This window comes from Triticum aestivum, chromosome 6A (assembly GCF_018294505.1).
Source record: "Triticum aestivum cultivar Chinese Spring chromosome 6A, IWGSC CS RefSeq v2.1, whole genome shotgun sequence".
In the NCBI taxonomy this organism is placed as follows: domain Eukaryota; kingdom Viridiplantae; phylum Streptophyta; class Magnoliopsida; order Poales; family Poaceae; genus Triticum; species Triticum aestivum.
Genome location: NC_057809.1, coordinates 13,688,437 through 13,760,525, shown reverse-complemented (window position 1 = coordinate 13,760,525; position 72,089 = coordinate 13,688,437). Strand labels below are relative to the sequence as shown.

At 42.8% G+C, this 72,089-nt stretch overlaps 3 long non-coding RNA genes across 6 annotated transcripts; 1 reads left to right on the top strand and 2 right to left on the bottom strand.

Annotated features, from left to right (window-relative positions):
- Window positions 1-27,805: 27,805 nt before the first annotated feature.
- Window positions 27,806-29,223, bottom strand: LOC123131672 (uncharacterized). Its single transcript, XR_006464271.1, has 2 exons — window positions 28,552-29,223; window positions 27,806-28,004 (listed from the first exon to the last, which is right to left on the bottom strand). It is a non-coding gene; the product is annotated as an uncharacterized lncRNA (long non-coding RNA).
- Window positions 29,224-29,561: 338 nt separating this feature from the next.
- Window positions 29,562-31,806, bottom strand: LOC123131671 (uncharacterized). 2 transcript variants are annotated; one of them, XR_006464270.1, is made up of 4 exons: window positions 31,286-31,797; window positions 30,523-30,630; window positions 29,682-29,790; window positions 29,562-29,592 (listed from the first exon to the last, which is right to left on the bottom strand). It is a non-coding gene; the product is annotated as an uncharacterized lncRNA (long non-coding RNA). The 2 variants fall into 2 exon arrangements; XR_006464269.1 differs by having other exon boundaries at window positions 29,682-30,630; window positions 31,286-31,806.
- A 12,580-nt stretch (window positions 31,807-44,386) lies between these two features.
- LOC123129988 (uncharacterized) lies at window positions 44,387-51,245 on the top strand. 3 transcript variants are annotated; one of them, XR_006463718.1, is made up of 9 exons: window positions 44,393-44,737; window positions 45,739-45,896; window positions 46,006-46,177; window positions 46,273-46,423; window positions 47,404-47,601; window positions 48,287-48,533; window positions 49,115-49,463; window positions 49,951-50,113; window positions 50,961-51,245. It is a non-coding gene; the product is annotated as an uncharacterized lncRNA (long non-coding RNA). The 3 variants fall into 3 exon arrangements; XR_006463717.1 differs by having other exon boundaries at window positions 50,456-51,245; XR_006463716.1 differs by having other exon boundaries at window positions 44,387-44,737; window positions 49,951-51,245.
- Window positions 51,246-72,089: the final 20,844 nt, after the last annotated feature.

The window sequence follows — 72,089 nt, the reverse complement described above, 5'->3', positions numbered from 1 at the left end:
TTTAAAAATTGTTAGATGGACCTAAAGCCCACCCTATATTTCATTATTTTCATATTTGTGTTTCTCGTGACCAGAACTTTCAAATAAGATCCATTTTGAATGTTTTGATAATTTTTTAAAACAATGTTAAGTTTTAATTTTTTAAACATAGTACGAGCGACCGATATAATTATGATTTTAGTACTTACTACCGACAAAAAATCACTTAAAGTTTCAACTCTAAAACTTGATACTCACGACCAAGAAAATCTAAATTTCCATATGCGAAATCGTAAGTTTTAACGATTGAAACTAAAAAGTTACCATGCCTTGTGCGGGATCCAACTATTTTGTGAATCGCGAAGCAACCGGGAAGGGCTTGGTAGGTGCATGCCCCGCCCTTGCGTGCTCCTGCGAGTTTCCGGTCAAAATGGATGAAAGTGTCACAAAGGAACAAATTTTAGACTTATTATTAGATAAGGAAGAAAATGTATTTCAGTGTCAAGCAGGGAAACACAATTTAATTAGGTGTTAGATATGGAATTCTCTCAATATTAATTGTCATGCACGCAACGATTGGTGTGAATCCGGGTCTACTTTAGTACGTATTCATCGATGGACTGATCCAACTTTGGCGCCGCCCAAATGCGTGAGGAACTTGTGGTCCATCGAGGTGACATGAACTGCGTGAGGAACTTGTGGTCCATCGAGGTGACATGAACTGCGTGAGGAACTTGTGGTCTCTAAGAAAATGTGTAATACTCTTTATGTGCTAAAAGTACACGAGGCCTCTAAGAAATAATATTATAAATTATACGAAGAATAAAAGAGGAAATTTCACAAATACAAATTTTTTTTAGCTCAGATAACACAAAACCAAAACTCTGGGTGCTTTTAACAAAAAAACCACAAGTCTAGGACTAACCGGTAACAGAAAAAATGCTGCAATTAGTCAGTTAAGGAAAATTATGGCATGTGGGTCCCATGTTAACTAACTATAATGATGGCTTGGCTTGAGAAGACAGCTTAAGCCAAACTCATCTCAGCTAACTTATAAAATCAAAATATTAAAATAGACTAAACATTTCAAGGTTTGGACATTTTTAAGGGTGTTGCAAAAATTTCCAGTTTCAAAGAAGTTTGAAAAAAAATTCTAGTAATTCAAAACATCTTAAGTGATCAAACTAGGAAATGTTCAGCCTATTCAGCCCAACTATTTTAAAATTTGGACAGTTTTCGTAAGATTTGGCTAAATTTTCTTCAAGAAACCAAAGTTTTCAAAACCATCTAAAAAGTTACAGTAATTCAAAACATCTTAAATTTTTAACCTTGGATAGTTTCAGCCAATTTAACATTTTGAAATTTGAACATTTTTTGTAAGGTAAAACATGTTGGCAAGTCTATTTTGAGCTTAGCTCGGCTCAGCTCATGTCTAATTGACTTAGCTCAAGCCGAGCTCCAGTGTAAGAAAAAATAGATCTCACTCCTCGTGTCTATGACTATTGGGGCCCAGTTGTCATATTTTGTTCTACTAGTAGATTTGGATTTTTTTTGTTCCAGATTAGTCCCAGTGTTGTGTTTTTTCTTGTTAAAACCCCTAGAGTTGTGGTTAGTGTACGGTGACCTTTGTCATAAGGCTTCCATACGCACCCTTACTTAAATTTCGCTAACCACGCAGCTATGGATATCCCAAGTTGGATGTTGTTTCCACAAGAATAACATTGTCGCAGGGAATCCTCACGATCATTATATTGAAAAGCCATATCTGCCTCCCAAGCTAGATGGACCCAGCCCCACCCATGGAAGAGCCGGGCGAGGCCGAAGCTCTTCTCAAGGAAAAGATCACGGCGACTAGGTCAAAGCAGGAAGATGTCACCTTGGAAGTAGACCCCAAGGATCCCTCATGGAAGAAATCCTCAACCAACTAGTGTTATTAACCCCTCTGACATTGAGAGCCGAACAAGTCACAAAGAAATGTAAGACATATTTGTACATGATATATTTTCTAGCATTCAGTTGGCATGTGACCTCATCCTAACCAATTAACCATCATGATTTAATCAATCAAATGCTGCCATTTCTTCTTGTACGCAAGCTAGAATAATCAACATGAACTTCTTGAGGAACTTGCACCCCATTCTATCGTGGCTCGTCCGCCACCAGAAGCCCACGCAACCTCCGCTTCTCGGTACCACCACAGCTGCACTGTCACATGGGACCATGGCACGTTGTCCTAGAGTCTATCCAAGTGCACTTCTTCTGCCATTTGTAAAAAAAAGGGTGTTATTCCTCTTTTTCTAATAAAGTTTTGGAAGGCCGAGATGGGTAATTAAAATGCAACATGGTGTTATTATTGAAAACACCTCATAGAAAGGGTGTTGGTTTATATTCTCTTCAATCAATTGATTGACCAGCTCAATTTAGGAGAAAGACCATGATCTTGTGGTTGAGAGTGATCATTTTGGATGCATGCAAGATTCGTGCGGGTTTTGGAAGGTGTTACTTTTCCTGGCTTTCAGTTATACCTATTAAATTAGACTCAACCAGTGCCTGTTGTGTGATGTTTATCAAACACTGGAGTTGTGGAACTTTAGAATTGATGAAGCCACCACGTACAGCACGTCATCTCGCACTTAAACGACATTCTAATCTTAATATGACACATAGGTGGAAACAGTGTGATTTGATCCCTAATCGATTGGGGGTGGTCAACACCTGCATTTCTAACCATTGAGCTACATGTTGGATCTTGAAGAAGGAGAAGGATCTTGAATTCTTGACCTTGACGACAACAACCAGTGGCTGGAATACATGGAAAATAACTATCCTCTGAACCATGGCTGGGGAGGTACAAGAAGCTCGTCATGGAAGGATCTAAGATGGACATGGCGCACCGGCGATGCCCCTGGCGGTGGTGGTGGAATAAGGTATTATAATTCACATTTTGCATTTTAAGTACATTAATTTTTATTATTAACACATTTTCTTCTTTAAAAGAAGTATAATTACATCTTCTCTCATTTTTATTTTGCAAAAAAGTATATTCGATTGGTTTGCCAAATCCTAATTACTCCATGTATGCATTATATATTTTTATGTTACGGGCTATACATAGGGGCTCATGTGTGTTTTACCTGTATACATGCAGGAACGAGATTAAGGCTATCTCATCAGACTAATGCAACTAGTAGCCGCTGGTTTTGATCCCCATGTAGTCCCTGGGGATCAGAGGAGATTCCGTGTTGAAAGATTACATCGAGTCTCACCTACTAGCCCGTGAGACCTGGTCTCATATAATTTTTTCCCCTCATCCTTGGTGTAAGAAAGATCAACAATTTTTTTTTACATCAAGAAAGATTAACAGCTTTATCGTGTGGCTTGGTCATGGAGAAGTTGTTGGAACTGCACAAGCAAATTTGTGCAGGGAAACCTTTTGTAAGAAAAATATTTATACTTTTCGGACAATTATTTGGTGAGTAAATTGCTCAAAACCATCATATTTGTGGCTAAGGTAACAAGTTGCCACCGCTTTTGCCAAAAATCACAAATCACCACCACTTCTGTGGCAAGTGATTAACAAATAACACGGATTCACATATTAACTTGTGCAAATGACAAAACTGACTGATGCGACTCACTTGTCGGGCTGACATGGAATGGCTACATGTACAATTTGCTGACGTGGATATGGGTCCCACCCGTGAGCCTCCTACCTCCTTTTCTCCTCTCTTCTCCTTCCTCCTCCTCCTCCTCTCTCTCTCCGCCCATCCCATGACCAGCACGCGACGCCCGCACCAACCCACGATTCAAGCGCCACCGCCTGACCTCACCCCCACCGGCCTCGGCCCACCACAGGATCCGAGCGGCTGGCTAGCCAACACACTTTCCATCACCCCTAGCGCTGCTCCACCACCGGATCTGAGTGACCGTCCTGCGAACGCGCCGTCTGGCGCCATGCGGCGAGCGGTGGCCATGGGGCCTTGTTCGACCACGGTAGAGCAAAGGCTGCAGCAAGGCACACTTCCCGCGCACAGACGCGGGCAATGAGATTCGACGCCTTGGCTTCGCAAGGGAGATGAAGTGGTTCGGGAGGTAGGGTACCAGTGGCACATGACCGTGCACGAGAGAAGCAACTCCAAACCAGTAGGGTCGCATGCATGAGCACGCATGGCAAAGCCTCAGAGCACGCAGGTGGAGGCGGAGCTAGAAGTAGGCAGCGCCGACCTGGAGTGCGGGCGGTGAAGCTGGCCTGGACGGGAGCAACGACAACCTGGTCTGGAGGCAAGCGGTGGACCGGGAGGGACGGCGGTGCGGCGTCAAGACGCAGGCGGCGATCAAAAGAGGGTGCAACAACGGACAATAAGGAGCAGTGGCACGACGCAATTAGGAGGAGGACGAGAGAGATGAGATTGGAAGACAGTGGGGATGACATGTGGGACCCATGGCCACCTCAACATCTTATCCACAAAAGCATGCCATGTCACCCCGACGTGTGGGCCAAATGTTGGGTTTCGTAGTAATTCCAAAAAATTTCCTACGCACACGCAAGATCATGGTGATGCATAGTAACGAGAGGGGAGAGTGTGATCTACGTACCCTTGTAGATCGACAACGGAAGCGTTAGGTTGATGTAGTCGTATGTCTTCACGGCCCGACCGATCAAGCACCGAAACTACGGCACCTCCGAGTTCTAGAACACATTCAGCTCGATGACGATCCCCGGACTTCGATCCAGCAAAGTGTCGGGGAAGAGTTCCGTCAGCACGATGGCGTGGTGACGATCTTGATGTACTAATGTCGCAGGGCTTCGCCTAAGCACCGCAACAATATTATCGAGGACTATGGTGGAAGGGGGCACCGCACACGGCTAAGAATATGATCACGTGGATCAACTTGTGTCTCTAGGGGTGCCCTCTGCCTCCGTATATAAAGGATCAAAGGGGGGGGGGTGCGGCCGGCCAGGATATGGCGCGCTAGGAGGAGTCCTACTCCTTCCAGGAGTAGGATTCCCCCCCTTTCCTAGTTGGAATAGGATTCGGGAGGGGGGAAAGAGGAGAGAGAGAGAAGGAAGGGGGGCGCCGGCCCCCTCTCCTTGTCCTATTCGGACTAGGGGGGGGGGAGGGGCGCGCGGCCCAGCCCTGGCCACCTCTCCTTTCTTCCACTAAGGCCCACTAAGGCCCATATACCTCCCGGGGGGTTCCGGTAACCTCCTGGTAATCCGGTAAAATCCTGATTTCACCCGGAACACTTCCGATATCCAAATATAGGCTTCCAATATATCAATCTTTATGTCTCGACCATTCCGAGACTCCTCGTAATATAACTGTCATCAAAACCTTAAGCGTGCGGACCCTACGGGTTCGAGAACAATGTAGACATGACCGAGACACGTCTCCGGTCAATAACCAATAGCGGAACCTGGATGCTCATATTGGCTCCTACATATTCTACGAAGATCTTTTATCGGTCAGACCGCATAACAACATACGTTGTTCCCTTTGTCATCGGTATGTTACTTGCCCGAGATTCGATCGTCGGTATCCAATACCTAGTTCAATCTCGTTACCGGCAAGTTTCTTTACTCGTTCCGTAATACATCATCTCACAACTAACTGATTAGTTGCAATGCTTGCAAGGCTTATGTGATGTGCATTACCGAGAGGGCCCAGAGATACCTCTCCGACAATCGGAGTGACAAATCCTAATCTCGAAATACGCCAACCCAACATCTACCTTTGGAGACACCTGTAGAGCTCCTTTATAATCACCCAGTTACGTTGTGACGTTTGGTAGCACACAAAGTGTTCCTCCGGCAAACGGGAGTTGCATAATCTCATAGTCATAGGAACAAGTCATGAAGAAAGCAATAGCAACATACTAAACGATCGGGTGCTAAGCTAATGGAATGGGTCATGTCAATCAGACCATTCACCTAACGATGTGATCCCGTTAATCAAATAACAACTCTTTGTCCATGGTTAGGAAACATAACCATCTTTGATTAACGAGCTAGTCTAGTAGAGGCATACTAGTGACACTCTGTTTGTCTATGTATTCACACATGTATTATGTTTCCGGTTAATACAATTCTAGCATGAATAATAAACATTTATCATGATATAAGGAAATAAATAATAACTTATTATTGCCTCTAGGGCATATTTCCTTCAGTCTCCCACTTGCACTAGAGTCAATAATCTAGATTACACAGTAATGATTCTAACACCCATGGAGCCTTGGTGCTGATCATGTTTTGCTCATGGAAGAGGCTTAGTCAACGGGTCTGCTACATTCAGATCCGTATGTATCTTGCAAATCTCTATGTCTCCCACCTGGACTAGATCCCGGATGGAATTGAAGCGTCTCTTGATCGTGCTTGGTTCTCTTGTGAAACCTGGATTCCTTTGCCAAGGCAATTGCACCAGTATTGTCACAAAAGATTTTCATTGGACCCGATGCACTAGGTATGACACCTAGATCGGATATGAACTCCTTCATCCAGACTCCTTCATTTGCTGCTTCCGAAGTAGCTATGTACTCTGCTTCACATGTAGATCCCACCACGACGCTTTGTTTAAAACTGCACCAACTGACAGCTCCACCGTTTAATGTAAACACGTATCCGGTTTGCGATTTAGAATCGTTCGGATCAGTGTCAAAGCTTGCATCAACGTAACCGTTTACAATGAGCTCTTTGTCACCTCCATATACGAGAAACATATCCTTAGTCCTCTTCAGGTATTTCAGGATGTTCTTGACCGCTGTCCAGTGATCCACTCCTGGATTACTTTGGTACCTCCCTGCTAGACTTATAGCAAGGCACACATCAGGTCTGGTACACAGCATTGCATACATGATAGAGCCTATGGCTGAAGCATAGGGAACATCTTTCATTTTCTCTCTATCTTCTGCAGTGGTCGGGCATTGAGTTTGACTCAACTTCACACCTTGTAACACAGGCAAGAACCCTTTCTTTGCTGGATCCATTTTGAACTTCTTCAAAATCTTGTCAAGGTATGTGCTTTGCAAAAGTCCAATTAAGCGTCTTGATCTATCTCTATAGATCTTTATGCCTAATATATAAGCAGCTTCACCGAGGTCTTTCATTGAAAAACTCTTATTCAAGTATCCCTTTATGCTATCCAGAAATTCTATATCATTTCCGATCAGTAATATGTCATCCACATATAATTTTAGAAATGCTACAGAGCTCCCACTCACTTTCTTGTAAATACAGGCTTCTCCAAAAGTCTGTATAAAACCAAATGCTTTGATCACACTATCAAAGCATTTATTCCAACTCCGAGAGGCTTGCACTAGTCCATAAATGGATCGCTGGAGTTTGCACACTTTGTTAGCTCCTTTTGGATCGACAAAACCTTCTGGTTGCATCATATACAACTCTTCTTCCAGAAATCCATTCAGGAATGCAGTTTTGACATCCATCTGCCAAATTTCATAATCATAAAATGCGGCAATTGCTAACATGATTCGGACAGACTTAAGCATCGCTACGGGTGAGAAGGTCTCATCGTAGTCAACCCCTTGGACTTGCCGAAAACCTTTTGCGACAAGTCGAGCTTTGTAGACAGTAATATTACCGTCAGCGTCAGTCTTCTTCTTGAAGATCCATTTATTCTCAATTGCCTGCCGATCATTGGGCAAGTCAACCAAAGTCCATACTTTGTTCTCATACATGGATCCCATCTCAGATTTCATGGCTTCAAGCCATTTTGCGGAATCTGGGCTCACCATCGCTTCTTCATAGTTCGTAGGTTCATCATGATCTAGTAGCATGACTTCCAGAACAGGACTACCATACCACTCTGGCGCGGATCTCACTCTGGTTGATCTACGAGGTTCAGTAGTATCTTGTTCTGAAGTTTCATGATCATTATCATTAGCTTCCTCACTAATTGGTGTAGGTGTCACAGAAACAGGTTTCTGTGATGTACTATTTTCCAATAAGGGAGTAGGTACAGTTACCTCGTCAAGTTCTACTTTCCTCCCACTCACTTCTTTCGAGAGAAACTCCTTCTCCAGAAAGTTTCCGAATTTAGCAACAAAAGTCTTGCCTTCGGATCTGTGATAGAAGGTGTATCCAATAGTTTCCTTTGGATATCCTATGAGGACACATTTCTCCGATTTGGGTTTGAGCTTATCAGGTTGAAACTTTTTCACATAAGCATCGCAGCCCCAAACTTTCAGAAACGACAACTTTGGTTTCTTGTCAAACCACAGTTCATAAGGCGTCGTCTCAACGGATTTTGATGGTGCCCTATTTAACGTGAATGCAGCCATCTCTAGAGCATATCCCCAAAACGATAGCGGTAAATCAGTAAGAGACATCATAGATCGTACCATATCCAGTAAAGTACGATTACGATGTTCGGACACACCATTACGCTGTGGTGTTCCGGGTGGCGTGAGTTGCGAAACTATTCCATATTGTTTCAAATGTACACCAAACTCGTAACTCAAATATTCTCCTCCACAATCAGATCGTAGGAATTTTATTTTCTTGTTACGATGATTTTCCACTTCACTCTGAAATTCTTTGAACTTTTCAAACGTTTCAGACTTGTGTTTCATTAAGTAGATATACCCATATCTGCTTAAGTCATATGTGAAGGTGAGAAAATAACGATATCCGCCACGAGCCTCAACATTCATCGGACCACATACATCTGTATATATGATTTCTAACAAATCTGTTGCTCTCTCCATAGTACCGGAGAACGGTGTTTTTCTCATCTTACCCATAAGGCATGGTTCGCAAGTACCAAGTGATTCATAATCAAGTGGTTCCAAAAGCCCATCAGTATGGAGTTTCTTCATGCGCTTTATACCGATATGACCTAAACGGCAGTGCCACAAATAAGTTGCACTATCATTATCAACTCAGCATCTTTTGGTTTCAATACTATGAATATGTGTGTCACTACTATCGAGATTTAATAAAAATAGACCACTCTTTAAGGGTGCATGACCATAAAAGATATTACTCATGTAAATAGAACAACCATTATTCTCTGATTTAAATGAATAACCGTCTCACATCAAACAAGATCCAGATATAATGTTCATGCTTAACGCTGGCACCAAATAACAATTATTTAGGTCTAATATTAATCCCGAAGGTAGATGTAGAGGTAGCGTGCCGACGGCGATCACATCGACTTTGGAACCGTTTCCCACGCGCATCGTCACCTCGTCCTTAGCCAATCTTCGCTTAATCCGTAGTTCCTGTTTCGAGTTGCAAATATTAGTAACAGAACCAGTATCAAATACCCAGGTGCTACTGCGAGCATTAGTAAGGTACACATCAATAACATGTATATCACATATACCTTTGTTCATCTTGCTATCCTTCTTATCCGCCAAATACTTGAGGCAGTTCCGCTTCTAGTGACCAGTCGACTTGCAGTAGAAGCACTCAGTTTCAGGCTTAGGTCCAGACTTGGGTTTCTTCTCTTGAGCAGCAACTTGCTTACTGTTCTTCTTGAAGTTCCCCTTCTTCTTTCCTTTGCCTTTTTTCTTGAAACTAGTGGTCTTGTTGACCATCAACACTTGATGCTCCTTCTTGATTTCTACCTCCGCAGCTTTCAGCATTGCGAAGAGCTCGGAAATAGTCTTATTCATCCCTTGCATATTATAGTTCATCACGAAGCTCTTATAGCTTGGTGGCAGTGATTGGAGAATTCTGTCAATAACGCAACCATCTGGAAGATTAACTCCCAGTTGAATCAAGTGATTACAATATCCAGACATATTGAGTATATGCTCACTGACAGAACTATTCTCCTCCATCTTGCAGCTATAGAACTTATTGGAGACTTCATATCTCTCAATCCGGGTATTTTCTTGAAATATTAACTTCAACTCCTGGAACATCTCATATGCCCCATGACGTTCAAAACATCTTTGAAGTCCCGGTTCTAAGCCGTAAAGCATGGCACACTGAACTATCGAGTAGTCATCAGCTTTGCTCTGCCAGACGTTCATAACATCTGGTGTTGCTCCAGCAGTAGGCCTGGCACCCAGCGGTGCTTCCAGGACGTAATTCTTCTGTGCAGCAATGAGGATAATCCTCAAGTTACGGACCCAGTCCGTGTAATTGCTACCATCATCTTTCAATTTTGCTTTCTCAAGGAACGCATTAAAATTCAACGGAACAACAGCACGGGCCATTTATCTACAATCATACATAAACAAGCAAGATACTATCAGGTACTAAGTTCATGATAAATTTAGGTTCAATTAATCATATTACTTAAAGAACTCCCACTTAGATAGACATCCCTCTAATCCTCTAAGTGATTACGTGATCCAAATCAACTAAACCATATCCGATCATCATGTGAGATGGAGTAGTTTCATTGGTGAACATCGCTATGTTGATCATATCTGCTATATGATTCACGCTCGACCTTTCAGTCTCCGTGTTCCGAGGCCATATCTGTATATGCTTGGCTCGTCAAGTATAACCTGAGTATTCCGCGTGTGCAACTGTTTTGCACCCATTGTATTTGAACGTAGAGCCTATCACACCCGATCATCACGTGGTGTCTCAGCACGAAGAACTTTCACAACGGTGCATACTCAGGGAGAACACTTCTTGATAATTAGTGAGAGATCATCTTATAATGCTACCGTCAATCAAAGCAAGATAAGATGCATAAAAGATAAACATCACATGCAATCAATATAAGTGATATGATATGGCCATCATCATCTTGTGCTTGTGATCTCCATCTCCGAAGCACCGTCATGATCACCATCGTCACCGGCGCGACACCTTGATCTCCATCGTAGCATCGTTGTCGTCTCGCCAATCTTATGCTTCCACGACTATTGCTACCGCTTAGTGATAAAGTAAAGCATTACAGCGTGATTGCATTGCATACAATAAAGCGACAACCATATGGCTCCTGCCAGTTGCCGATAACTCGGTTACAAAACATGATCATCTCATACAATAAAATTTAGCATCATGTCTTGACCATATCACATCACAATATGCCCTGCAAAAACAAGTTAGACGTCCTCTACTTTGTTGTTGCATGTTTTACGTGGCTGCTACAGGCTTAAGCAAGAACCAATCTTACCTACGCATCAAAACCACAACGATAGTTTGTCAAGTTGGTGCTGTTTTAACCTTCGCAAGGACCGGGCGTAGCCATACTCGGTTCAACTAAAGTTGGAGAAACTGTCACCCGCAAGCCACCTATGTGCAAAGCACGTCGGGAGAACCGGTCTCGCGTAAGCGTACGCGTAATGTCGGTCCAGACCGCTTCGTCCAACAATACCGCCGAACAAAAGTATGACATGCTGGTAAGCAGTATGACTTATATCGCCCACAACTCACTTGTGTTCTACTCGTGCATATAACATCAACACATAAAACCTAGGCTCGGATGCCACTGTTGGGTTTCATAGTAATTTCAAAAAAATTCCTACGCACACGCAAGATCATGGTGATGTATAGCAACGAGAGGGGAGAGTGTGATCTACGTACCCTTGTAGATCGACAACGGAAGCGTTAGGTTGATGTAGTCGTACGTCTTCACGGCCCGACCGATCAAGTACCGAAACTACGGCACCTCCGAGTTCTAGCACACGTTCAACTCGATGACGATCCCCGGACTCCGATCCAGCAAAGTGTCGGGGAAGAGTTCCGTCAGCACGACGGCGTGGTGACGATCTTGATGTACTAATGTCGCAGGGCTTCGCCTAAGCACCGCTACAATATTATCGAGGACTATGGTGGAAGGGGGCACCGCACACGGCTAAGAATATGATCACGTGGATCAAATTGTGTCTCTAGGGGTGCCCTCTGCCTCCGTATATAAAGGATCAAAGGGGGGGGGGTGCGGCCGGCCAGGATATGGCGTGCCAGGAGGAGTCCTACTCCTTCCGGGAGTAGGATTCCCCCCTTTCCTAGTTGGAATAGGATTCGGGAGGGGGGAAAGAGGAGAGAGAGAAGGAAGGGGGCGCCGCCCCCCTCTTCTTGTCCTATTCGGACTAGGGGGAGGGGCGCGCGGCCCAGCCCTGGCCACCTCTCCTTTCTTCCACTAAGGCCCACTAAGGCCCATATAATTGTCATCAAAACCTTAAGCGTGCGGACCCTACGGGTTCGAGAACAATGTAGACATGACCGAGACACGTCTCCGGTCAATAACCAATAGCGGAACCTGGATGCTCATATTGGCTCCTACATATTCTACGAAGATCTTTTATCGGTCAGACCGCATAACAACATACGTTGTTACCTTTGTCATCAGTATGTTACTTGCCCGAGATTTGATCGTCGGTATCCAATACCTAGTTCAATCTCGTTACCGCAAGTCTCTTTACTCGTTCAGTAATACATCATCTCACAACTAACTGATTAGTTGCAATGCTTGCAAGGCTTATGTGATGTGCATTACCGAGAGAGCCCAGAGATACCTCTCCGACAATCGGAGTGACAAATCCTAATCTCGAAATACGCCAACCCAACATCTACCTTTGGAGACACCTGTAGAGCTCCTTTATAATCACCCAGTTACGTTGTGACTTTTGGTAGCACACAAAGTGTCCTCCGGCAAACGGGAGTTGCATAATCTCATAGTCATAGGAACATGTATAAGTCATGAAGAAAGCAATAGGAACATACTAAACGATCGGGTGCTAAGCTAATGGAATGGGTCATGTCAATCAGATTATTCACCTAATGATGTGATCTCGTTAATCAAATAACAACTCTTTGTCCATGGTTAGGAAACATAACCATCCTTGATTAACGAGCTAGTCTAGTAGAGGCATACTAGTGACACTCTGTTTGTCTATGTATTCACACATGTATTATGTTTCCGGTTAATACAATTGTAGCATGAATAATAAACATTTATCATGATATAAGGAAATAAATAATAACTTTATTATTGCCTCCAGGGCATATTTCCTTCACCAAACCTGTCGTTTGGCTGTTAGACGCGGCTAATATGTGAATCAGTGACATTTTGTTACTCACTTGCTGCATAAGTGGTGGTGATTTGTGATTTTTCGCAAAGCGGTGGCAACCTGTTATCTTAGCCACAAATGTGGTGGTGTGAGCAATTTACACGTATTTGCTCAAGGTACCTGTGATCGGTTGTTGGCCGCATCTTTTTGTTGCATATAATAGTGGAATATAATTATCTATTTTATACTAAAATAATACTAGAAGTTACCAAAAAGGGCTAACATCATGTTATCGATTATGTTGGCCTTTGATTAATAATTCACTATCAATGAATGTGATATAATCACTCACAAAATAAGAAAAATGATTGTGATATAGTGTATTCAACTCAATACCATTATATTCACCATGAAATATATTATATTTCATGTGTTATATATTCAATACTGTAAATACATATATTATTTCTTTCTTTCTTTAGCGTCTCTAGAGTCCAGTTAATACGTAAAGTAATTTTGTAAGCTTAATTTTGAAGGATTTATACTTGGGTTTTATTTTTTGATGGGAAGGGTCTATACTTGTTGTTGGTTGGCTACATCGCCTTGCTACAACAACAATTAAATATAAAAAAGTCATTGTATGTAATGCTAAAATTTCAACTTGGTCGACTGAAGTCAAGCGCTGTTGCTCGTGCCTAGTGACCAACTGCTCGTGTCCGGTTGAACGGGAGATTGAATTGTAGAACAACACTTTTCAACCCATCCGAGTTCGTTGGCTCAAGGTCTTTGAGGCAATGGACCTGGACTTAATCGGAGACGGAGGCCATGGATGCCAGAGGAAGGTTGATACATTAATGGGGAGTGCCCTTTTTTCAGCCTAGACCGCTATTAGTCACTCCCTGTTGTTCATGGATGTGAGTTTGGAGATTCGGAAGATTATTCCAGATTCGTGGTGTACAGTATCAAAGACCAGGCAGTGGCGCAATTACCGGCGGAGATGACGATGGTGGTGGTATCGCATGCTGGTCCATGGTCATAGTCTTCATTTTCTTTGTCCCAAAACTAATATGTAACTCATTCGTTAATTAGGATTACGGACTATGCATGTTGCTGCCTGTCATGTATAAGGGAAACATGTTTTTGGTAACCTAAAGATAATTTTTAGTCTCTCAACTTATCATGAAATGTGGCTTTTGTCCCTGAACTTTTTTGAGTAACCTTCGTCCCTCCATTTTTAATCCTGAGTAGATTTAGTTTTGAAAGTGGCATTTCTCTGTCAAACATGGTTTTGACTAGACAAGTCATGGCTTTGGCCACATCATAACTCAATGTTGGCATCTCTCTCTCTCTCTCTCTCTCTCTCTCTCTCTCTCTGTGTGTGTGTGTGTGTGTGTGTGTGTGTCTCTCTCTCTCTCTGTGTGTCTCTCTCTCTCTCTCTCTCTCTCTCTCTCTCCCATTTTATGTAGCCGGTGGTGTTGCTCTAGGAGGACGGTGAGGGCGACCGAAACATCCTGCATCTACCTTGAACTCCACCAAGTGTGGCCTACTCATTTCCTTTGTTGCATCGTTGAGATCGTGCATCACCTCTCGTAGATGCCTTGAGGTTTAGTGCCAAAATGGTGTTGGCTTTCAACAAAGAAGGGGCTGGTGTTGATGAGGTCCAATGATAAATCTTAGGTCATGTTTGGTTGTAGGGGATCTTAATCCCATAGTGGAATAAATCCACCCAGGGATTGGGTTGATTCCCTACTTGACAGCCAATCCCCTCGACTTTGGAGAGGGTTATTCACTCCACTGCTCAGAGTAGATTCTTTTCTCCCCCCTGGAACAACGTGAAATTGGGTGGATTAGGCACGGATTTTCCCTATTGCGACCTTAATCAGACAAATTGGTCACTCAAATCCAGGAATTATTCCCCCTGGGTTCACGAAAGTAAAAACATTTAGGCCGAAGATAGGTGACACAATAGATTGCAACGAGCACATAGGAGAGAGAGGTGCATGATGGTGTGCTCACCGGCACCAATTGAACCAGCTTTTAGAAGCTCAAGAGAGAGGAAGGGTGATGGATTAAAATACCCAACATTAAAACTGGAGATGTGGTGACTAGGTTAGAAAGGGTAGGGCTTGTTATGCTCGTGGGTGGGGCTTGTGCTGCTCCGGTGCTTGCCCAATGGAAAGTCTTCATTTTCTTTTCCCCAAAACTAATATGTAACTCATTCATTAATTAGGATTTGGGACACGAACCAACTTATGATTGGATGGTTAGAGGACTGTGGTATCCCAGCCCATGAGGATTCAAGTCCTGGTGCTCGCATTTATTTTTATTTCAGGATTTCTAGCGATGTGCATTCAGTGGGAGGAGACATTCCTGTCAACGACGAGGTGTTCATAGGGGTAGGGTGTGCGTGTGTGTTCATAGGGGTGAGTGTATGCACATGTATATGAGCACTTGCGTTTGTACTGTTTTGAAAAAAAAAGGATTTGAGACTATGCATGTTGGTGCCCGTCATACATACGAGAAACATGTTTTTACTGAGCTAAAGATAATTTTTAGTCTCTCAAATTATCATGAAACGTGGTTTTTGTCCTTGAACTTTTTTGAGTAATTTCCGTCCCTCAATTTTTAATACTGAGTAGGTTTAGTATTGAAAGTGGTATTTCTCTAGCAAACCTGATATGTCATGGTTTTGCCTGCATCACAACTCGATGTTGGCATAGGACAACATGTCATTGAGAGAATCTCTCTCTCTCTCTCTCTCTCTCTCTCTCTCTCTCTCTCTCATTTTACGTAGCCAGTGGTGTTGCTCTAGGAGGACGGTTAGGGCGACTGAAGCATCCTGCCTCTACCTTGAACGCCATGAAGTGTGGCCTACTCATTTCCTTCGTTGCATCGTTGAGATCGTGTATCGCCTCTCGCAATTTCCTAGAGGTTCTGGGTGAAAATGGTGTTGGCTTTCACCAAAGAAGGGGCTTGTGTTGATGAGGTCCAATGATAAACCTTAGGTCATGTTTGGTTGTAGGGGATCTAATCCCACAATGGAATAAATCCACCCAGGGATTGGGTTGATCCCCTACTTGAAAGCCAATCCCTTCGACTTTGGAGAGGGATATTCGGTCCACTGCTCAAAGTAAATTATTTTCTGCTCACCTGGAACAACGTAGAATGGGGTGGATTAGGTAGGGATTTTCCCTGCTGCGACCTTAACCAGACAAATAGATCACTCAAATCCAGGAATTATTCCCCGCCTGGGTGTTCAACGTGGATTGAGCTGTGATCCCGACGTGATCACTCTCTAACCAAATAGGCCCTTAGGGTTCATCAAAGTAAAAAAACATGTATGCCGAAGATAAGTGACACAATAGATTGAAACGAGCACAGAGGAGAGAGAGGAGCATGATGGTGTGCTCACCGGGACCAATTGAACCGGCGGCAGAAGCTCAAGAGAGAGGAAGGGTGATGGATTAAAATACCCAACATTAAAACTGGAGATGTGGTGACTAGGTTAGAAAGGGTAGGGCTGGTTTTGTTCGCGGGTGGGGCTAAATGGTAGTTGGCTCTCGTCTTGGCCATGCGCGCTTTGGCTTGCTATTCCTGTCCCTTGGGCCAGGACATGCTATTTTGGGGCTAAAAACTAAAGCTCGATCCCAACCTAAATTTATTTTTGGGCTATAGACTGAGGCCCGAGTCTAGCCCTGCCAGATTGTCGGGCCATGCTGCCCATGCCCAGGTATACTTTACACACACAAAATTCAACAACATTTTTGAGTCAAAAATATTCTTAGAGAACATATTTTCTTTTCAAAGAAACTGGGATTAACGTGAGAGCTATTTTTTTACCACTCTACTTCCCCTTTATTCATTTGTGATCAGGCTTACTCTTTAAGTAGCACGAGAAGAAGCTCATAAGGAGCATTATCTAACCACTCATTACAAAGCAAACTTCTAGTAATCCTAGCTAATTCGTGTGCAACCACATTCGATTCTTTGGGACAAAATTCGAAGACAACAGAGCTAAACTCACAAGCCAAATGATAAGAATCATGAACAATGGCCGCGACATCTCCAGCATATAGGCCATCATTATTCATTATCCCCATGATTTCCTGATTATCCGAGTTGACAATCTGTTGCACCCTTACCTGCTATTGCACACACTCATAAAGTGTCTACTGTAGACCCGGTCACGATTCATGTGGTCTGGTTGAGCCCGTTAGCCCTGACGGACCGGGCCTCCGTTTGTTACCAATAGGGTACCTGTCTAGCATGGAGAACCATTAATTAGGGGAGCTCCTAAGTGGCGCCTTAAGCGCCACTTGGATGAACGGGCGCCCACGTGCCCCTCCTCATGGGCCGGCCCAGGTAAGGCAAGTTCGATCAATTCACCCATTCCCACCCCCTCGCAGCTCGAGCACTGTTTGGTTGACCAGTGCCGTTGATTTTTTTAAATATGAAAATAAAAAAATAAAAAAAACATGAATTCAAAATTGACCTCGGACATTGAAAAAAATGTTCACAAACTTTAAAAAAAGTTCATGAATTTGTAAAACAGTTTGTCGAATTTTTAAAAAAGTTCATCGAATTTAAAATAAGTTTATCCAATTAAAAAATAGTTCACCGAATTTGAAAAGTTCATTGATCTTCAAAAAAATCATTGAATTTGAAAAAATGTTCATCGATTTTGGAAAAGGTTTATATATTTTGAAAAAAGTTCACCGAATATGAAAAAAAGTTCATCGATTTGCCAAAAGTTCAACGAATATGAAAAAAAGTTCATCGATTTTGCAAAAAGTTCGCTGAATATGAAAAAAAGTTCATCGATTTTGCAAATCGAAGAAGCGGGCGCTTTTTAGGATTTGCCATTAATTAGGGTCTAGCAGTGACAAACCCTTTGACCCCAGATTTGAACCGTGTCGGTAAGAATACCGATGCTATCATTGTCGCCGGAGTGCAGCACAAGGACAAGCCTCCCCTGCCAGCCCCTCCACATGTCTCTGCAACCCGAGTCTCCAAATTTTCCCAATCACTGGAGCCCGGCGAGGAATACCACTACCACAGACGTTGCAGGAAAATTTAAGATGCAAAGTAGCCATCAAGCCACCAGAGCAGAGCATGTAGGCAAGTTGCCCTCTTGTTGAACCCTTCACCATCCTCCTCTTCTCCCATCCGGTCTCCAGGTCTTGTACAATGTTGGAACCAACCAAGCCACCGGTCAACGGAAAAATGCGTACAAGTGGAGCACACCGTCAGTAACAAACAAAGAAGAGGATCAAGGAGAAACGCGGGCACGCCTTCCTTGGCCCGTCTGACCAGGACACCGTCCGCGTCCGGCTCATCGCCTCTGCTATCTTCCGCGCAGCCCAAGACCTCTTCTCCCGCGACGATAAGCAAGAGAAGACGGCGGCGGCGCTCTATGACCTCAAGTGGGAGCTGATCATTTTCGATAATGAAAAGGCCAAGGCGTACAGCTTGCCCAATGGTAAGATTGTAGTCCACACTGGATTGCTCAACTGCCTAAACACCGACGCTGAAATTGCCGCCCTTATTGCGCACGAGGTAGGTTAATTTTCGTTATTGTTTTTTTTTGTCATCCTTCAATGGGACGGAATTCAGTTATGCCTTCTTTTCTTATTATATTAGGCCGGACACGTTGTTGCAAACCATAACACGGAGTTCTCAAGGATGATTCCCTTCCATGACAAACTGGCCTCCCAAAGGTATTCTACTTAACCTTTCACAATTTACGTACATCGATTTTATTAGTTAATACATTATTTTCTTCTTTAAAAGACGCAATTACATTTTCTCACTCCCTTTACTGCAAAAAGGAACCTTATTGAAACTTGCTGGTTTGCCAAGTCCAAGTTGCCCCATATAAGCAAGTATATTGCATGTTAGAGGCTATACCAGGTCTCATGTGTGTTTTACGTGATGTATATAATGTAGGAATGAGATGGAGGCGGATCTCATCGGACTGAAGCTACTGGCAGCCGCTGGTTTTGATACAGACGAAGCCCATGGGGTCTATGAGAAGTCCAGGGAGATCCGAAGAGGCAGCTGGTCTCGGTTTCACCCTTGGTGTAAGAAAGAGTAACAGTTTTTATCATGGGGCAGTGTCATGGAGGTGGTACTGGAACTGTACAAACAAATTTGTGCGGAAGAAACTTCAGTCGGCGTTTTCCTTGCGGAGTTCTCTGATATTAGTTATATTTTAGAGTAACTTTGTAAAAAGTTTTTTAAGATTTAATACACCGTCTTGATATGGCGACAGTGAAATAAAATTATTTATCACATACTCAAATTACTACTTGGTGGAGCGACCCCTACAAGTGCTATTACTACTTGGTCGTGTTTTGGGATCGAATGCTCATGCTTGAGCAGGAGATTGAATAGAGGGCACCTCTTTGAAACATATATCTGGACTCGCCGGCTCAAGGGCTTTGAGGCACCTCGACGTGAACCACGGCGGTGGAGGTCATAAACGTTGGTTGAAGGTTGACACTGTCTGCCTAGAGTGCTCTTAATTAGTCCCTCCCCATGGATGGTTTGGTTGGAGCTGGAGCCCTGAAGATTACGTCTAATTTTCTATGTATAAACTCAACACTGGCTATTGAAATGTCAGGGAGAGAAATCCAAGATCATTTTCTTTGTGTTGGATTGTACAATATCAGAGAAAAGCCAAAATCGGGGGGGGGGGGGGGGGGGGGGGTGAGTTTTGTGCGTATAAACTTGATCTAGCTAAGGCTTATGATAGAGTGGATTGGAATTTTCTGAAGTGTATGTTGAGTGCGCTCGGGTTTGCGAGTGGATGGATAAAGTGGATTATGGCCTGTGTTACCTCGGTGAAATTCTCTGTTCGCTTCAACGGACAACTCTTGGAGTCATTTACGCCTTCATGTGGTATCAGGCAAGGAGACCCTCTATCTCCTTATTTATTCTTGTTCGTGGCCGAGGCCCTCTCTGTGTTGTTACAGGATGCGTGTAATAGAGGAGCGCTGCTAGAATTCAAGGTGAACAGGCAAGCACCGGGTATTTCACATTTATTGTTTGCAGATGACTGTCTTTTATTTTTCAAGGGAGCCATTGATCAAGCGTTGACAATTAAAAATATTATTTCAACCTATGAGAAAGGAACTGGCCAATTGTTGAGCCCAGATAAATGCTCTATCATGTTTGGTAAAAAATGCAGTATGGAAGTTCAAGTGGCTGTTATGGTAATTTTGTGCATTACAGCCGAAGGATTTGAGGACAAATATCTTGGTTTACCGGTGCCTCAAGGTCGAATGAAGGCGGGCAAATTTCAATCCACTAAGGACAAAGCTCTCAAAATTCTATCGGACTGGATAGAGAAATATGCTTCTTCTGGGGCGAAAGAAACGTTGATTAAATCTGTTCTGCAAGCTCTTCCGGTGTATGCTATGGGTATTTTTAAATTCCCGGCGTCTCTGTGCGAGGAATTATCTCAGATTATAAGGAATTTCTGGTGGGGGGATGAGGAAAACAGAAGGAAGACTCATTGGTTGGCTTGGGATAAGATGACAAAGCCTAAAGCGGAGGGTGGTATGGGTTTTCGGGATCTTTGATTATTTAACCAGGCTCTTTTAGCGAAGCAGGCATGGAGGCTGGTGGTGAATCCGGAATCTTTGTGTGCCAGAGTGATCAAGGCAAAATATTATCCACAGGGGCATATTTTAGATACAGCTTTCCCGCAATCGGCTTCTCTTACATGGCAAGGTATTCTGCATGGGTTGGAGCTGCTTAAATCCGGAGTTATTTGGAGAGTATGTGATGGGGCTAATATACATATTTGGAGAGACAATTGGCTTCCTAGAGCTTCTGGACTTAAAATCTCTGCAAAGAAGAATAGAACTAGAGTTAAATGGGTTGAGCAATTGTTCATGAGTGGAGAAAGGAGTTGGGATGAGGAGCTGGTTAGGCATTTATTTTACCCTTATGATGCGGATGAGATTTTGAGGTTGTGGATCCAATCAAATGGGGAGGCAGATTTTGTTGCTTGGCATTATGAAAAGTCAGGTTTGTTCTCAGTTAGGAGTGCGTACAAGTTAGCGCTCACCCTTAAGGATAAAAAAGAGGATGAGGGGCAATCCAGTGAGGCGGTAGGGTCGGAGAGGAAAATTTGGAATATTATTTGGAAGACAAACATTCCTCAGAAGATTCGTATTTTTGCATGGAGGGTTGCTTCCAATAGCTTGGCCGTACAGGTTAATAGAGTGGCGCATCATCAAGCCTCTGTTAGTACGTGTTCTATTTGTGGCATGGAGGATGAAAATACCTTCCATGCGCTTGTCTTGTGCCCGAAGGCGCGTGCGCTTCGCATGGCCATGAGGAACATTTGGGCTCTACCTGATGAGGAGGTTCTCAGATATACGGGGCAGGATTGGTTTATTGTTCTCCTGAGTCAATTAAACCCCGTAATGCGAGACCAAATTATATTCTTATTCTGGAGGATCTGGCATTTGAGAAATGATTTGATCTTTGGTAAAGGAAAGGAATCAGTTTCAGCTTCTGCATGCTTTGTGGAGAGTTATTGGGAGTCTTTTGGTGCACTTCATTCTTCGAGGCCGGTGGATTTTCAAAAAAAAGGAAAAGGGCCATTGGTCCGGATTAGCGGTGTTCCTAATTCTCTGGACGCGAGTAGTGGCTGGTACCCGCCTCCTGCAGGTTGGTTCAAGATTAATGTCGATGCTAGCTTCGTGGAGTCCATTAGAGAAGCCAGTGTGGGGGTGGTGGTCAGGGACGCGAAAGGGGAAGTTATTGTTTCGTCGTGGGATTTCATTGGTGCCTGTAAAAGCGTGGAGGAAGCGGAGCTTAGAGCTTGCATTGCCGGTCTCTACATAGGTATTTCTCTTCATAATCCTATAATTTTAGAGACTGACTGCGCTTTTGTGGTAGCGTCTCTTGCGTCGGGGCACTATGACAGGTCTGCTATGCGTGACCTGAAGATGGAAGCGGTGAGTATCTCGAAGTTGATCAATAATCTTCAATGGTCAAAGATTAGCCGTACGGCCAATATGGTGGCTCATTTAATCGCTAAATATAGCTTTGACAACAGATTAGATGGTATTCTTGTAAATGATGTACCGCCCTGTGTGGTGAATATTGTATCGAATGAGTGCACTGGTGTGGTTGGTTAATTAATATAAAGATGGTGTTCAAAAAAAATCGGGGGGGGGGGGGGGGAGGAGGTGGAGGTTGTGATGGTGTATCAGTGTGCAGAACGCACTGACTAGACCAGTGACGGGTATGATTCGATGTTGGCGTAGCTCATGAGAGAGGAAATGTGATGGACAAAATCTACGCAATATTAAGAGTTCACGGGCAAAGGTCACAGGAAAAAAAATTAAAAACACGTTTTAGAGGAATACCACCGCAAGGGACTAACTCTATCCAGTATTAAGAGTTTTATTTTGGGACATGTTTACCTTCGATCCAGTTTCAGATGTAGATATAATGTTATTTTCTAGAGACCCTAGTCTATCGAACCATGGGAAGTAATGCTTATTAAGGAGATTGATGCAAAAACTTGTTAACAATTCCAATTTTCCGGACAAAATTGCAAATGTGACAAAGACAATAATAAAGAAATAGTGGCACAACGGCGGCTTGATTGCTTTAAGGTGTGCTGCAATGGAGGCCCGACCGCTTCAACGACCTTGCGACGACATGCTTCTATGGCCGCAATGATGGCACAAGGGCAGTGTGCTTGGTTGGCCTTGGTGATGCTGAGACGAAAGGTTGACTGCTTCGATGATGTTGCGACAACATGGTTGACGGCCGCTACGTGCTTTGACGGTTGCGGCGATGCTATGACAACAACCTCGCTACTTCAATGATGTTATGATGGCGTGCTTCGACAGCCGTGGCAGGTGCTTCACGACCACGCCGGTTTCTACGAGCCTACAATGGCAACCTGGCTGCTTCGATGATGTTGCGACGTCTTGTTTCGACGGCCGCGACAGGTGCTTCAATAGCGGCGGCGATGCTACGAAGGCAACCTGGCTGCTTCGATGATGTTGCGACATCGTGTTCCGACGGCCGCGATAGGTGCTTCAATAGCCGCAGCGATGCTCTGATGCCAACCCGGCTGCTTCGATGATGTTGCGACATCATGTTTCGATGGCCGCGACGCGTGCTTCGACAACCGCGACGATGTTACGACCAACCGCAATGATGACATACTTCAAAACGGTCATGACGATGCTGTGAGGGTGCGCTTCGATGACCACGGCGATGCTCTTTGGTGGAGACTCGAGTGCTTCTATGATGTTGCGATGGTGTGCTTCCCAGCCGTGGTGGTGTTGCAATGACGGTGACACGGCTGCTTCGACAATGCTACAATGGCAACCCGACTGATCTAGTGATGCTTCAACGGTCACAGCGTCACGTGATGCTACTCTAATCATTGCTATATCCAAACCAACGATGACTCCATAAGCTTGATAGTACCAAATCCAACAAACATCCACGGTCAACATCAACATGATGTGTTGAAATCCTCGTTTGGTGCTTGATATGTGCTTCATCTTGAGATTTTTATTTATTAAACAGATCATCCTGAGATTATTTGCAGCATCACATATGTAGGTATGTGGCAAAGCAGTACGTGTGATGTATAAAAGAAAAGAAAAGAACAATTAAGCCACAAAGAACAATTAGGCGAGCAAGCTAGCCGCTATGCAGCTACGATCGATAGGAGGGCTGTGGGTCGTCGGAATTTTGAATGCGGCCGAGTCGTGGGCAGGCTAACTCGCGTGATGGACAAAGACTCCGCGCGCACTCGGCACCACACACGATGGCGTGCGATCAGACATCGCTCGACGCGGTTGACGAACCAAGAAATCATCGGACTGTTTCAAAGCATTTTCCCATGTAAAGGTAGTTTCAAAGAATATCAGAAGTCAAAATTACGTCCAAGTCCGTAGACCATCTAGCGACAACTACAAGTACTGGAGCGAGCCGAAAGCGCGCCGCCATCAACGCACTCCCTCATCGTAGCCGAACAAACATTGTTGTAGTAGGCAGTCGGGAAGTCGTTGCGCTAACACCCCATAGGACCAGCGTACCAGAAACAACAACTGTGGCCGACGAAGAGAAGCGTAGAAGGGGAGGATCTAACATGCAGACACACAGACGTGGACGAACGAATACCAGATCCAAGCAGATCCCCCGAAGACAAACACAACTGAAACCCATGAGATCCGCTGAAGGCACACCTCCACACACACTCCGACGACGCTAGAACCACTGTCGGGACAGAGCCTCGGCAGGAAGGACCTAATTCCATCTCCAGCAAACCATCGCCGCCTTCGCTTCTGAGCATCACACAAACCCTAAAAAAAAAATCTGAAAAACACCTAAAAATATAGCCCTCCCACCGGCAAGGCCCAGGGTCCACCACGCCTTAATGGTCGTAGGACCATAGGACAGATAAAGCGGATTGGCGGCGGCGCTGGTGAGAGTTAGGGAAAACCCTAGCTGAGCTCTTTGGGTCATATAGCCGACCAGTTTGACCTCCAACCATTGACTAGCTTCACTTCTGACCATTGAATGGTTTGAAAATGGTTATGAATTCCAAAAAAAGTTCACTAAGAAAAAAAATCAAGATTTTGAAAAAGTTTACCAATTTGAATAAGGTTTATCAATGTAAAAATCGTTTAAAAAATCCAAAAAAGTTTATTTTGGAAAAAGAGTTTACATGTTTGTGGGAAAAATCTCATGAATTTGGAAAAAAATTCATGAATTCAAAGAAAAAAAGTTAAAAAATGAAAAAAAATCATGAATTAGGACAAGTCCATCAATTTGAAAACAAAAATCAAATTCAAAAAGGTTCGTGAATTCGAGGCAAAATGGTTAACAAAATGTTTTAAGAGTTCATGATTTTTTTTCTAAATGAAATTGACAAATATTCATGAATTTTGGGGAAAAATACAGCAAATCTAAACAAATTTGACGCATTTAAAAAAAAGCTGGTGCAGAAAAGAAAAAAATTGTTGGAAGCTTCCCAAAACCGGCCTAAAAGCTTCCAGAAGCTTCCCAAAACCTGTGACCGAACTTCGACTCGAAAACTCTTAATGGGACGACACACAAAACATTGATTGGGGGGGGGGGGAGGGGGGAGGAGGTGTACGCCACATGAGGAAACGCTTATAACCGGTGGAGCAGGCGCTGAAAAGGATTCGCAAAAAACGCTTAAAAAACGTATCCCCTCATGTAAGGGTTTTTTCTCTCGGGGTGATTGTTGCACCGTTGAGAATTTTTTTCCCTACTGTCAGTGAGTCCTTGCGAGGTTTGGCTCGGACTAACCACCGGGTTTGTCTCGGTCTATCTTTTTCAAAGAAAAATAGGTAGATGTGTGTAAAAAGGCAATCACTCCAAAAATAAACAGAAGCGTGAAAAAAACTCTTTGAAGATAGTGACACCTTGTAACTATCTTTTCCAAATAAAAATAGATAGAAGTGCGGAAAAGCAAGTCACTCCATGTTTATATGGATTTGACGGTTAGGAAATAGATGCCATGGTTGCAGGGTGAATAACTAGGTGTCAAGTTCCCCGACACGTCCTCGGATAAATTGGCCAAATTAAGTAGATCTAAGATTTGATGGTTGGAAAATAGATGCCCCGGTTGCGCCGGAGAATAAATAGCTCTCGAGTCCATGCAATCCGTAAAATTTCCCTGAATAAATGGGCCAAATTAGGTAATTATTATTGATGATGCTTTGAGGTATGATCATCTTGTGACTGCCTTTTTTCCAACGAATAATATTCCTTGTGATGCATATTACTTGCCGCTCAAACAGATGTACCCAAAAGGGTCACTACTAGAAACTGTACTTTTCCTGTAGGTGACGAATTTTCCTGTGAGGCCCGAAGCCCATCACAGGAATATAAATTTTCCTGACGGGCTAAATTTGGCTCCCGGGAAAATTGACTATTTTCCTGAGAGTCCAGCCCACAGGAAAAATATTTGAGACCCAGCCCGCCATTTCACCACCGCGAAACGGGCTCTGGCGCCGGAAATTCTTACCTCCCGCGTTTTTTTCGCTTTGGCGCCTCAAATGAAACTTCGGCCGATTTTCCTGTGTGTATGGGCCTACAGGAAAAAAAGGCCCATCCAGATGAACAGAATCCCTAGACCACCAATTCCCCACTTCGTTCCATCTCTCCATCTCACATCTGCTCCATGGTTCTGGTTAGGCCGCCCCGGAAACCTTTCTTTCGTCCTTGTAACTATGGTGACGGTTTAATAAAGGCTTCATGAATTGTCTAAAAAAAACATCTGCTCCATGGCCGCCGCCCTCCTCAAACTTCCTGGCCGGTGCCGCCGCCCTAAATCGTTCCGGCGCCGCTCGCCCTCCACTCTCCCGACCTCCACTACTGGTCGTCTCTCACCTCCACCACCGCCGCCCGGGTCAACCTGCATCCGCCACCGATGCCCACCTTTAATGTCTGTGACTTCCACCGTCGCTTGCCTGCAGCTCCGATCCTTGCTCCATCCCACCTTCGTCGGACCACTCCGCCCAACACGGCTTCCCTGGACGCGATGATTGTACCCCGTGCTCCCTGCTCCAGATCTGGGTAAGTCTGTTGTTGCACATCCAGTAAACTGCCTGCTCCTCCTCGTCTGACGTGACAGCAGCGGCCTCCTCCCCTCCGTTTTGTCCAAGCCAGTTGATCCATTTTTCTGTGGTAAGTCCAACCATGGTCATCCAAATAACGAAGTCGGGATCTTTAGTTGTTCATACAACTAGATGACCCGTTGCGCCAAATGGCGCAAAGACCCGTTTGAAAACCATGTTCGTGTTGATTTTTTTTACATTATTTGATAACTTTATGTTTGAGCAAGAGTAAAGATCATGTGAAACCATAAGTGTTGCTAAAATTAGGATTTAGCCAAGTAAAAAAAAGGTTTCACCAATGATACCAATTTTACCTATTTTAAAGGCAAGTCCTGAGGTAGATAGCACAAAAATTTGACAAAGGAAGAATACATTCAACATAAGATACTATTTCTAAAATCGAAGGACATAGTATACATGAACAACATCAGATTAAAGATAAGTATGGATCTTAATCTTATAGAACCAAATTAAATAGAACAAAATAAAAAATGGGGACCGTATATCCACACTGAGAACCAAAAAAGGACAAAATATATGACCAAATAGAAGTGTACACCACAGTACTATTCTCACCAGCATCGTTCAATTTTAAAAAGTAAAAAAAACATCAAACATGGGAAGCTTACCGCCCATCCAAAAAATCATCATACTCATGGCTATCATACATCATATAACATTTTTACTGAGAAGCCACTATTGAGAAGCCATGTGACAATTAACTACTGCATTGTATTTCCATCACACAATGGACATACATAACTATCCCATATAAACCCAATCACTACTTTCTCCAGTGGCTATTGCCGACAAAATTGGAGCTTCTCATGTACACCGGACAAACAAATGAAACTGTAGTTTTAGAGGTATTTTGGATTGACTGAAGCAAACACTCGTCATAGCACAAAGATCTGTTCCAGCCTCTTGCTGCAGCCTAACACATCTGAAGTGCTTTGAAATTACATAAAAACTGAGTCAATAAAAAAAAGAGCTATAAAGGCAAAATATTCACAATCTTTTGTAACACCCAAAACACTTCGACTTTGCTCACTTCTATATGCAAGTAAATAGGAACACAATGAAGCAAACAAAAACATGAGAAAGAAAACAATGACGGGAAGTGCTTAGGTTTTGTTGCTTAACTACTACTGTATGTTGTGGTGTTATTCTAGGCTGAGCATGGTCGGTTGAAGTATAATCATTCCTGCTTCTAGAGAGAGTGACTCAGATGGGGATGCAGAGTATGGAGAAATAACAGTGCTCTGCTTTTTCATTTTTTGTATCTGCAGTTTATTTTGTACAGAGGTAAGGCAGGCGCACAAACTCCTTGCCGTCTTGTCCCGCAGCTGCAATGACGGCGAGGACCTCCACGTGGATTGAACCAATAATGCCAAACACCATCAACCTAGATTATAAGTCAGATGCTCAAACCTACCCAACCTCCTGCAAACAAATAAAAGTGAGTTAATGAGGACATTGTGGTTGATTTGATCTAGATGAAATAGATAAAGAAAAAATGGCACATGCCAAACCGAGTAATTATTCTGCTATGCATAATGTGGGATTTAATATAAATGGACCAAATTTATTTGAGCCTACAAATCAAAATCCTGATATATGTCACACAAATTACACAAATCAATACTTCTTAAAATACAAATCTCAACTTAAAACATATGGATTGCATCTAAATACAATAGTTATTCACAATAGGCAAAGTAATCCCAGAGTCACACAATGCCTCATGCATAAGGATATAAACAACCAATAAAATTCTATTGTTGTAAATAACTTCTAGTTATGCTCCCAGATTTTCGGCAACAATCTAAAGCACTGAGCAACTGCACTCTTCAGTTGCATTGTCACAGTCTCACAGAGTTATTTATCGATGCAACATCTAAACCGGAAGAACATATGCTTAACAGACAAAACCGAGCAAGAACAGCAGCCTATAACAGAATGCAGGAGACAAGTAGACAACAACACTGACCTAACAGTGCAGTCCTCAGGGGATCTACAAACTCTGGGAACTCGATCTCATCGAGCGCCTTGAAGACGTCTTCAGCGTTGATCGACTGCCTCTTTCCGTCCTTGCACACATCATTGGCCCTGCAAAAAAGACCACCCTCGTGTAACCATCATCATCCCAAGAGTATCACATCACATGGAGAAGCCTAATATTATGCTGAAACTATCGACTCCTTGTGCATTGATTGGTTCTCTCTCTGGCGGCTCCCCCCTCGACCGCAGAGCAGAGCAATTAGCTGAAGAACTACCACAACGACGCATATCAGCCAAGAAACTTCCAAACAATTCACATAAGTATCAAATTCGTCACCCAAATCAGCCAAAAAAATGTCACCCTAATTAACCAAATACATCAAATCAATCAGGATTACTCCCAAGAATCAGAGCAAAAACGAATGGATATGGAGGTCACAACCTCTACATAAATGTTACTAAAGTATCCTTCATTCATATTCTGGTCCATGCACAACCATTCAGGTCTAGAAGTCACAAACTCCCCAAATAAAATGTTACAGGAAACAGAAATCCCAAGTGTGTTTCGATACTTCAGTCCAGCACACAATTTTTTTTCTGAAACAGAAAAGTAAGGAATGAGTATCAGAAACCAACATATGTGGGCTAAAAAGGGGAACAAGCATACATTTGTTCCGACCAGAGGCATGATGTAGACTATTCGATCTCAGTGCACAGCCTGGAACAAATCAGAAAATCACAATATAGACACAAAAGGGATTCAAGAAGAAGGTAGAAATAAGTAACAAGATAGAGGGATCCTATCCAAATAGTGAACTGCATTTTTATAGTTTAGACCAACAGGAAATGGGGAATATTGCCTTGACTAAGGATTTGATACATTGTTGTCAGGTAGCAGGGGTTGTGGATTGATACTTTTTGCATGGATGTCAAAAGAAAATTTAGTTCATGCACCTGTAAATATCGCCATGGCGGCTATTCCTGTCAGCATTAGGAATCCAGTATGCTACAATCAATCACTGGTATAGGTCTGTAGACAACCACAACAACAAAATCATAAATGGTAGGACACTACACAAAAACAAACATAAGAGTGCACAATAGAGAATGCAGAAATACCATTAGAAGTTGTGGTTATCTATCCCTTCAGTCTTGAAGCTCGGCGGATAGCATGTTTGTTCATTTGATTGAGAAGTATCCATTATTTGGCATGTCTTCTAACCTTTAACTGAAAACAACCCAATAAAAGAGTGAGGCCATCCAGCACATGAAATATATTTCTGAAATCACAAAACGATGGCAGCTAATGTGCTAAAATCTGAAATACGTTGTGGCCATCTTAAGGTGGATATATGAGCAATCAATCTGCTCGTCGACCTCAAATTATCTTACTGAACTGATTAACCACTTCCAAAGCTTCTCCTCACAATAGAACTAACTTGTAAATAAAAGATAAAGAAAACAGAGGAAGAGTACTATCATATTTCAAAATCCTCAGTGGATGAGCTGGTAACGCAACATGTTAAGAAGCAAAATCTTAAATAAGGACATTTTGTAACTCAAAACCAAATAGGGTTGTAACCAAAGGTTAATTCCATATCAGTATTTAGAAAAGTGAGTGATTTGGTACATGGTAGATAGGATCAATGTGAACCAATAGTATTACTTGGATGCAAAAGGTGACACTTCAAATTCATGCTAAGATGAGAAACACCAGATGCGGCAAATAATAAATCAGGAAATCCTTATACTGAGCCTTGGATTCATCATAGAGAGTAAATTTGTGTCAGGACAGTAGAGAAATCTCACGAGCTGAGATAAAAAATAAAAATGGTAACCGTCAATGTTGAAGACTGCTCTGCCAGAAAATACATATCAGCATAATGTGAAGGTTTCAAAATATTCATGAAGGAAAGATTTGTAAACACGCATATCATATTTAATCGAAGTTCAGACTGACTCGGTCGGTGTATCCTTTGATTCTTCTATTCCAAAAGAAAAACGGTCTCGCATCTTCTTTGCTTCCTTGCACATGAAACCTCAATTGTTGCATGTATCTGTAGACCATCTACATAAGAAGGAAGAAACATGTTAGAGTATACTACAGAGGAGTTTTACAGCAGGCAAAATATGACTAAAGATTTCTGAGTACAGTACAAAATTTCCACTAAAACTGCAGGGGAGTTACCTGCCCAACTATAGAAAAAATTCAAGTTTTTTTTCTTCCTACCTAACAATGGGAGTGTTAAAGTGAAAAGAAAGCAAAGTGTTCAAGTGTTCTAAGTTCTGAATCCTAACAATCATTCCTCAAATAAGAAAAAAATCTTAACAGGCTAATTTCTAAAATGTAAGTTCAAGTTCAGATCAGTGTTTCACAATGCATTCACGGACATGGCTTCCTTGGGCAGAGCGGCACCATGCAAACCCTATATAATTTTCATCATCTTCAAGTTCGGACCACTGTTTCAACATACATCCACAAACTGTAGGTTTCTCTGAGGCTTAGTAGGAAGAAAAGAGATGGGAATTTGTGTACAAGTGTGTGTGCCTTACCCAATTAGATTGAACCTAAATCATAGCATAGGGGAATCGATCCTGTTCTTGGAACGAATCACCATAAATCAGTGGAATCCATCAAACCCTAGCCTAATTTACTGAACCAAATCTGAACCAAACTAATCTGGGCTTGAGCAAAGGAAGAGGTAGAGGAAGTAGGTTAATACCTTGAGCTCGAAACGATGTCGTCGGCGGGATGCTCAACCTTCTCCTCTCGTTCGCGCCCTGCGCCTCCACTGCCCTGGTTCGCGCCCTTCACACGGACGGGGGACGTAGACCTCCTCTCCCTTGAGGCTAATGCGAGGATCTTGTCGAGCGTGGCCGCCGCCGGCCGGCCTCCCTTCTCGGCTTCTTCCCGCGGTCTGGGCACGGCAGAGGAGTGGCAGATGGCGACGAGGACGATGAGGGAGATCTTTCTCCCTCCTCTCCTTCCTTGTCTCTCTCCCTCTCTCATCTTTTCTCTTCAGCAGATCGGATCGAGCGCCGCCGTTCTTTGCCGCCGCTGGAGAGGGCAGTGAAGAGGAGGAAGAGGCGGCACGGTGGATAGCAGGGCAGAAGGGGAGGAGGCGGCGGCGCCGTGGAGAGGGAGGGGAGCGGGGCGGCTAGGGTTGGAGGGGAGGGGATTGGGGCGGACGAGGGAGGGAGGAGCGAGGGGCGCGATGCCGTTTTCTACCTCGCACGGTGTGCTCGCGTGGTGCGCTGCAACCCACGCGTGGCGCGGTTCGGTGGACTTTTTTTCCTTCGCGTGGTACCGTGCGCTCGAGGCTTTTGTTGTGACTAGGAGTCTAGGAGGCTTTATATGTTAGATTTATGTAGAATCTAGATCTGAGGGCATCCGAATCTTGATTTCCTTCTTTTGCTGGCTCATTGGTGAAAAGAGTGGGCTTGTGAGTGGGAAAATAAGGGTCCCTTTGCATCTGTTTTCAGTATGTTAATTTGTTCAATTTTTAATTTGCTAGAAAGAGTTTTGTTCTCTCACATATCTCAAAATTTTAGGACCTACAATTGGTTGTGTTATTAGCACTGATGTTAGCTAATATAATTGAGAAACTGAAAAGCTTCTTGTATCATTGCTAGATATGTACTTTTAGAATATGTACCGCATATAAAGATGAGGCCTATAGCTGCTTTCTCAGTGGTATTTATGTATTTATGTACATTTGAAAAACTTTATGAGCAAATTGTAGTATAATGTCTTGAAATCAGATGTCAAATATTTACTCTTTTTTCATGCTTGATTTCTTGTAGCTTGAATCTGCCATATCAAGGATCCTTTGTTGAAGCTGCAGCCACACTGGTACAACTTCTATATATCGCCTCCCTTTACAAATAATTTTGGCAGTAAACGTTCAATTTTAGAAGCAAGTTAGTCATATTTTAGTTAGCAATGTAAGTAATTATTTGCATAGTTGTGCCACTCTCTTTTAGGTTTTGTTTCTCATCTTTAGAAGTCTTTGTAGTGGAAGGAAGGGCAAGGCAAAACCTGTCTCAGGTACCTCTCACACTTTATGTGGCAATTATCTCTCAAATTGTTACCTTATTATTTGTTGTTGTCCTTATTTATTTGGCAAATTACTTATTTATGATGAGGTAGTGTAAATTGTTTTGAAACTATACACCATCTATCCCTGATGCTAACTCAGTCTCTCCTCATATGCACAGCGCCACTAATCCATTCCTCTAATCTTCTCCTGAACACATATTTGGTCGCAGGTACCTTGTTGTTTGGAACATGTCATCCCTTGAGCTCGGCACCTGTTCGCATATGCCCTGTTTGAAGAGTGAGTCAGTGCGTGTCCGTGCTCTGTTTTACGCGCGTGTGTGTGTTTTGGTTCAGGTGCAAGCCCATGGATGCTGAAGACTATGAGGAGTACATACCTCTTCTTTATGAAGTTCTCGCGGGTCAGCAACATGAGGTGATTAATGCACATGCATATCTATCTGATTTGTGTGTTACTTCCATCATGTATCTAAACTGGCAGTCATATTCCTCAGTTACTCAAGGGTGTATGGCATGCTGGATCTTCTTTGAGGGCATGATTTAGTTCAGGTCTTCTTGTCCAGTCTTTGGCTCTTGTGCATTGAATCTGGAGCCATTGTTTGCCCAACGTCTACCTAACCCCATTAATTTATTTTACTTCCTTGAATTACAATTTTCACCCATCATGTTAGTTTAGATGAAGCTGAATTTACTATATATCTAAAATTAGGGGATTATGCAATCTCTTAAGTTCTTGCCTTCTTGGTCATCTTTTTAGATAAACTGTTATTCCGCTGGCTACAAGTATACTCTGCTTTTCCAGAAATCTTTAGTCTTGTTCTGAACAAAATCATCTATTCTTGATTGGAATCTTGAGATTGCACATTTTTCATCAGGGCAAAAAGGGCAGGACCTCGTTAAGAATGTCGTCCTAGTGGGCACAAGGTCGAACATGAAGCTACCAGTGAGTATTGTTTAATCCTATCCATTATTTTATAAAGCACCAAGATGTAGTATAACATCTAATGATTGCATTGCTGCCATATGCCATATCTAAGATTTACAAAGAAAAACTAAATGAACATCCTTTTTTAGTCCTTGATTAGCTAAATTATCATCAAGTGGACCAGATTATCTTTTGGAGCCACTTTAAAATATAAAATATATGTTTCATGGGGCTGTAGGATATATTGTATAGATATGCTAAAAGATGAAACTTGAAAGAGTTAAGCGGATAACAACTCATATGGTGAAAGATGTTGGTCATCATCTCCTTCTCTTTCCAATATTATTCCCGTTACTTGTGTACATGACTTTGCAGGGAACACCGAGTTATCCTCTGTTAGCTTGGAGGATGGTGCTATGGGCGACCACGTCGGCAATGGCAACAGCGAAGGCAACAATGATGTTGAGAACATGGTGGTAGCCTAAGGTGACTTAGAAACTTATGAAGGTGTAGATGATGCTCCAGATCATGAACCAGTGGACTTAGAAACATGAGTCTTATTCTTTTGGGTGGCGGTGGCATGTATGCGTACAACTGACATGTTACTGCTGTTGAGCAAATAAAACAACAGCAAATAAAATTTTCAGATGTCATCTACCAGACGGCATCAAGATTTTTCTGAGGGTAGCCGACAGGAATAACCGTCAGGAAAATAATTCCTGTCGGCTGGCCGTCAGGCATTAAAAGATTTCCCTGTCGTTTTATTCCTGGATTCCTGTCGGCTGGCCGTCAGGCATTAAAAGATTTCCCTGTCGTTTTATTCCTGGCGAAATTTTCCTGTCGGGTAACCGTCAGGAAATATTTTCCTGACGGGATTTGGCTTTTTGCTGTGGGTTCTTAGCCGTGGGGAAAAGTCTGTTTTCTAGTAGTGGGTAGAGGTGCAAAAAAAGCAAGCACTCCAACAACTGATAAATGGGCCAAATTAGGTACATTTGAGATTTCGCGGTTTGGATAAATGGGCCATATTAGTTAGATCTCATGTCGAAGTGGTTAACAGGCATGTAATGAGACAACCAAGCTAATGGCCGAAACAAGCATGCCTAAGGAGAAATCTTAATTCTATATGAATTTTGATTTTGCTAACCACACGTCCCATGCGGTGACTACGATGTCCGTAGGCCGGTATATAAGCAGCCCATGTTCCCTTTCCTCAGGCGATGTGGTACTAAAAGCATGCACGGAAGCAGACGATGTGGTATTTGAGAAATAGCAACCGGCCCATGACAACCTAACCAACTAACCATCATGGCATATTCATGTCCGACTGATCGATCTAACAAGCAAAATCTAGCTTATAAGACGGCCCATGTTGTGTTTTGGTCTAATGAAGATTGACTGTGGGATGAGCAAAACACGAATTAGTTAAGCGTGTCACTAGTGTTTTTGTAAGATTGTGGTTGGGCTGACACGAGATGCTGGTGTAATGTGCGTACGGAGAAATGCGCTTGTCTAACCTGTTTTAGCAGGCTCGATAATGCATATATAATAAATATACTAGCTACACGCCCAGGCGTTACAGACCCCCTACTTTGTAAGTGACGATCTGTCGGGATCATACTAGTAAATTCCTTCGATCATCGGCTATGGTGTTTGATTGCATTACAGAACCCTCCTACCAGTGGCGAAGCTAGCACCGAGTTACGCCTGGGCTGAGCTAGCTTGAACAACAAATTTAAATAAGAGAAAAATATACTTTTCATCCTTCAATTTTTGACGAAGTCTAGATTTAGTCCTTCAACTTCAAAACCAGACAACTTGCAACCCTAACTCTTAAAACCATACAAGTTTAGTCCCTGAGGTTGTTTCTGTGCTGGCTCAACCCGGTTTTGACCATTCTCAAGTCAAACACAACGTCCATCTCATCATCATCTTCTTACTTGTGCCAGGCATTTTATCGAACATTTCGTAGGCAGCCGATGCTCGTTATCTCGTACATCCCGACGGTCATGCTGCTCTACCCCCGCATGTCCAGCAGCACCGTCCGGAGATCCCTTTGCTAGTGGCCAGGAGCATCCCGCGGGGACGGTGGGAACAGTTGGAAAGCTGGCTTGCACGGCATGGATACAGCGGTGAACGGCCCGGCCGCATACAGTAGCGTGAACCATGCCGTCGTGCGGGCGCACCCAAACCGGCCATAGAAGCTTCCCGAGCAACGTGCTAGAGCTCGACGCCCGGGTGCCTCGACTCCGTGGCCTGGCCCTTGGCCCAGCGCGCGCACCAACGCGGTCCGGGATGCGAGCGCCGCGAGCTCGAGGGCAAGTACCACCGGCAGCGACGAACGCGTGGCTGCACGCCATGACTGCACGTCAGAAGTGGCGGGAGCGCGTTGTCCAGGCCCTCGGCGAGCATTCCGCAGACAACGTCGAGGAGGTACACCACAGGTCTATTAGTACACGCACGCCGCCGAGCTCGATGCATCCGGAGTTTGAGACTTTGAGTATCTTGTCGTCGACCAGGCGGCGCTGGTTTCCGGAAGGGGAGCTCCAAAACGGCACGAACGTCAGCTTGATCACTTGCGTTGCCGGCGAGCTCCTGTCTCGTGCTGGTGCGGCCCGCGGCAGTGCCCGCAGAGGTTGGCAGGCAGTCGGGGGTTGTGCCATGGCGAGGTGCAAGGGGTCAGCAGGGCTGTTGCGGCGGCTTGGAGCAACCAGTAGGCAGCCCCCGATGCGGCCATGGTGACGTGTGGTGGCTAGCAGGACCAACGGTAGGCGCGCATCGTATGTTTGATGAAATGCTCAAACAGACATAGGAAGAAGGAAGAAGAGATAGGGCCAGGTGGGAGGGAGAAATACTACCACACGGACGAAAACCAGTCAAAACCGGCAGCAATACTGGGTCAGCCAAGACGAGGGACTAAATTTGTCCGGTATTAAAATTTAGAGGTGCAACAGGTCTTGTCAACCTCATAAAAATGGATGTAACAAATCGCAGCGCCGGTAGTAGTAATACCCAAAAACAACTGCAGCAAAAGCGGTACAAAATGGCAGCGAAAATTTGGTTAGTTCCAGCAAAATCGAAGAAGGTGGTAACAAATTGGTACATTGCTTCCAACAAAAACAACGTGGTAGCAGAATCTGGGTTGGTTCCAACAAAAAACTGAAGACGTTGATAGCAAAATTTAGAGCTGGTTCCAGAAAAAGTTCATGATTTTTTTAAAATGACATTGACAAATACTCATGAATTGTTTGGAAAAAAGACCGCGAATCTGAACAAATTTGATGCATTTTAACAAAAAAATGGAAAAAGGGAAAAAACTGGTGCAAAAAAGGAAAAATTGTTGGAAGCTTCCCAAAGCCGGCCTAAAAGCTTCTAGAAGATTCCCAAAACCAGTGACCAAACTTCGATTTGAAAACTCTTAATGGGCTGACCCACAAACCATCGATGTGTGTGTGTGGGGGGGGGGGGGGGGGGGGGGTGCGCCGCATACATAAACACCTGTAACCGGTATGCAGGCGTTGGAAAGGATTCACAAAAAAAGAGATGCATAAAAAATGTGTCCCCTCATGTTAGTTTTTTTTCTCTCGGAGCGATTGAGGCGCTGTTGAGAATTTTCTTCCCTGCCGTCGGTGAGTCCTTGCGGGGTTTGGCTCGGACTATCTTTTTCAATGAAAAAGAGATAGACATGTGAAAAAAAGGCAAGCACTCCAAAAATAAACAGAAGCGCGAAAAAACTCTCCAAAGGTACGGTCACCTTCAAATGTCTTTTCGAAATAAAAATAGATAGAAGTGCGAAAAAAGCAAGTCACTCCATGTTTGCATGGATTTGACGGTTAGGAAATAGATGCCATGGTTGCAAGGTGAATAAATAGGTGTCAAGTTCCCGGACAGGTCCTTGGATAAATGGGCCAAATTAGATAGATCTAAGATTTGATGGTTGGAAAATACTTGATGCCCCTGTTGCGCAGTTGCGCCTAAGAATAAGGGCATGTACAATGGTGCCATCTTAGGAGTGCCACGTAGGATAAATGATGAGGTGGAGGAGAGAAAACTCATAAGAGAAGGCTTGTCTTCTCTTATTTAAGATAAGACAAGAGATGATCTCTTAGCACAATATGTCTCACCATTTTTTTTGGAATTGCTAGTTATTAAAGATAATGCTAAGAGATGACCCATTGTAGATATTTTTCTTTGTCATCTCTAAATTACATGCAAAATTTAAGATAAAACTATCTTATCAACCATTGTACATGCCCTAAATGGCTCTCAAGTCCCTGCAATCCATAAAAACTTCCCGGAATAGATGGGCCAAATTAGGTAATTATAATTGATGACGTGTTAAGGTATGGTCATCTTGTGCCTGTCTTTTTCCAAAGAATAATACTTTTTCCGTGATCCATTTTACTTGTCACTTAAACAGATGCATTGAAGGTGGTAGAGGTGCGAACAAAGCAAGCACTCCAAAAACTGATAAATGGGCAAAGTTAAGTAGTACTCCCTCCGTTCCTAAATATTCGTCTTTCTAGACATTTCAACACGTGACTACATACGGAGCAGAATGAGTGAATCTACACTCTAAAATATGTCTACATACATTTGAATATGGTAGTCATTTGAAATGTCTAGAAAGACAAATATTTAGGAACAGAGAAAGTACATTTGAGATTTGACGGTTTGAAAGTATATTTGCGCTGGCAGGTGGGAAAAAAAGGAAACATTTTACGGCGGCCGACCGGCCGAGCGCTGGGCCGGTCGCGCGTGCGTCGTTAGATCGACCAAAATCAGACGCTCCCCGTTGCACCCACGAGTGTTTCGTCAGGCCCACCACCGCACGCGCTTCCCAAGCCTTATCTTCTCAATCATACTAGCTCTTCATTCTTAGCCACACAAGGCGTCTCCTTCCTCTGTCCATCTGATGCTCTTGCTGCTGGTCGGTGCCGCTTTTCACCACGCCATGGATTTTGTCTCCTTTTTGGCGATGTCTCTCACTCCCTCCTCTCCCAGCATCTTTTGCCTCGCTGCCATGGTCTCGCACCTTCGGTCTTCTCCGCGCGCTCCCCTGCGAGCTTGAGGTGACGACGCTCGCACATCCATGCGGTTGCAACACCATCTTTTTGCCATGTTGCCGTCCTCCTGCTACGCTTTTTCCGAGTTAGCCGGTTGCAACTTTTTTATTTGTCAGTTCCAGCTTTTTATTTTACGGGTCGCAGCAATTTCATCCTCTAGCACCAATTTGATTCGCCGGTTCCAGCATTTTTTTCCGCCGGTACTAGCTTTACCCCTCACTGGTTCCAGCTTTTGGTTTCGCCAGTCGCAACAATTCCCTTTTTGATAGTAGCACTTTTTGATTCGTCGCTTGTAGTATTTTATTTCGCCGGTAGTAGCTTTTGAGAATGATGTTTCCAGCTTTTAGTTTCGTCGGTGCCAACATATGCGGTCACCGGCTCCTGCAAATGTGGCCGCCGGCTCCAGCAAATTGTGTCGCTGGTTGTAACATCCCTAGTCGCCGGTTCCAGCAAATGCACCTGCGGGTTCCAACATCTTGTTTTGTAGCACTTTTTTGGGCCGGATTGGCACGCGGCCATGCGGGAATGGACGATGGCAAGCGAGAGAGGGCACTACACACCGGTGATGAACGTGGCCGCCCGCGCCTGGCGAGGGAACACCCGATGGAGTCGTGCTGGGTCTAGTGACTCCATTCTTTTTTCTCTCCCCTGCTCATTGATATGATTTGAGGAAAAATAATGGGGATGCGAGAGGACGGGGGACGCTGGCGTTGACCAGATCTGATGGCTGGGAGATGCCAAATCGGAAGCACAGGGTTCGACCGGCGCCCAGTACCGCCCAAAAAAAAATGCAAGAACTCCATGTCGGAGTAGTTAAACAGGCATGTAATGAGACAACCAAGCTAATGGCCGAAACAAGCATATGCCTAAGGAGAAATCTTAATTCTATATGAATTTTGATTTTGCTAACCACATGTCCCATGGGGTGAGAATAAGATCCGTAGGCCGGTATATAAGCAGCTCACGTTTCCTTTTCTTAAGCGATGTGGTACTAAAAGCATGCAGGGGAGCAGCCGAAACCTTTGTATTTTACTATTTGAGGACCGAGCCAGAGTACCAGAATCTAGGCCCTCTTATAGCCCAACAGGCCGGCAACTAAAGACACTAGCAGCCATTAGCTTCTGTTTATTTTTGAAGTGCTTGCCTTTTTTCACACATCTATCTCTTTTTCGTTGAAAAAGATAGTTCGAGACAAACCCCGTCATAATAAATTAAACACATACATTCAGAATGTAAAAATGAACTAAGCTAGCTAGGCATCCAGGACATGTAAAAACAAATTTTGATTTAGAAATTTGCACAACAAAATTTCATCTTACAGATCACAGCATGGACCAAAATAATTTGCAATTTCCCCTTGTGCATGTGTGCTCTAGTACTAGTAGCTACATACAACTAGCTCAGATGATGACGTACAAAAGGACTAGGAGAGGAAGGTGAGTTATCGTACCTACCATGGCGGTGATGGCGCGCAGCAGGGCGACCTTGCTGGACACGCACGGCACCACACACCTCCTCTTGGCCGGTGGTTCGATCTGATTCAGTCCCCAGCTCGTGCTACCGCGGCCTGTGGTTCGGGAGAAATTCAGGCTTGAGGAGAAGGACAGCGACGGGAGAAGAACGAGACCGAGGTGACAGGGCGGCGGCTGGTGGTTTACTGGATTTTTCCGCTGCGTTGGCTGTCGAAAGGAAAAGAGAAAGGGGATGAAGGAAATACATACGGGAGATGTGAATACGGGAGCTTCGTGATTTGTTTTTGCTAGAAAAGTGAAACCAGCGTGCTGGCCGAAGTTTCGGCCAGTCAACTCGGATCTAAACGTTTACCAAAATGATGCAAGAAAAACAGAAAACAAAATTGAACGAGAGTGTTGTTGTATGCCTGCTGGAAATTTACATGACAAATATACGATTAAAGATTTCCCCTAAGAAAAGATTGTCCAACCACTAATGCAATATGCTTCCATTCACAATTCCATTGCGAACGTGCAAACGCACTCAAGAGAAGCTGCCAGCGTTGATTGATTGATTGGTTAATTAGTGGGATTTCTGATGCCTTGAAACCAGCTAGTAGATAGGTGGATTTTTAGTCCCCGTAGGAGGGTCGTTTGAACGGATGGCGGCACTTCTTCTTCTTCAAGCCAGTCTTCCGGGCTTCGATTCTTCTTAAGTTCGTCTGTTCGGATGATTTAGACGGAGCTCCGACGTAAATTCCCGCCAGCTTCTCGGGGCGGTGAGGTTAGAGTTTCTCGTCTTGCGTACGCGACGGCAATATTTGCTGTCAGGTTCTTACAGGATTTAACAATGACAACTGCAGCACCAGGGTGGTCCTTACAGGCACGTGCATAAAGACTTTCCGGCTCTCATCGACAAGGTTAGGCCGTCTCCAGTATGGGAGCAGCGACAACGACGTGTTGACGGCTTATTCTGGCGGCGGCAATGGTCGTTCGGTGACCCGTGGACCTCGATGTAATTTTTATGTTTGAGGTATTTTGTACTCGCGGTGAATCTTTATATTTGATCGTTTTTGAAGAAAAATAGTGAGAAGTTGGATCTAGTATGACTGATGACGTAGGAACTCGTGGATCGCCGAGGAGCCGCACACACACGTAAACTGTGATCCGTCTTTTACACACCATCGAACACACTGCAGACCAAAGTTCAAAAAAAAAAAGAACACACTGCAGACCTGCATCGTAAGTGCATCCGTGTCTACTTCGTACGCAAACGATAGGTGAATCCGGGTCTACTTCGTACGTACGTGCGCGTCGGGTGGGTTTTTCGAAGTTCAAACGCCGCCGCCGCACTGCTACTGTGCAGGTAATCGCCGACATGAACTGCCTGAGGAACTCCCGGTCCGTCTTCTCCCGGCTCCTGATCCTCCGCCGGTACTGCAACCCCGGGCAGCCCCGGCTGGCCCCTCGATCGGGCTCCAATGTCCTAGACTCCATCCGACGGCTCTTCATCCACCCCGCCAAGCCTGCAACCTCCTGTCTAACGCCGGCACCGTCACTACCGGCAGCCGTCCCACGGAGCCGGCCATCGATCCACAGCGCACGCGGTTGGTACCGTGACCCATGGAAAGTCGCTGGCGCTAGTGGCGCGGCGGTTCTCCTCCCCTATGCCACGGTTTTCACCGCCTGCGCCACACGGAGACCGTGCCCTACACCAACCGCACCCACCGGGTAATGTTCTCTCCAAAGTTGGAGCGCAAGCTAGGCAACGAAGATTTCGAGGAGCTCAAGAAGAAGCGCAGCAAAGACATCCTTGGCCCGTCTGATCCGAAGACCGTCCGTGTCCGCCATATCGCGTCCGACATCATCCGCGGAATCCAGGAGCTCTTCCCCGCCGACGGCCTGGGCGACGACGACGCTAAGCAGGGAAAGGCAGCGGTACGGTCGCAGACGGGACATCTCGATGACCTTCAGTGGGAGGTGATTGTCATCAGAGATAACAGAGTCAATGCATGCAGCTTGGGCGGTGGCAAGATTGTTGACATGCATTCATGTATTATTAGTTAAATCTCTAGTCAAATTTTGGCACAAAATACAAAAAGGACTTATAACACAAAATCTCTAGTCATGCATTCACTGACCCCTTCTTTTTAGGCCGCACACGGTGTTGCTAGGCATTCAATGGAGTTGGCGATGTTAACTCCGCCGGTCCTCAACGAACTGCTTCCCTTCTCACGAAGGTATGTACTACTAATTATCCATTTATTACATTTTACATGCATCGGATTAATTATCATCTAGATTCTTATTTGAAACATGGCAATTAGCATTTCTTATAAACTGTTTTGTAAGGACCGTGAAACTCATGGATCTTTGGAGGCTATATGTATGCTATATTGTGTGTTTTGTCTATAGTATATCCATTGTAGGACCGAGTTGGAAGCAGACCTCATTGGAATGATGATACTGGCTGCCGCCGGTTTCGACCCACGCGTAGCACCTGAGATCCACCAGAAGCGGGAGAGCCCGGTGCTGGATGATTACATTGGCAGTCATCCTTCGTGTAAGAAAAGGTCACAAGTTTTATCACGGGGCGATGCCATGAAGGAGGCAATGGAATTGTACTACAAGCAAGTTTGCTCCGGGAAAGGCGCTGATCGACGTTTCCCTTATGGTGGCAGGATCTCAGATGCTCTTATGTCACAGTAACTTTGAGATTTGTACCATTGGAAGAACTGATTGGCCAAGATGCTTGTGGTTGGTTGGCAGCAACGTGTTGATGCAGCAAAGGTGAAGTAGGGCTTATGTGCTACTACCTCCATCCTGGTTTATAGGTCCCCTTTGTAGTTTGTGCCAAATTTTGACTAAAGATTTAACTAACGAAATGTTAATGCATGTCAAGAAAAATTATCTTATTGGATTCGTATTTGAACATAGTTTTCAAAAATATAATGTTTGGTGACATGCGTGAATATTTTGTTAGTTTAATCTATGGTCAAAATTTGGCACGAAATACAATGGGGATCAATAAACCCGGACGGAGGTAGTAAAAGTATGGGAGGGCTCTAAGAAAAACATGGATTTTTTTCTGTATAAATTACAAAAGATAAAACACCTCATCGTTTTTTTTTTTGCAACGAAACACCTCGTCGTTGACCAGGAGATCATTATCAATAGAGGTGAGCTAATACTATAACCCAATCTTCTTACGGCCATACTCCTACGGTGATTTTTCATCCAACTAACACATGATTCACATACTTTGACGCCCAACATGTGATTGAGCCCATTCTCCTGGGTGCCGCTGGCTTCCTTCCTAACTCAAAGCAGCGGTTGTGCACCCCACGAAGAAGCTGGCCAGGTCGGCAAGTCAGGGATCTCCACGGCATCAAGGAGGCAGACGCTTTGCAAAAATGCTTAATCGGATGCAATTTTCGCTGGTACCTTAGCTTTGTCACCTCTATACTTCTTTGGATTTTATTTTTACGAAAAGGAGGATATTTGGATACCTTTGCATTTGTCTTGTTGAGTTGTGATCCAAATTACTTCTATTAAGAATGCTTGAATCCCTGCGTCCTGCGGGCCTTCTAGGGCAAGAGTGTCGTCCATTCCATCTGTTATGTGGCCGCTTGTACTATTCTATCTGCTCAGACGGCGTGCCTGGGCGACCCGTCTTGGCGGTCCATGACGGGTCGACCCCGTGGCGTGGCCGGGGTCACTGTGATGGGGTGGTGGCGGGCGCGCTCGCAAGCGAGGCTGTGTGCGTTGTCCCGCTTGCAAAGGGGAGGCTGGACCCGTATGTCAGTGTCCTCCGCGCGTGCCGAGCTTGTTCGGTTGTGACAGACGAGGCATGTGTCAATCCCGGTACGTCATGTCATGCGTGGGGCGGTGTGTCGCGCCCGCTTGAGATGAGACATGCCTGTCATGTCGATGTCCTCGCCTCGTGCTGGGTTGGTTTGGTCGCAACAGTGGGTCTTGCTTTGCGCCCGCCAGAGTCGGCTCGCGCTTGGGGGTGTCCATCATGCCTGCATGAGCTAGCTTGCGTGCGGGGCTAGCCGAGCAGATTCGATGGCCCAGGCAAATCCCCTTATTTCCGACGGTCACAACTACTAAGTACTACTCTCTTCGTCCGGTAATATAAGAGCGTTTTCGAAACGCTCACGCTCTTATATTATGGGAAGGAGGGAGTAGCTTGTTAGATGTGCAAGATACAAAAGTTTGTTTGTTTTTTAAAAGAAGAAGAAAAAATGTTTTCATTCATCCGCGCCCATCCCGCATTCAAAAGAAAAAGATTTTCATTCATCATTTCCTAATTAATCCTCCCATCCCCGACCTCCTAAATCCATCCATCCATCTCGTCCCCTTCCCCCTCTTCTCCTCGCCGCCGCACGCACCCGCCGCCTAGATCCGAGCAGTCCCCTTCCTCCACCGCTCCGTTCGATCTGCCCATCCAGATGGCCGGAGCCGACGCTCCCTCCTCCGCCCTTGGAGCACATGTCCCGAGCCGCCGGCCACGACAGCTCCTACCTTGGACGGCGGCACATCCGCAGCGGATCCACGGCGACGGCGAACCCTAGCCGCCCCTGCTGCTCTCCCTCCTCGTCCTCGTCTCCCCCGAGACGCGTCTTCGCATCCGGCCGGTGGACACAAGCTTCCTCCTCGACTCCGGCGCAGCGCAGGTGAGCCCCTCCCTTTCCTCTGCTTTCGCTCAGGCGCTCTGTGCCCACGGCCATCGAGACGTACCGTACGTGGGGAACCTTATTATGCTCATGCCAATTTCAATGCTTTGGCGAGTCATGGCAAAAGTTTCTGGTTTTGGTGATGGTCTGTGCTGCCATGCCAGACGCTTGCTGATTGCGGCTGTCATGATGCCAAAATAAAAATTTGTTGCACTCCTACTACTAGCTAGTGCCCACCCTTTTGTATTTGACACATGATTGTTTGATTCCTAGGTCTAGGGCACATGTATCTGTTCATCTGATTGCAATGCCATTTTTCACTAGTTTTGGTGGTCCGCTTCGGTCGATGGACATGATTTTCTTCTTCTGTGCCTTATAAATTAATTACTGTAGCTTCAATCATGTTCCTCCAGTATTACCAGCAAAGCCTCCTGTCCTACAAAAGTGAAAAAGACTAAATAAATGGTTCAAAACGTAGATGCTGGGCCCTGTTTAAAAACATCGATCGATCCCAAAGCATGTGTATTCAGTCAACTCAACTGTTATAGCAGATAAAATATGCACATTTCAACACAAACAACAACAACAACAACAAAAAGTGGATTTGTTTGCTAATGCATAGCCGCTGGTACCATGAATGCCCGACTTTTCTTTTCTTCTTTTAATTCTGTTTGTGTTGGAATCTGAAATATATCATGGGGTCCTTGTATCCAGTAGGAATATTATGGTAGTTGCCGAAGATCAAGCTCTTGTGTTGTTCTAGAGAAAGACCACTTCTTTTCAGTACCTGTCTCTATGTTTTTGCTTGTGCTGGGACGAATCGTCGAATGTTTAATTCCTGTCATGAAGCATGCCAATGAAAATAACCACCATTTATGGGACTGAAGCGAAACTGAAACCAGAAATTACGACAAGCGATTTCTTCAGAGCTGCTCTATTTTCAATCTATCTCTCGTTTTACTATTTTCTATTCTTTCGGTTCATTGTATATATGTATGCAGATTCAAGGTTGAACTGAAAGGTGAACCCCCCCCCTTTAAAGACCAGATCGGCCAACGTTACTACTCCTTGGGCAACAAGGATAAGCGGGTGTATGGCCCTTTGATTTCCAAAACAGCAGTCTTGCCTTTGTTGAGTGAGAGTATGATTCTCTGGACAGGTTAGTGTTGCTACCTTTCAACACACAACAATGGTTCTTTTGCTTACCTATTTATTTAGCTAATCACATTACAAGCCATATCTAATAGTAATGATGTTGTTGTGTGCAGCAAGGCCCCAACCATGACCATGATGGCCTGAAAGTACAACAAGGCATCCTCCGTGGACTATGTTGCCCTAACTGTGACGGGTCGCCGCCGGTGAACTCTAGCCGTATTGGGTCCCCGGCTGAGTGCTTCTTACAAGGGCTTCCCGGAGAACTTCAAGAATAATAAGACCCATGTTGATGTCCTTTAAACTCTTCATTTTCTTAATATCCAGTCTGGGAACCAGCGAGTTACTCATGTGAACGAGAAATGCCATGCTGTGACTTTCAGGGTGGATTGTGCTGAGTGGAGGCCAAATAGCAGGGGTGCCCGCCACTATATTGCGCTCCCTCCTTGTCTCCTCGCTTGGGAGGCTCTGCTCACCTCGACGCCTGCTTCTCCTGCACCTCCGGCCATCGCTTTTTCTCCGGTTCCAGCGTAGGTAAGCCACAACTTGCTTTCCTGTGCTTTCTCTTCTACTCTATGTGTGCACGCCGTGGAATTTTCTAGGTTTTTTGGCCTCTGGTGATGGTCATCATTTTAGTGGATTTAGCCCTGAAGATCTAATTCTTAGCTCTGTTTTTATCAACTAGTGAAAAGGTTTTTGATTCCCACGGTTCTTGTACTGACTCAAGTACAGGTAGAAGAGAGTGGCACACAAGCTTGTACTTGCGCGTGCTTCAGTATTGCCATGCTTGGTTCAGTTGTTTCGCTATGACATTCGTTACAAATAAGAGAGTGTCAAGCAATCTTGGACATTCATAATCGCTGCTAATCGACCTGACCATGTTGTATTCATCGTTGAATACGCAAATCTGATCATCTAGTTCAGTCGATTTGATCTCTGTTTGGTTAAGTATTGCCATGTCCAGTTAACTGTCGGAGCAGCTAACGAGTGATCGATTGAGTTCATCTCTGCATGTTCGGTTCAATATTTATGAATATATAGCCATGCATGTTTGGTCCAAGTGTTTTGGTAGGTTTTGAATGCGGGAGTGGCAAGCAATCTTGGACTAATAATTAATAACTATGTTTAGCCACTTGTACTTCATTGTTGCACACCGTAGAGTTGCTGTTGTTGGTTGTTTGATAGTAGAACCTTTGTTTTAATGGCACATCTACCGTAGAGTATGTGCCATTACCTCTTCACAGTCATGCTTGTTCAATTCGGAGCTGTGTCATCTCAAATAACTGCACCTTTGTTCCTGACATATCAAGCAAGGTGTCCCATGTTGTCTATTCCACCAGTTCCTTTATTTTCAGATAATGCCTAAACTGGTTGATCTTATTATGTTCTGTATATTATAGCTGGCTCCCGTTATTATGTGCGTGCCAAATTCATTGCGTTTTCTCTGCTTCGTTTGCAATTTCTTTGAATATTCATCTCTGACTTTACTGCTCAATGTATCTGCCTGCGTATAGAGTGGGATGAATCCGCACCAAGTTGATCTTGTTGGGCACCCTCCTATTCTGAAGCTGCTGGAGATTTCTGACACCATTACACATCTCTGATCTGGAGATGTTTGCATGGCTGACCCGTTGTTGGGACCAGATTGTTTCAGCTTCTGCCACTGCAGGAGTGGCTTCCCCTGCGCCTATTCTTCTTTGACTCCGGCGTAGGTAAGCCACCAGCTTCTTCTCAACTCCTTTCTCTTCTGCTCTTTGTGTCCACGGTAATCGAGCCATGGTAACACTAGCGGTTTTTGGGTTGTGGTGATGGTCACTGTTTTACTGGATATAGGCCTGAAGATCTAATTTAGCTCTGTTTTCATCAATTAGGGAAAAGCTCATTTGATTCCTGGTGTTTCTGTACTTGCTGAAGTACAAGTACTTCCTCTGTCCCAAAATTCTTGTCTTAGATTTGTTTAAATACGGATGTATTAAGTCATGTTTTAGTATTAGATACATCCGTATCTAGATGAATCTAAGACAAGAATTTTGGGACGGAAGGAGTAGAAGAGAGTGTCAAGCAGTCTTTGAACTAATAATTAATAACTAAGTCGTCTCCACTTCTATTTCATTAGCTTTTCAGTCATGACTGTCCAGCTCAGAGTTGTTCCATTTCAAATGACTGCATCTTTTGTCCAGACATATCAAGAGAGGTGTACTATGTTGTCTATTTCAACTAGTTACTTGATTTTCAGATAGTACCTAAACCATCTCATCTTGTATATTAATGTGTTCTTTATGTTATAACTAGCTCCCAAGATTTTGTGCGTGCCCATTCATTGTGTTTGCTCTGTTTGGCTTGCAATCTCATTGCATATTCTTCTCTATCTTTACTGCTTGATGCATCTTCGTGCAGATAGTCTCGGATGAATCTGCGCCAGGGTCGCTAAGAAAAAGACAGGTCCATGCTCGGCAAGTCGATCTTTTTGGGTACCCTCCTATTCTGAAGCAAGTTAAGATATCAGACACCATTGCACATATGTGCTTTCGAGATGTTGGCATGAATGATCTGTTGCTGGGACCAGATTGTTTTTGCTTCTGCCGATGCAGGAGCAGCTTCCCCTGCACCTCCGGTGGCAGCTTCTTCTTCAACTCCGGCCTAGGTAAGCCACTTGGTTCCTCTCATCTCCTTTTTGCTTTTGATGTGCCAACGACCATTGAGCTACGGTAAATCTTTTGCTTGCCACCGCGTGATGGAAATTTCTAGGGTTCTGGCCTGTGGTGATGATGTGTGATCCGTCACTGTCTAAGTGGGTTTAGCTCTGAAATTCTAATTTAGCCATGATTTATTTAATAGTGTAATGATTATTTTATTCCAAGTGTTCTTTGTCTGTGGAACTTCTGTAAAAATTATGACGTGGTTCTGTCCTGGAGTGCTAATTACTTGTTATGTTTGTTCCGACATTATTTTCGCCGAACATGTGCGTTGCTTCCTGCTTGTAACAATACTTTTTTTTATAAAGGACATTTTTTATTGACTCAAAATGTAGCATCAAGCGGATACAAAGCATGCTTGCTATGCTTTTTCTTCATCAAGCCATAAGTAATTGCAGTTACTTGTTTGTATGCCATGTTCATTGCTAAGTTGTACAATGCATATAATGTTCCCATAGTTTTCACCATGATTTAAGCATTGCCTTGATCTGACCATTTCTTCTGTAATCTTTACTTTATTCACGAACAGTAACTCTGGTGAGCCTAGCAGCGCGGATGGGGACTAAAGTAAGATGGTGATTTATGACAGCCTACCTTCGTCACCTGGGTTCTTCCTTGTCTTTGACCTGATGGCGCACCCCAGCATTGTTTTAAAGGCGTCCGTATCTCGTCGCTATAGCGACGATATACAGGTGTGAAGGGGGTCAATCGCCATACAGACCCAGGCTTGCAATACCTTTATGGCGTCGCTATATCGTCGCTATAATGCTATAAAGGGGGTCGCTCGCCATAAAACGCAATACGCCATTAAAACAATGCACCCCAGGCATTTGCGACTACCATGCCACCTCCAACTCTAAGCCATTATAGTGTGGAAGGTGAGATATATCGACTTCTATGCTTTAGTTGTTCCATGGATTAGTAGTTTGAATCCGTAACTTGGTTTGTGCATGCAAAGATTTCTGTTACCATTGGATTAAGCTTGACTTTCTGTTATATTCTTGGTCTTTAGAGCTTCTTTATCTCATTATTCACTGTTTACAGGCTGTAATATCTGTTATGTTTAAGATCAACCTGTTGATAGTATTAGGAAGAAACCAATATATGTGCAGTGCATATTGCAGGTGCCAGTTACTCCTATTTCTTTCTTTGTTTTCTAGGCTGTTAGTTCATGTATGATCTGGATATCGTAAGTTTTGTGCTAATCTGGGTTGAGATGGAGCAACCATGGTACACAATGCATGTTATTTTTGTATGCCTATTTATTGCTAAGTTGTCCAATGCATAACTTTTTCCCTAATTTCTTGACACTGTTTAAGCATTGCCCTGATCTGGCCATTTGTTCTCTACTTTATTGATGAACAGGACCTCTGGTGAGCATTGTCATGTGAATGGTGACTAAAACAATTTGTGAGCGATGACATGTCATCCTTCATCAACTGGGTTCTTCTTTGTTGATCCGGTGGCACATCCTAGGATCTGCGACAACCTCACCATCACCAAATCGAAGCCTTTTGTACTGTGGGAGGTGAGGTATAGAGACTTCTGTGCTTTAGATTTACTACGTGGATTAGGAGTTTGAATCTGCGACTTGGGTTTTGCACGCAATGATTTATGATAATATCGGATTAAGCATGACTTTTTGTTGTTATATTCTTGGTCTTTAGGGCTTGCTTATCTTGATCATTATCCATTGTTGTCTGCGGATAGTAATATCTGTTCTATTTAGGGTATGCATGACACCTCTCCCATTTAAAATCAACGTGTTTTCGTACTCGACAAATACAAAAGAACTCAGTAACGACAATTTTTCCAGTAGTGTGGGTGAGCTCTCACATCCCTCTCTTCTCTCTCCTTTGATATGTTGCAGATTTCTTCAAAGTCCATGACCTCTGTATGCTGATTGCGCTCGTGTACTATATACTCCAAATTTCTTCTGCATCGTGTATATGCCAATTGTTTCCTGTACTGTGTGCACAGCGATTGTGCCCTAGCACTAATATAAATTTTGGATTCATAATTGCAGCCTGTCATTAGTTGCCACGAAACTATAACCAATGTCACAATCCTTATTTATTCAGGGCAATGAACTATTGAAAAACCTAAAACTAGACGCATTCAGTATTTGAGAAGGTAATTCCATCATTCAGTATCACTATTTGGAGCAGGTGCTACAGTTATAATGAAACAGCTGGATTCTTGTACTTGTGGCCTATATACTATACACTAACTATTTTAGACACCTGATACTGAAGCTAAACTATGAAGTCTCAAAAGAAAAAGAAACATAACATTAAGTTGTTCACAAGCAATGCACAAGGAAACTGGAAAGCACATATATAGATGATCGCACACGACTTGGTTTCTCCCTGCAGTCAGGTACTGAAGAAAAGCTCCAACACACGATGAAATGGCAGAAAAGAAGAAGCCAACAATTAACCTTCCCTAAACAGGAGTTCTCAAGATCCAATCGAAGTTTCTGAGATGCAACATGGAAGACGTCAGATCCTCACAGATCTTCCTCTCAAATCTCAACAACATGTATATATAACCTCCTTCAGAAACTTACATTGATCTATAGAAAACCCATCTTGATCTTTTGTGTTTTGCCAATACATACAATTCTCGCTAAATTTGAAAATGCCATTTTCTTCTCCCGTTACGAATTTGCAATGCACGTGCATGTTTGCTAGTGAATTACTGATCAGTTTGGGGGCAAAGGGAACCAGGTCAAGGACCATGGACCGGCATGTGATACCGCTGTCTTGGCCAGCATCTCTGTGGGTAATGGCGCCACGGTCTGGTCTATGATATTGTACACGCCGCAACAGAGATGATCGTCCTCGGCCTTTACCTCCCATGCAGGGTGAGTGCTGAGCTTAATCTCTCTTACAAAGTAGACGCAGTCTTCCTGAGCTCCAACTCCAACCGCGCAGCCATCAACAGAAGCTGGGAGCGCGAAAGAGCATTCTAGGCTGACAAAAAGAGCATGCCCCTTCAACCTATCAACCTTCCTCCAACGTCCATGGCCGCAGTCCGAGTCCAGGTCCATTGCCTCAAAGACCTTGAGCCACCGAGTCCGGATTCGTTTATTAGAGGCGCGGTCCACTTCGATCTCCCGTTCAACCATGAGCAGCCGGTCACCGGACACGACCAGGTAGTAATAGCGCTTGTAGACCCCGTCTGAGAAGCAATCTGTTGTGGTGCCTGGTATACAGCATTGGACGGATGGTTGGTGCTGGTGGTGCTGCAGGCCCGACCGCAAGTCCAGGACATGGAGCTCCCGATGACGAATGATGCAGTGCGCATCCGGCGAAGTCCAACCGGTGAGCATGTAGAGCTTGCCTTTGAAGAGTGCCATGTCATCGGCAATCACCGGACGCAGCTTAATGGAGCCTGCTTGCGGCCGCGGCCCGCGGGCAAAGATGTGCAATCGGGAGTAGTTGCCGCTTGAAACGACGAACATGTTGTCCGAAACCACAATCTTGCGGATGTTGTACCGGACGAGGTAGAGGCGACTCAATCTTGTCATCTGAACCCGGTGAGAGGGTTCATGAGGGAGCAGTCGCCGTCGTCGTGCACCAGGAAGAGCATGCCGCCGGTGGAGACGGCTGGCTACATTGGGTGGGATGGCGGGCAGGCGGTGGACAACGCCATCGGGGAGGCTGAGGAAGGTGCCGTCGCGGAGGGCGAGCCATGGCAGCAGCGGGGGCAGGTCGCTCGCCGCGGAGCGCCACGGCCGGCACACCGCGCGGAGGCGGACGCGGTCGGCGTGGGATGGCACGCGCAGGACCACCAGCCGCAGCAACTCTGGCGGGAGGTCCGGCCATGGGCTGCCGGCCTCTTGAGGTGGTGGCGCGCTCTTACTTGACCCAACGACGGCGATCGGGATTAGCTTCGCTGCCATGGCCGCCTTCTTCTACCACGGGAAGGTGTGAAGGGTTTCGGAAGGTACCTGCACGGCTGGACATGGGTCGTTCGATCGGCCAGCGTATTTATGTAACCCGAATTCATTTGGCAACTTATGGTGGTTTATGGCATATAAATCGTTCCCTTCCTAACTTATTGTTTTACAAACCGCCATTCATATTAGGGTATTTGTAAATTCCGAACGTTCTGATTATGTCATCAGATCCGAATGACCTGGACCTCGTCCATTCTGGATCGGACGTACCTAGCGCGTCGCGCGATAACTTCGAGCGTGAACGACGCGGCCGCGCTAAGATCCGCCGCTCGCGCGCAGCCAAGCGCTCGCGCCTCCCAACCTCGCGCCTGATGGGAGTCGAGCCCCTGACCTGCTGGTTGAGATCGTATTGCGCCACCACCTAGGCTACAGTTTTTATTGTGTTTTTAAATCAGGTTAGTCGACATTTATACTTTACACCACCGCAAGAAAAAACAATGATGCTCTTAGCGAGGGGCATATCTATATGACCAAGTTTCTTTTCAAAGAATCGATGCATAGAATTTGAACTTCGGTCGTTGTAACGAAATATGTATGTGGCAGATTGCAAAAACTACCACATGCATCCAGCATCGTCAGATCCGATCCGCACCCGCATGTGCCTCCCGATTTTTAGGAGATCCGATCGCGCGCGCCCGCCTCGCCCTTTCGATTTCCTTCCTTCTTTAGTTTTTGATTTTCAGGCAAAAATAGTGCTTGCAATGGGATTTGATCTCTGGTCTGCATGTAATCAATGAAGGGAGCTGACCATCTCACCTACAAATTATTGTTGAACAAGCTAAGGAAAAATACGGTTTTGACATGTTTTGCCTTTAATATGTTAGCACAGAAAATCTTTTCGTTTCACCTATCAAACCCAACACATAAACTTTCCCCGTGGTAAATTCTCCATCACCACCATGATAACTAACGCACCACCAACATGATAACTTTTGTATACCACACATTACATTATGTGTAAGAGCATGGTCATATAAGCACCGGAGGCGTGATAACTTTGGTGAAAGCATCGTGGTAACTTTGATCATTGGGGAAGAAATTTGTTGAACACCCCCCCCCCCCAACCCTTCGGTAATTTCAGTGAATAGCATGATAACTTTCACGCCATAGACCTGATAATTTAGATACAAACATCATCGTACCTTTAAACATTGGGGAAGAAAAACATGAAAATATACCCGATAATTTCTATGTAAATAGATAATAATATACGTAGCGCACATCTGATAACTGAGATAGAAACACCATGGTAACTTCGACCATAGGGAAGAAAATTATTGAAAAGATACTCCGGTAACTTATGTGTAAATAGCACGGTAGTATACCTCCCTCCCCTGATATTTTTCTGTGTAATAGCATGAAAACATATGCACTGCGATAACTAAACACCATGATAAGTTTTGACCCATGGGGGAAATTTTTGCTGAAATATACCCCTGATAAATTTTGTTTAAATATCATGATTTTTTAAGCATGGCGGGCTTGATAGGTTACCTAGAATCACCATGATAAATTTTTGACCCGGGGAAAAGTTGTTCAAAACATTCCCGATAAATATTTTTGTGTAAATAACATGATAATACAAGCACCCATAACCGATAACTTACATATAAGCATCATGGTAACTTTTTACCAAAGGAAAAGAAAGTTGTTAAAAACATACACTCGCCTCGCGGGGCCTCTTGGATGAACACAACACATGGTGTGCCACGAGAAAGTCACATAATATTTAGTGTCATGAGGGGCACACGTGCTTGTGAGTTGGCCGAAAAAAAATGGTCCACTTTGACCCGCTATAGGCATGATAAGTTAAGTTACGCAAAAATTTCGTTGTAATTTTTTACCTATGGAAAAAGCTACTAAAACACACCCGGGTTTTTAGGTATAAGTACCATGATAATATACGAACCGTAGAATCAGTAACTCATGTACAATCCCCCATGGTAATTTTGACCGGAGGAGGTTGATGTAAACATACCTTGATAATTTATGTGTTAGTACCACGGTATATTACGCATCGAGGAGCTGAATAACTTGTGTATAAAACACAGTGGTAACTTTGAAAGAGGGTGTAGTTGTTGAAACATAGTACCTGATAAGTTCTTTGTAAATAACATGATAAGTTACGCAACATAGGCCTGATAACTTGCATACGAATACCATGGTAACTTTGACCCGAGGGAAAATCGTGGTAATTTTCTGTAATAACACGATTGTAAAAAAAAGCGTCAAAAGGAATAGTTTTCTTTAGTTGAGCAACAAATCCCTAAGGGTGAGTTGGTTGTGATGGTGCGCTTTGGTGCCTGGGGGTTGTGGGTTCGAATCCCATATGCACAATTTTTTTATGACGTGGGAGACGAGAAGAAGTGACAGTTTTCCTGGGGGTGGGCGCGCGAGATGTGCGGGAAAAGCAGGTTTCTCGGGTTAGCCTGCGGGGTTGTTCGGGGGGAGGAGGGATCGAAGAGAGGGGAAGTTGTTTTGTATTTAGAGGGAAATGGATAAGGTGTGTTAGCTATGTGGCACACGTGTGCCAAATATCACGGTCCTTTATGTAAATAGCATGATAATATATGCTTCCGAACCTGATAATTTAGGTACAAACACCACGATAACTTTGACCGAGGGATTTTTTTGTTGAAAACATATCTCGGCTACTTCTGTGTAAATAGCATGGTAATATATACATTGCAGACCTAATAATTTAGGTACAAATCACCGCGGTAACTTTGACCTAGAAAAAATGTTATTGAAAACATACCCCGATAACATCTGTGCAAATAACATGGTAATATACGCCTAACAGAGCTGATGGCTTACTTAGCCTAGGGATGGTAACTTTTTACCTAGAACAAAGTCATTGAAATATACGTACATGAATCGACATCGGCATGGGTGACGACAGTGCTAAGTTTCGCCGCCCTTGGCTGCTCCAGCGAGCCTCGCCATCATCGACGAGCAGCACCAGCAGCAACGCCGGTTGACCTCCCCACTGCCCATGCTCCTCCCCTCCACTTCCTTCTCATTGCTCCTTCCCTTCTCTTCCCTCGCCCGCCCCTTCTCTGACTCGGGTACATGGCCGCCTCCTGATCTGCAGCACCGTCTCCGACTTCCCCTGCCTCATCCCCATCTGGATCCGGCTATTTCCCCAACGCACTGCACCACCGCGCCTTCCCGCCACCTGGCCTCCCCAAGTCCCGAAGTGTTGTCGTCGCGTCTATTGCATATCGCTGCCGCCTCCTACATGTACGAGCGCCCAGAGGCTTCGCCAACAGCGCTCACTAAGCCTAGTGATGTCTCCTCCAAGTAGGCCAGCAGCCGCTGCTGCAACCCTCCACCGCCGGCATGAGGGACTAGCAGACGGGCCTCACCAAGTGCTCGGTGCTGGACTTCAACGGTAACTTCACCAATAATTTTTTGAGAACATACCACCAATAATTTTTTTGTGCAACTAGCATGATAACTTAAGCACAACGGAGCCGATAACCTATGTACAAACACCACGGTAACTTTTGATCCGGGGGTTGTTGAAAACATACCCCCGATAACTTACCTAGCCCGCACATGGTAACTATTTTTGACTTGAGAAGAAGTTGTTGAAAAACACCTCTCCCGATAAACATGTGTACTAGCATGGTAATATATGCACAACGGAGCTGATAACTTACTTAGCACACACACGGTAACTAATTTTTAACTTGAGGGGAAAAGTTGTTGAAAAACAGCCCCGGTAAACATGTGTACTAACATGGTAATATACGCACAGCAAAGTTGATAACTTACTTAGAACAGACATGATAACTATTTTTGACTCGAGAAAAAAGTTGTTGAAAAACACCCCCAATAACTCATGTGTGCATGATATTTTATGCACCAGGGATCTGATAAGTTACACACAAACACTATGGTAACGTTGACCTGATGGAGAAGGGTGTCGAAATACACATCTATAATTTTTGTGTAAATAAAATGGTAGTTTTTGACCGATAAACCTGATAACTTGCTTTCAAAAATCATGGTATGTTGAACATTGACATTTTTAACAACCTGATATTTAGTCATGAGTAGCCTGGTAATTTTGGTGTGGACTACCTGATAAATCCAGCACGAGTATCCTGGTACATCTAGCATGAGCAGTCTTACTTCAGTTAAATGTATACAAATTAAATGTCAATAGGTGAGTAAGCATAGATGGTTCGTTAGTCCAGTTGGTTATTAGGGTAGCTTTGAAAGGGGTGGTCTTAGGTTCAAAACCTGCTTTACACTCATTTTTTTTTTCAAAGGAGAAGAAAGTAGACGAGAAAAAAAAACAGAAAGTAGACGAGTGGAAAAAACATGGCTTTAGCGATCACTAGGAATTAGCGATCGAGCGGCGACGAGAAAAAAAAACAGAAAACGTACGCTGGTGGCCTGGTGGGATTAGCGATCGAGCGGGAGGGCGTAGCGATGGTGGGACCAGAAAAAAGAAACAGACATCGCTCGGATCTGTCCCTATAAACAGAACGTTTGGACGTTATCATAATCCTTCATATTATAGTTGGGATTTTTTTGTCAAAAGAATAGTTGGGATTTTGAATAAATTAAGAGAGTGACTTCTATTGGGACTTACTTATTAAACTTCCATGTTCATCTGCATCCAATATATCTCCAACTATTGTGCCAATATGTAAGGAAATTACATTGGTGGCAACCTGGGAGAGCATGACTATGTCTTGCTCATAGCGTGACGTGGCGATGTCTTGCGTCACAGCTCTAGAATGGCCAGCCCACCAAGTACCACAGGCCTTCATCGTTATTTTCTATTTTGCTTTTTTAATTATTATATATGTACTTTTTCTTAAATTCATAAATACTATATATATATATACTAAAATCATTTTATATACGTGGAAAATATTAATCACACATTAGAAAAAGTTAAATGTGTATAGAAAAATCTTTCTAATGTATATGAAAATTCTATAATGTGTATTAAAAAAGTAGACATAGAAAACATGCAAAAAAAATCATATATTTAAAAATGTTAAAAGTGAATGAAAATGTACCTAGTGTTTATAAAAAATGTACAATGTATATGGCAAAAAGGAGACATCAAAACATATATATGAAAAAATAATGTCTTGAAAAAATGGTAAAGATGTATAAAATCATATTCCTGATGTATAGTAAAATGTACAATGTGTATAAAAAATTATTCATAACAATATATTTTATAGAAAATACTAATCCTGTGCTTAAAAAATGATAATTTTGTATATATTTTTTATGTATACAAAAAAATGTACAATATGTATGCCAAAATTATTCATAACAATATATTTTATAGAAAATTCGAAAATGTTAAGCATGTGCAAAAAAATTCCTAACCTATACAAAAAAATTATAATGTGTAGGAAAAAGTATACATAAAAAATATATGTTTTATAATATGTTACTCATGTATTCAATAAAATTTAAATTTGTACAATAAAAATATTTTAGATGTATGCAGAAAATGTAGAATGTGTATGAACAAAGTTGAAATCAAAAATATATGTTTAAAAACAACGTTAATTATGCATTTTACAAAAATTTCAATATGTACACAAAAAAATGTTTCAGATGTATGAGGAAAAGTTTCATGTATTTCAATAAATGTGAATTGTTTACCAAAAAAAGGTTCCTGTTCCATATGAAACGGGAACAAAATGATGAAAGCAAAAAAAGAGAAAGAAGAGAAAAGGAACAAAAGGAACGACAACCAAGGGGAAACAAAGGAAAGCAAAGAAAACAGAAACCAAAATAAAAACAGTGAAAAATAATGGAAAACGGTGAAACCGAGAAAGAAACAAAAAAGCCGGTGAATACCAACAGAGACAAAGAAACCCGAACAAAAATATGAAGAAAATAAGAAAGAAAAGAAAAACGGACGGGGTGTTTTGGCTTCCGGGCTGACATGAACTAAATTCATAAAAACTAAAAAAAAAATTGGTAGTGAAAGATCCTTGAGTTTGTGATGTTTGTGCAAAAATTGACAAATTTGGGGTCTATGAAAAAGTTTACCGTTTGTTCGGACCTGATTTTGTTTGTTGGGTGAGAGCTACTCAGATGTCCGAATGAGCTGAAATTTGGCATGGACGTCACGCACTCAAGCATCTTTCAGCACAAAAAAATTGGAATTGTTTGAGTTTTTCTAGTAGTTTTTTGGAATGTTCACAGGGTGTATATGAGCTTGAGAGCCGAATTGGATATTCAAGAAAAAACCAATGAAAACTACGAAAGAAACAAAAGGACTAATGAAAATTGAAGAAAGAAGAAAACCAGTGAACACAGATAAAGAACGAAGAAATTCGTTCAAAAAACAAAGAAAGAAAATCCGAGAATGAATCAAATAAAACTGTAGAAACAAAAGAATAACGGAAAAGAAAAGAAAACGAAGCGAACAAAGCCAAAGAATGCGAGCGAGCAAGCAAGCAAACAAACGATAGAAAATGCGTCGACCCATTATTGTAGCGTGCATGGAAAAGCTCGTACATCTTGCTTTAATTGCGAAATAGCTCCCGTAGGCTAGTAGCTACAATGAGAGAAATAGGGAAATCATTTGTCTATTAAATGGACTGTATTGGGCCAATATGCAAGTCTTTGTGTTTCTGCAATTCATTGTGGCTCGGGCCAACAATCCACTTCTACCTCTATGAGTTTTTTGTTTGCAGGCAATTTATGTCAAATTTGATCACTTCTCTCTCTTTTATGGTTCATCTATGAGGAAAATATAATACTGATGGACTAGGTATAAGACTGGTCGGAGCACCATTCGCAACAGCTCTGGTAGGAGGTGCGTCCATGGCCTGACAGCTTCTTGCGTTGATGGTGCGCTCTTGCTTGCCCGAGCGACAGCGATCGGGATGTATGCCGCTACCATGGTCGCCTGCTTCTTCTACCATAGGGGTGCGCTGAGGGTTTCAAAAGGTATGTGGACGGTGGGTGTGAGTTATTTCGATCAGAAAACCTATTTGTTTAGACCCAATTCTTTTTGTCACTGATGGTGGTTTATGGTATAATAAATTGTTCTCTTCCCAACTTACTTTAGAAACCATCGTTCATATTAGTTGGCATTTTTTATTAATGAAGGCATTGATTCAATTGGGCCTTATTGAACTTCCATGTTCTTCTGCATCCAATATATCTCCAACTATTTGTGCCAATATGTAAGGAATCACATTGCTGGCGAGCTGGGAGTGCGCGACAGGCGCTCCTTCGTCTCACTTGAACAATGTAGGGTAGCACGAGCTGGGCCAGCCCAGGTGCGCTGGAGGCCATAGCCTCGTTTATATTTTTATTTTTCCATGTTTTATGTTTTTGTTTTTTGCCTTTTTTTACTTTTATGTATTATTTCAAATATTCTAAATAAATATATTACAAAAATCAATCTACATAAAAAAATTGAAAAATATTGACAAACCATTTGAAAAATGTTAAATATGTATAGAGAAAATGTTTATCATGTATACAAAAATTGTTTCTGAAACAATTTGATCATGTATTTAAAAATATCAATCAAGCATTTGAATAATGTTGAATATTGTTTGGAAAATGTTAATCAAGCTATCAGAACATGTTAAATGTGTATAGAAATAATGTTGACCATTTATTAAAACAAATTACTATGTATCATAAAAATGTTAAAATCTAATTTATTCATGTATATAAAAAATTTAATCAAACATGTGAAAAAATCTTATACAAGAAATTGAAAAATGCCAATCATACATTTGAAAAATGTTAAATATGTATGGAAAAATATTGATCATGTATTTGAAAAATGTCAATCATGCATTTGAAAAATATTAAATATATATGGAAAAATATTGACCATGTATTAAAAATATAGACAAGAAATTGACCATGCATTTGAAAATTTTGATCATGTATATAAAAATATTAATCAATCATTTGGAAGAATGTTGAACGAGTATTTGAAAATCGTAAATCATTTGAAATGTTAAATGTGTTTAGAAAAAATGCTGGTCATGTGTTAAAAAATGTTCACATTGTATTTAATAAATATTATTCAAGCATTAAAAAAGCCATATGTGCCTAGAAAAAATAGTTTACCATGTATTAGATAATGTTAATCTTGTATTTGAAAAATGTTAATTAAGAATTTTTTTAAAGTGTGTGCAGAAAAATGTTGACCATGCATGAAAAAATGTTAACCTTTAATTTCAAAAATGGTAATCAAGAACTTGAAAGATATTAAAAATGCTTATGAAAAAATATTGATCGGGGATTACAAAAATGTTGAAGTTTCATTGGAAAAATGTTAAATGTGCATTAGAAAATTAGTGTTGACACATACAAAAAGACATAGAATGAAAACCGAAATAAAGAAAGAAAACAAAAGAAATGAAAACCAAAAAAGGAAGAAAACATGATACGGAGAATGAAAGGAAACAAAGAAACAAATGCAAAAAATGGAAAAAAGAGTGAAAACTGATTAAGAAACATGAAACAAACAAAAAAACAAAAGAAAAATGAAAGAAGAAAAAACCAAAGCATAATGATAAAAAACCAAATAAACCTGAGAAAACTATGGAAAACAAAAGAAAGAAAAGAAAACTGAGAAAGCTAATAAAAACTGAAGAAAAATAAAGAAAAGAAAAAACTCTGTGAAAACCGAGAAAGAAAAAATAAAACCAAATAAGAAATATAGAAAATAAAACAAAAAAGTAAAAAACGTAAAGAAACAAGAAGTCTATGGAACAGAAAAAGAACAAAGAAAACTAGTGAAAAACTGAAGTTATAAGAAAGATAAAAGAAACCATAGAAAACTTATAAAAAACGAAGCAAAGAACAAAAGAAAAAAAATGATATAAAGAAAAAATGCGAAGAAAACCTATAGCGAGTTGTAGGGAGTGAATCGATCGAACCTATGCTAATAGGCCGCCCCATATGGCCATGCCGTTTAGCGACAGCTTCTTCCATCTCGCTTAACGCGAGATATAGCTCCCGTGGAGAGCGACTATGTCTCCCTCACAACGTGTGATATTGTGAAGTCTCGCGACAAAGCTGCCAGAATGGATCAGCCCAGCAGGTACCACAGGCCTTCACTCTTCTTTTTTTTTTTTTTTAAAATTCCAACATATTTAAATATATCTATTATAAAATCACTTTTGCTTGAATTCCAATATATTTAAATATATCTAATAAAATCACTATGTATACATAAAAAATATTGATCAAGGATTTAAAAATGGTAAATATGTATAGAAACATGTTTCTAATGTATATGAAAAATGTATAATGTGTATGAAAAAAGTGGACATAAAAAACATGAAAAACAATTAATCATGTATATTAAAGTGCCAAAAGTGAATAAAAATGTACCCTGTGTGAATAAAAAATGTACAACGTGTATGCAAAAAAAAGTAGACATGAAAACATATATCTATACCAATATAAAAAGACCCAAAGGGGCAGATCCAAACCATCACGACCGTCAAATCATATTATCTAGCGGTTGAAAATCGTTCCAATGTTGAGCACCAAACACGTTTAACGCTTTAATTACCCACCACTACCATTGGTTATAAACACATTTTGACTCAACGCTATCCCATAAAATCTGTCATGTAATTAATATCCTACCATTCCCTTCAAAAAGTAATTGATATCTTACCAAATACCAATGTGCAACAGATATATCTTACCTAATATAACGTGTAACTAATATCCTACCTAATATAAACGTGCATTGCACGTACATTATTACTAGTATGGAAAAAGGTTTAATCATGCATTGAAAAAATATTAATGTATTTGGAAAGCACTACATGTAAAAAAAATGTTTCTGATGTATATAAAAATGTAGAATGTTTAGGAAAAATTATACTAAAAATATAGTTATCCAAATATGTTAATTATGTATTTTAAAATGTTAAATGTGTACAAACAATATTTCAGATGTACACGGAAAAAGTAGAATGTGCATGAACAAAGTTGAAATAAAAAAATTTATGTTGAAAAAGAATGTTAATCATGTATCTGAAAAAGTATTCAATGTCTACAAAACAAAAATTATGTATGCGGGAAATGTTTAATTTATTTGAATAAATGTGAATTGTGTGTCAAAATAGATTCCTTCTCCATATGAAACGAGAAAAAAATGATGGAACAAAAAAGAAAGAAGAGAAAGCAAACAAAATGAATGAAAACCAAAAGGAAAGAAAGGAAACCAAAGAAAAAAAACAGTGCAAAAAGAATGGAAATCAGTGAAACTGAGAAAGAAACGAAGAAACTAGATGAAATCCAGAAGCGACAAAGAAACCCAAAGAAAAATGAAGAAAATAAGAAAGAAAATAAAAAAACCAGTGAAAACCAAGAAAGAAGCAAAAAACAAAGAAACTTAAAGAAAAATGAAAGAAACGAAGGAAACCAGTGAACACTGATAAAGAAACAAAGAAAACCGGTAAAAAGGTAGGAAAATTAGATAAAACCAAAAGGCCGAGTATGGATCAAATAAAACTAAAGAAACAAAAGAATAAAGAAAAAGCATAAAACCGAAGCGAATAAAGCCAGCGAACAAACAATAGAAAATGGGTCGACTCATTAATGTAGCTTGCATGGAAAAGCTCATACATCTTGTTATAAGCGAGAAATAGCTCCCGCGGGCTTGTAGCTACAATGAGAGAAATAGGGAAATCATTTGTCTATTAAATTAACAGTATTGGGCCAATATGCAAGTCGCTGTGTTTCTGCAATTTACTTTGGCCCGAGCCAACAGTCCACTTCTACCTCTATGACTTTTTTGCTTGCGAGCAATTTATGTCAAATTTGATCGCTTCTCCCTCTTTATGGTTCATCTATAAGAAAAATATAATACTGATGGACTAGGTATAAAAATTAAAAACCCGAGTATGAATCAAATAAAACTGTAGAAACAAAAGAATAACGAAAAAGAAAAGAATACAAGCGAACAAAGCCAAAGAATGCGAGCGAGCAAGCAAGCAAGCAAACAAACGATAGAAAATGCGTCAGCCCATTATTGTAGCGTGCATGGAAAAGCTCGTACATCTTGCTTTAATTGAGAAATAGCTCCCGTAGGCTAGTAGCTACAATGAGAGAAATAGGGAAATCATTTGTCTATTAAATGGACTGTATTGGGCCAATATGCAAGTCTTTGTGTTTCTGCAATTCATTGTGGCTCGGGCCAACAATCCACTTCTACCTCTATGACTTTTTTGCTTGCGAGCAATTGATGTCAAATTTGATCCCGTCTCCCTCTTTATGGTTCATCTATAAGAAAAAATATAATACTGATGGACTAGGTATAAAAAATAAAAATAGGAGATATATATTTTGTCAGCGCTCTTCATTGTTCGAGTTTGTCTCAAGCTTATTCGATCCAATGTATTTTAGTTAATATTCATTAAAAACATGTTTTCTGTTAAAAACAAGGAGTAAATGTCAACTGAAGCACAACAATTGTGGAGAAGGTTAAATCATAGGGCAGTCAAGCAAGGTCCATCCAGATTGACAATGGCCGAATCAATGAGCAAAGAAGAATAGAAAGGTGTGATCTACATACATGAATTTGTGTGGTTACACATCAGCGTCTAACAGGACAGCTCCAGATGAGTTCATTTGCCCCGCAGGTTACAAACACTATCGACAACTCTAATGTATAATCTGAATGTGGATGGACTATGTTCGGTTGCCCAGAAGTTGTGGTCAAGTGAAAGAAATCTAAATAGTTGTGGGCTTTTTTTTAATCTTCGTCCCAAATGTCAGAATACCGGAGTTCTTTCTTTGCGACCTGGTGTGGTTTCTTGATATTTACTCAAAAATTAGAGTGTAGTTAATAAGAAAACAAAAGATAATCTCTACAAGAGCGAGAGATTTATACAATTGAAATATTGGGCTGGATTTGGAGATGTACCATGATTTTGAGGTTGTTAGTGATCATTTTGGACGCATGCATGCATGATTCTTGCTGGCTTGGAAGGCTGTCCCTTTGGGGTCTTTTTTATGCTGCTTAAATTGGATTTGGTAAATTTATTGCACATTTGGTATGATGTCTAGTTAGCAACGAGGAAGGGATGGCACACGCGACGCAACTACACAAAGCTAATGGTCAAAAATATTAGTATATAGTTTCCTTTCAACTTTTCTTAATTAATCTCAGGTTTTTGTTTGGCTTGGTTTCCTCTTCCTCGTCTGCGTCAAATCTCCAGGAGTAGTTTAGGCCACTACTTAAACATAACGCAGCTAGCGATGCATACATGATTGAAGTACCTACCAGAGTTGCAATTCTCTGCTCTTGTCACGCATTACCTTTTATATGTAGCTACTACTGTGAATGTATACACTATTTCAGTAAACTACAATCTTCTTTTTTGTACATATAATTTGGGGGCAGATCCATGATCTCATCAGAAAGGTTCAGTGCAGCGGCCGGTTATGACAATGATAGTGCGTATGTCTGTAGCAGGAATGCATGACATGCACATTACACGGCTAAAGTACTCCATCTCCATGATAGACCGACCAATCATCATAAATGATTGTTTATTCATTTTGACGGATTTTGTTGCCATGGCCTTCAAGGCGTCTAGCTATTAGGCAGATTTCAGACTGGTCGACAAATCACAAACTAATTAATAATTGTGCAAGTTTGGCCCCACACAATATAGGGCTTCAAGCAAAAGCTATATAATATGGGACGTATATATGTATGCTTCAATAAGTTGGTATATATGCAGCTTGTCGATGACCCTTGCAACATGAAACCAAGAAAGCGATGGTTCACCAACCAAACAGGAACTACAAGTCCAACGTGTGCATGCTGCAATGTACTGTACCACACTAGGATCGATCGAGCATTGCAAGGGATGCAAGCATGTGAGGAACACATGAAAAGCTGGCCTGACATGTCCACGCAAGAATCCAAACTATATAACCTACCACTTACGTCACTGAACATATATTATTATTGCCTTTAGGGTATTTTGTGACCTGTTCAGTTCAACTAAATAAACTAAATCTTCAGAAGTCATGTAACTTTTGGAAGTTTACTTCATTTGGTTGAACTAATAAGGGTGAGAGGGTACCTGAAGTGTCATGAATTTGCTGACTATTAAAGTGCTTCTCTTTTTTTGTCACGCATTTCCTTTAATCCTAGCTTTTTAGTTAAATCCGAGATAATGGTAAGCAGCTACTGTGTGAGAGTACTAACTAACTAACTAGAATCTGCTTTTTGTACATATTATATGGGAGTAGAGTCGATGATGGATCTCCATGGAAAGGTACCAGCGGCCGGTTATGACAATGAGAGTACGTTTTTTTTAGAAAAGGAGGATGACCCCCGGCCTCTGCATCTGGGAGATGCATACGGCCACTTTATTGATTATTCTCGATAACCATACAAAGTATTACAACAATGTGTCTGAATCCACCATCTTGGCAACATGTGCCGCTACTCCTATCCAATATGATGAGGGGGTGCTAGCTGGGCCACTACCCAAATCACTCACCTAAACCTAACATCAAAAGCCGGAAGCCGAAACTCATTCGGTAACCCCAGCCGAGCCACATACTGGGTCTGGGGCACAATCTGGTCAGACGCACTCGTGTGTCGTCGCCGCCATCTTCCATAGGTCCGTCTTCAGATCAAATTGAGGCTTCTACCTTGTCTGGCCAGTCTGCCATCGACGTCCCCATGACACCAGACAGCTTCCTCCTCCTGCACGAGTCCATCTCCGCGCATCAGACGCCGAGTCTCCACAGCATCATGCCGCCGAGATCCGCCATCATCAATGTGAAAGATGAAGCACCGCTCCACCAACATCGCCGTCCTCTAGTCCCTCGAGCCCGTGTGCACCTCCAAGAATGACGCCCCCAGGGTGGAAGACGACACCAGAGAGCCGCCGCCATCCGATCTACTGATCTAGGGTTTCCCCCGGAGGTAGCAGAGAGTGGCCTTGAACATCTCCACGCCGATGCCTTCAGGAAGGGAACGACGCAGACAGCGTCGCCATCGCCGGCCTTGGCAATAGCCAATAGCAGGTTTTCACCCGGATCTGATCGAAGACTTCCATCTCTCGTGCACGGGTCGCCGCCATCCTTGCCGGGATCTGGAAGATCCCGCAAGCCAGATCTCAGTAGGGAGGAGCCCACCCCCCCTCCCCCCCACCGAGACCCGCCGGCCAAGCAGGGGAGGCCGAGGCCGCGCCCACAGGACATGCCCGCGCCGCCGCCCCGGAGCAGCCCCGCGCGCCAAGAGGCGAGGACCACCACCATGACTCCCGCCGCACCGCCGCCAGGAGCTCGACCACTCCGCAGCACGCCGTGCCGCCGCACCCGTCAACCAGTCCGGCGCCCAGGCCCGGCGGATCTGGCCCGCCTGACCACCCGCGCGAGGGGACGAAGGAGGCCCCGCCGCCGCCTGCGCAGACCGGGCTTCGCCCGGCCACGCCCTCCAGCGGCGGCGAGGGGGAGTAGGGAGGGAGAGGGGGCCGAGCGGAGGAGATCGGGGCGCCCTCCCCGGCCGCCTCGTGGGTGGCGGCGCGGGAGGGAGGGAGGGGGGGGAGGGGGGGAGAGATGTGCTACTCAACAATGAGAGTACGTACGTAGCAAGATATATATTACTCCAAGAACCTAACCCGGTTATCACAAATGGTTCATCAATTAATTTGTTTTGATAGTTTTTGTTGCTTGCCATGGTCTCCACGACCTCTGTCTGGAACTTTGAGTACATTTCAGACAGATTGACTCAATAACAAGCGAATTGTATATCACGCAATACATAGCCGGGCCCACACTAGCAACGACACATGTGCTCGATCTTTTTTTTTTTTTGAGCATCAGTACAGACACAAGCGCTCATATACACGCGCATACACTCACCTCTATGAACGCACACACGCACACCCTACCCCTATGAGCACCTCCGAAAGACTGAGCCGGCATATCATCTTGAGATTTACGAAGTCACCGTAGGCGCCTCGTCGTCGACGGGAACGTCTCCTCCCACTGAAAGCACATTGCCGGAAATCCTGAAATACATCCAAGAATAATGCGAGCACCAGGATTTGAACCCTGATAGGTTGGGGATACCACTGTCCACCTAACCAACTCAACCGCAGGTTGATTCACCACATGCGCTCGATCTATATATACATTGATGAGCTGATGTGTGTGCAAATGAAATGATGTGGATCGGATCGATGGTGCAGCATGCAGGCTTGTGGATGACTTTTGCAGTATGAAACCAAGAAAGCGATGGTTCACCCAACAGCAAAGTTGAGCGTGAGCATGTGGCCAAGACTCGATCGATCGGTCTGCATGCATGTGCACATATGAACACATGAAAATCTAAGCTGGCTAGCTAGCTAGAGCCCTGACATGTCCACACAAAAGTCCAGCACCTGACCCTTCGCCTCGTCCAACAATGAGCATGTATGCATGGAAAATCTTATAGCTTTTCTAGGACAAACAAAAGGAGGTATACCAAACGGATTTTGGTATCAATTAATGAGCAAAATATGCCGCAAGTCCTCAAACTATTTGAGGATTGTCAAGTTAGTCCTAATACTGTGAAAATGTGCACATTTGGGCCCTAAAATCTTGCTAAGGGTGTCACCCGCAGTCCTATTCATGCTACAACATTGACTTAATTAATCCTTTTGCTTTTATTTACTTCGCATGTTAGCTTTGTCTGAAGTCAAACTTTATATATTTGACCAAATTTAATTGAAAAAATATTAACATAAACAATACCAAATCAATACCATTGCATGTATCATTCAATATATTTTGGCATCATATAGATTTGCTATTGTGAATGTTCATATTATTTTCTATAAACTTGATCAAACTTTATAAAGTTTGACTTTAGTCAAAGCTAATACTCGGAATAAATAGAAAATGAAGGAGAGTATATGGTGACCATTATCTATGACTTTGCAAAATATGACATGTAAATTTTGGTAAAATAATACATTATGGTTTTTATTATTTATTATACCCTCAAAACTGGTTTGTATTGACCGTAATGTAACAGGCATTTAAATTTCTTCTCCTTCAAGGAAAGTAGTTGATGAACTATAGGTATGTGTCATTGATCCATCGGGCGTTTACCCATTGCAAAGTTTGATGGTTATCAAACCCAAATTATGTATTTACATAATTTATATCTAATAAGAATGGAAACAACTGATGATAATTGAATATTGGCCAAAATGCTAAGAAATGGGGTTCTAGTTCAAGAAAATCTCAGGCAACCTAGAAACAAACAATCAAGTATTTTTTTATAATTCTACTTTGTTCAAAAAAGAGTTATATGTATAAGTACTTTAGCCTTATATGAATGTCTCAATACAAACAATAGTCACTGATTGGTTACCGCGGTTCGTACGCACAAGTCAGTGCAATGCAACTACAACCTACAAATGTCATTTTGTAGGTGTATAACATTAAATTTTCATTCAAGGAAAATAAAAAATATTCAAGAAGCAATAATGGAAAAGGCCCACTTTCGACTTTAGAGCAGAATATTAATATGTGTTATCCTTGCTTAATTATGTAGAGAAAATATTGCCACCACATATTTTGGTACCTCCAACTATTTTAGATGTATGATAATTCCACACAGAATGCATATCTAGCAGAGCAATCGCGCGGGTGACTCCGCTAGTTTATTTGTAACATAAAAGACCTTCTTACACCATTTATCGTAACTCACCGGCATTGCCGCAGTTTGATGTACAGTAACTTTAAAAATTTACTCATTGGGAAATCAATTAAAGTTTCTCAAGAGATTTCATATGTACATTTGTCCGCATATCTTTCTAGATGCAACATTTCTTTTCATAACATTTCACTGGCAAAAAAGGAAAGTTTTCATAAATTTTGTAAGGTTGTAGCCTTGTTACACTATCATGATCACTTGTAGAGTATCAGAAAATTCGGACAGGAAGCTAGCTAACTAGAGAGCTGCCAATAGGGTTTTTAATTGACCTGAGTTTGAGCTCGTGAGTCACAAGACGTTAACTTGTCATGCGGTTGCCTCACTGACACGGCCGAATTTAAGGGTACACGTGACAAGCTATACATCGCTAGCTGCCGCAGGAGTATATTATGGGTAGGACTTAACTGTTATGCGTATTAGGTTAGATCTATTTAATTATGATGTGGTAGCTCGCTAATCTTTCTGTTCATACATTGATGATTCAATACACAAATAAAGTTACGTAAGTAGATAAAACAAGATGCCAGTCAGGTAAATGCGAAGCTAGCTAGCATTTCATGCTAATTAGCTCACTAGTTAGGTAAGCGGTCGAAAGAGAATGGAGGCGTGTACGTGTACCTGACAAAGAGGTTCAATCTACTTTAACAGCAGCCGCTCCCTGTTCACGCGTCCACGCGCTTGTACACACGGTGCATGGCACCGTACAGTCTACAGCGCTTACTATGCTTAACTAATTATGTGATAGTAATGGTATACGTACTTACGTGGCCATGATGATCTGCTGCCTAACTAATCAGCCTAGCTAGCTAGCTGCTAATTATCTACAGGAAACAGATGTACAGCTACAAAAGTTAATTTGATGCATGCATGACCTTGACACAAAAGAAATAAGAGATCGACAGTAATTAAGTAGTAGTGCTGCATATATTCTTTGATGTTCACCGCTCGCCTACTCAAAACTGCATTGTGTACGTTTTGTTTCTTGGACCTGAGATTGATTAGCACTACACAATGCCTTCGCAACATGGAGAGGGAGATTAGAGACCAAAGTTGGAGCAGACCGGACCCAAAGCTTATAAAGCTCAACATTGAGGCATCGTTCTTTGTTGATGCCGGTGATGGTGCCACAGGGGCGGCTCTTAGGGACGACAAAGGGAATTTCCTGGCTCCAATGCAAATATATACCACATGCTGCCCATGTGGTTACCACGGAAGCAATGTCAACGCGTGATGGTTTGAACTTCGCAAATTTTCTGAGGTTTCATCAAGTTGAGGCGGAATCCGATTCTACCCATGTGATAGATTCTTGCACCGGTCAATCAAGATGGTGGAATACAACAGCCACTTTTTTTGCTGAGTGTGTGATCGGAAAGGTCAACTTTAAGCATTGTTTTTATATTTCTAATCAAGCGACGCATGTGTTAGCTAGTTATAGTTATTATAATGAAGTTTCACTGAGTTGGACATATGAGCCTCTAGGTTTTCTGCTTTCTAGACTTATGGATGATGTAACAACTATTTTAGTTCAATAAAGCTAGCCATGATGGTCTTTTCTAAAAAAAAAGAGATGACTGTTACACATGTGCCTTTTTTTATTCAAGTCAAATTATTTGATTCAAACTCGGCGACCAAGAGCCTTTCTTCCTCTTCCCACCCTCATGACCCCTCTCCCATGACGTCTATCGAACGTCGACCCAATCATAAGCGGTGGCCCTACCACGCGCGCCTCGCCACCCTTCCCTCCCTCGACCTCCCCCACACTGCCAAGTTACCGCTGCCCAAGGTTCTAATTAGGAAATTGTTGGCTTTGCATTTCCAGATTTTTTGCATGCCTGATTACTCATTTTTTTTCTGCAAAAAGATCAGATCTATTATAAAAATTCATCAAAAGTACAAAGCACCTCAAACATAATAAAAATTACATCAAGGTCTATGAACCACCGAACGACCATTGTCGCTGCCAGAACGGGCCGCTGTCGCCGCTCCCATACTGGAGCCGACCTAACCCTGTCGATGACAGCCGGGAAGTCTTCATGCGGCGAGAAACCCTAACCTCGCCGCCCCTAGGAGCTTGCAGAAATCTACACAGGAGATCCGTCTAATCCGTCCCAACAGACGAACTTGAGGAGGATCAGACTCTGGAAGATTGACTCGAAGAAAGAGTGTCGCCATTCGTCCAAACGCCACCCCTGCTAGTACTATCTACTAGCACAATAGAAGTATGCTTCGTTAGTACATTCCCCTAGGTTGGACATACGTTGTGACTAAGTACAAATTAGGATGCATAAATTTATCATAATTAAAGAAAAAGTCACTTCAAAATTTCGTTAATTATTTGTGTGTCATATGTATCTAGTTTATTTTGAAGCACGTCAAATATTTTTTGCCTAGCTCCAAACTATCCTAAAATAACCTGGACAAGTAAAAAGAAATAACATGATCCGGTAGTTTCTTCCGTGTGTATGTACAATGTGAATAACCAATCTTTGCAGGAATGCACATTTTTATGCCAATTGGGGATGCATCCTATGTAGGGAAGTGTTACGCTGATCTTCGCTATACAACAGAAAGATAATAAATAAAATTAAAATTTCCTTCCTTTTAGTGTTTTACATACTTGGAATACTTATAATGCACCCCTGATCGATGGCACGTCGGCAGCTTGTCCTGGCAGTAATAATTGTGTAGTGGTCCAAGAATCTCAATGTAATTTGTAGGACCTATCTGGGGCACATCTAAATATGCTTTAGTTATTGCACATCTACATAACTCAACCAAACAAGAAAGAAAAAGAAAGCAGTTTTGCTAAAGCACAAG